We start from the raw sequence: 72,089 nt of genomic DNA on the forward strand, positions 1-72,089 counted from the left end.
CTAGCTACAACAGAGGCGTAGACATTTGGATTTGTCCAACCTGACCAGGGCAGATCGAATCAAATTGTGCAACTTTAAATGTGAATCTTTTAACATATCAGTTTTTGATTACACAAAAAAACTAGTACATATACATGAGAAATGTGGGCTACATTCTTAGATGGAGATTCTCTTTATTTATTACCAGTAGGCTCACATGATCCAAATGTCTTATCATCAACATTTCCTACTATCTAATCAACAAATCTTATTGACTGGATGATTTTTTACTATCTAAAGATCTTCACCAGTAGACACTGTATGGGAGAGTTGCTAATAGAAAGCTAAATATGATATCCTGAAAAATTTGCCTTCAAAAGGTTAAGTGTCTATAGAATGATGGAACCAAAAGCTAACACCTTTAGCTACTAAAAATTGACATGTTTGTTGTAAAACGTATGCAAAAGTTGTGGAGAAGATGGCTTACCAAACAGGTTAATCAAGTAATCCAAATACCATGGGTGGACTTATTCTTCTATTCTGTTTCCACAATGGAGCTTCCTTTCACATTCGCACATTGAGTGAAACCCTCAATATACAGCAAATCCTCCCCAAAAGACCACCTTTTTGAGCAGATTATCCCAGACTTTCATTTTAGTTTTTTCATATACCAAGAACCTTGGTTATTATTTTGGAGAAGATCAGCTCTTTAGAAGATGTGCTCTTTTGTAGAGTCATCTCAAATGCATCTGCTTCTCACTAAATTAGAATATCATCAAAAAGTTAATTTATTTCAGTTCTTCAATACAAAAAGTGAACCTCATATATTATATAAATTCATTACAAACAGTGATCTATTTCAAGCATTTATTTCTGTTAGTTGATGATTATGGCTTACATCCAGTGAAAACCTAAACGTCATTATCTCAGTAAATTAGAATAATTAACAAATAAAACCTGCAAAGGCTTCCGACGTGTTTAAAAAGGTCCCTTAGTCTGTTTCGGTAGGCTCCACAATCATGGGGAAGACTGCTGACCTGACAGATATCCAGAAGGCAGTCATTGACACACACCACAAGGAAGGTAAGCCAAAAAAGGTCATTGCTAAAGAATCTGGCTGTTCACAGAGGGCTGTATCCAAGCATATTAATGGAAAGTTGAGTGGAAGGGAAAAGTGTGGTATAAAATGGTGCACAAGCAACCTGGATAACTGTATCTTTGAAAGGATTGTTAAGAAAAGGCCATTCAAAAATTTGGGGGAGATTCACAAGGAGTGGATGGCTGCTGGAGCCACCACACACAGACATATCCAGGACACGGGCTACAAGTGTCGCTTTCCTTGTGTCAAGCCACTCATGACCAATAGACAATGCCAGAAGCATCTTACCTGGGCCAAGGAGAAAATTAACTGGACCGTTGCTCAGTGGTCTAAAGTGTTGTTTTCAGATGAAAGTAAATTTTGTCCCAGAGTCTGGAGGAAGAGTGGAGAGGCCACAATCCAAGCTGCTCGAGGTCTAGTGTGAAGTTTCCACAATCAGTGATGGTTTGGGGAGCCATGTCGTATGCTGGTGTAGGTCCACTGTGTTTTATCAAGACCAAAGTCAGCACAGCCGTCTACCAGGAAATTTTAGAGGACTTCATGCTTCCCTCTGCCGAGAAGCTTTTTGGAGATGGCAATTTCATTCTCCAGCAGGATTTGGCACTTGTCCACACTGCCAAAAGTACCAATACCTGGTTTAAAAACATTAGTATCACTGTGCTTGATTGGCCAGCAAACTCGCCTGACCTTAACCCCATAGAGAATCTATGGAGTATTGTCAAGAGGAAGATGAGAGACACCAGACCCAACAATGCAGACGAGCTGAAGGCTGCTATCAAACCAATCTGGGCTTCCATAACCCCTCAGCAGTGTCACAGGCTGATCGCCTCCATGCCACGCTGCACTCATGCAGTAATTGATGCAAAAGGAGCCCTGACCAAGTATTGAGTGCATTTACTGAACATACATTTCAGGAGGCCAACATTTCGGATTTTAAAATCATTTTTCAAGCTGGTGTTATAAAGTATTCTAATTTACTGAGATAATGACTTTTGGGTTTTCATTGGCTGTAAGCCATAATCATCAACATTAACAGAAATAAACTCTTGAAAGAGATCACTCTGTGTGTAATGACTCAATATAATATATGAGTTTCACTTTTTGCATTGAAGAACTGAAATGAATTAACTTTTAGATGATATTCTAATTTTGTGAGACGCAAATGTAGGTTTCATTGCATTTTTCAGGGGTGTCGCTAGGGTCTTAAAAGACCAGTGGCCCAAGCCCCAAAGAGCATGCCTCCCCATACGACTCCCCATCATTTTAAATAGGATCTATACATACCGTATATAATTACAGTTTACCACTGCTGTTAACCTAAAATACACCATACAAAGACCAATAATAGCAAAATTACTACTATAAAAGGCCAAAATAATGCCGCTACACAATATCCACTACCATTACCACTACACAAGTGAAACAAACCAGATAAAAGTTGTTCCCGCTGAGATAAAAAGACAAATTGATCTGATAGGTGCAGATAAAAAAAAAGTATTATGTGAAAATATACTTTTTATTAAAAAAAAAAACACTAGGCGTAATGGCTGCATCCAGCCATCCTCAGGTCTACCACAAACACAGTGACTACATATTATAATATGACCATTCTAAGCCAAGACAAATGATACCACCATACACCTTCTACTACAAAATGACTGAGTGAAATACAGTAAGTTGTTACTGAATAAAAAGAAAAAAATACTATTAAAATCACTGATATTACCACTACATGGTGATCATATATTGGTAGATATCAGTCCTGCAGAACATATAAGTGGTTACAGTACAGTTATAAATGCTGATTTACAGCTGATGTTCTTTCTGAAGTAGATGCACACTTTTCCTGTCTTTTCCATCTGGCCCAGACCAGCAGAACAACTCCTATAGCCAGGATTCGTCTGCAGAGATTACAACAAAGACACATTTGACTTCCCACATTTTTCATGCCATCCCCATTTAATCACAACCTACACTCCCCACTCTGTGTGCACCTTCTGAGTGGAATGGTGACGGCAATATTTAAAAAAATGGTGTCATTATTATAGTTACCCCCACTCCAAAAAAATTAAATAGTGTCCCAAATAAAGTATTAATGCTCCTACTATGCTAAGTAGAATGTTATAAGTAGAGTTGAGTGAATTTGTTTGGGTCCCTGCTTATTTGGTAAGCTATAGTTCTTACTGAATTAGCTACAGCTGAAAGCAGGATGCATGGAGTGTGCCAGTTGATCAGCCGATCGGCGCCACAGCTGCATGTGTCGCGGCTGTGTCACAGTCACAGTACATGCATGGAGAACCCAACACACAGGTTCTCCATGCATGTGTTGTGACTGTGACACAGCCGCGACACATGCAGCTGCGGTGTTTATCAGCTGATCAGCCAACGTGCTCCATGTATCTGGATTCCCGCTGTAGCTTATTCGGTAACCGCTATAGCTTACCAAATAAGCAGTGACCCAATCAAATTTGCTCAACTCTAGTTATAAGACCCCGTATGATCCTTTGAAGGTTATAATATCCCAAGTGTCCCCTTCAGTAGAGATGGGTGAACCTGAACAGTAAAGTTCGGTTTTCGTACCATGCACTTACTGTTTGGGCATGGTCACTGAACATGGACTTCACCGGGAAGTCCATGATAACGGTTTTGTTTAAGTGCCCTGAACACAAGGTGTTTGTGGCACTGTCATGTGCATGACAAGCACCGCTTCTTATCGGTGGTAAAATCATCACCGCCAGTCAGACATCCGCAGTTCCCAAGCTGTCAAATGACAGCGTGAGAGCTCAGCTGTGATCGGAGGTATAAAGTTTACCTCTGGTCATTGTTGTTGGCTGATGTTGGACTACTGCTCCCATCAGCTGACACCTGCTGCCGCTAATAACAGTGAGTGAAGAAGTGGCTGATAACAGTATTCATCAGCCGGCTCCTGCGCTGTAAATAAATAATAAAAAAAAAAACTGCATGGGTTCCCCTGTATTTTTGATGACCAGCCAAGCAAAACTCACAGCTTTGGCTGTAACCATCAGCTCTCAGCTTCAGCAAGGCTTGCTATCAAGAGTAGAGGGGTCCCCATGCTGTTTTTTTAATTATTGAAATAAATAATTTAAAAAAGCAGCATGGTGTCCCCCCATCTTTGACAGCCAGCCTTACTATAGCAGACAGCTGGGGGATGGTGTTCTCAGACTGGTAAGGGGACATGGATATTGGCCCCCCCAACATAAAAATAGCAGCCTGCAGCTGCCCTAGAAGAGGCACATCTATTAGATGCGCCAATTCTGGCACTTTGCCTGGCTCTTCCCAGTTGCACTGTAGAGGTGGCAAGTGGGGTTCATATTTGTGGGGTTGATGTCACCTTTGTATTGTCAGGAGACATAAAGTCCATGGCTTAGTAATGGAGAGGAGTCTATAAGACACCTATCCATTACTAGTTCTATAATTGTATGGTAAATAAACACAGCCAGAATTAAGTCTTTTATTTGAAATAAAACAAAACACATTTTTCCATTTTTATTTAAAAATACCAAACACAGTTATGCACACCTAACGCCTAATTCCACTAAATCCATCGTCTTCTGTAATAAAGCAAATATAAATACACAACAATATCATTCACCTGTCCAACGTTCTGTCCCATGCTGAAATCCATGTCTGGGGGATAAACAGTTTTCAACCTGGACGGTACCAAGATGCGACTGTCCAGGCTGAGAACCACTGAGAAATGAGCTGTTGCGAGATTGGCCTCAGTGACTAGCGGTGACGCCATCGAGGTTACTGCCCATCACTGAGGCTGCATTCCATGCCAGGCTGAACTGTGGTGACCTCAGTGAGATCCCCGCTAGCACAGTGAGAAAAATTCTCAAAGTGCAGAGGCGAGTTCACCGCAGTTTAGATTCACAGCAGTGAAATTCCTCCAATGAACTCGCCTCTGCACCGTGAGACTTTTTCTCACTGTGCTTGCAGGCATCTCTCCGAGGTCACCGCAGTTCAGCCTGGCTGGGACCACAGCTTCAATGACTGTCAGTAACCTCGATGATGTCACCACTAGTCACTGATACTGCGCTCACAGCAGCTCAATCCAAGTTGATTACGACGTGGGACAGAACGACGAACAGGTGAGGGATATTGTTTTTTTAAATTTTTTAAAACATTTTTATTACAGGGGATGAAGGATTAGTAATGGTTAGGTGTCTTATAGGCGCCTTCCTATTACTAAGCCATGGGCTTGATGTCACTGGACAATACAAAGGTGACATCAACCCACAAATATAAACCCCACTTACCACCACTACAAGGCAAGAGGGAAGAGCTGGGCAAAGCACCAGAATTCTTTTCTGGGTGCCTGTGGGCTGCTATTTTTAGGCTGGGGGGCAATATCCATAGCCTCTTACTAGCCTGAGAATACCAGCCCCCAGCTGTCTGCTTTAGCAAGGCTGGTTTTCAAAAATTTGGGGGACCTCATGCCAATTTTTATATTTATTTAAATAATTAAAAAATACAGCATGGTGACCCCTCTTGGTAACCAACAGCCTTGTTGAATCTGAGAGCTGAGGGTTGCAGCCCCAAGCTGTGAATTTTGTATAGCTGGTTATCAAAAAAACAGGGGAACTCACGCCATTTTTTCCTTAATTATTTATTTACAGCTTAGGCAACAGCTGATGAACACTCCCATGAGCTGCTCCTGCTCTAGCCTCTCACTGTTATTAGCAGCAGCAGGCGTCAGCTGACGGGAGCAGTAGTCCCATCAGCTGACACCAGTGACCGGATGCAAACTTTATTCCTCTGATGACAGCTGCGCACTTACGCTGTCTTTTGACAGCGTGGGAACCGCGGCTGTCTGACCGGCATTGATGATTTTACCGCCGATCAGAAGCAGTGTCTGCCATGCTGTCAGGCACATGACAGCGTGGTAAACACTGGATGTTCAGGCCCACTATTCAAGTGAAAGGGGTCCGGGTTCGGATCCGGGTACTGTTCTGATACGGAACCTGAACTTTTTATAACTGTTCTGCCGAACCCGCCAGACGTTTATATCCAGGTGTCCACCCATCTCTACCCTTCAGGCAACAAATACCCTTGAGTGTCCCCTTAAATTAACAATCCCACCCTAAAAAAATAATGCCACCTGAGTACCACAATGAAAACCAATAATGACTCCATTTACAACAAATAATGTCCTCTGAGTGCACACATAGCTCTGTATATACAGTATGACGGCCCTACAGCTCCCTATTCACAATATGATGGCCCTCATAGCCCTTTTTTATACATTGAAGACCATAAAGCTCCCTATATATAGTATAATATCCCCACAGCCCCTCTATATATAGTATGAGAGCCTAGAGTTTCCTATATAAAGTATGATGGTGCCCACATCTCTCTACATATAGTATGATGTTTACACAATCCGCTTTATAAAGTATGATGGCTACCACAGCTCACTATTTAAGGTATTATGTGTCCCACAGCAGCATACTGTATATGTAGTATAATGGCCCCACATATATGGTATGATGGACCTACTGCCCTATACATATAGTAGGATTTCCCCACCTCATATACTGTATATAGTATGATGACCCCACCCCCATATTTAGTATGATTCTCCCATCCCCATATATATATAGTATGATGGCCCCAGTGCCCCGCATATATAGTATGATTCCCCCACCTCCCATATACATAGTATGTTGGCCAAAATGCCCCATGCATCTCATTACCAGATAATATAAAAAATCAATAAAGAAGATGCTCACCTACTCTTGATACATCGTTTAGCAGCCTCCGTCTCCTCTTCTGATCTCTATGATGGGCCTGCAAAAGATACGCTGGCGTCTAATAAACCACAGGGCTATGGCAGTCTGTGGCTTATGAGAAGGATATGGATAGAGAAAGGAGCTTTGATTCGTGGCTCTATCATGTTATTGAACTGTAGCAGCATCATGCTGACACTGACCTCAAATCTTTGATGCCCCTAGTATTTATCATGACCCTGAACATACCTCCATGCTAATGCTGATTTCTGCCCAAAACACAGCTAGGGTTAATAATAATAATAATAATAATAATAGTAATAATTCTAATAATAATACTTTTATTTCTATAGTGCCAACATACTCAACAGCACTTTTTATTTTAGAGGGGACTTGTACAGACAATGAAAGACATTACAGAATTACAATAATCACATAAATCAACAGATACCAAGAGGACTGAGGATTCAACATATTTGTCTAAATAACATTTTGATTGACAGTCAATAATATAGCCCATCCGATTTATAGGTACAAGAGCTAACAAAAGCAGCCAAAACAAATGTTGTTGAGCGTTGCATCTGCGGTTAGTGCTCCAAGATATATGGAAAAATCTCTCAAATACTGTATGGTGAAAGTCACGAAAGACAGTTTATTTAATCAAAATTACTCCAGAATTCTGGAACATCTAGCTTGATAAATATGCCCTAATGTGTTTTTGGTAGAGATAATTTATGGAAACGATGAATTATGAGATTATCAGAGAAGAGAACAATTAATATTTCCATTTAATGACCAGAATATTCCTCTGAGTAATATAATGAGTAATAAAAACAATTCAAAATTGGATAAAGCCCTAGAGATATCAATATCCAATCATTCCATGAGGAGAAAATCTCTCTCTATATAATACCAGGTAAGCATGCTTGTGGGATGAAGAGTGACAGTCAACCAGCCACGTACTGTCACTCCAGCACCTTGAACTGAGCAATAAAAGGTAAGGAGGTCCTGTCTCAATATCTTGATGGAACGTTCTCAATGTCTTGATTTTCGTTTCTCTTCATCAGTGATTGTCTTACTCTTTCACACCCTGTTATTCTTCTCTGTGCTCTGTGTACTTCCATAATACTTACTGTACTTCTGTCTACTAATCTCATATTTTCATCTTTCTGTATATCTCCATGTCTTCCTCTTTGAACCCTGTTTATGGTGCCTTTTTGTCCCGACTATATTTCTCTTGTGTTTCTTTATCAACTTTCTCCTCTTTCCCAATTGACAAGGCGTGCCTTAAAAGTCTGTTAGATGTGGGTCTCACTAATTTCTTTTATGCTTTCTCAGCAATTTTTAGGACCCCCATAGAGTGAATAGAGAGAGCTGTCATACGTGACCACCTCTCCATTTCCGACAAGCTAGGCCACGAAACTCCAATATATACAACTTCCAATGAGTACCTGAGAGTTTGCCCTGTAATTTCCAGAGACCTATAACAATGAATGAAGAGAGACACCATACTTGGCCATGGCCACCTCTCTATTCCAGGCAGTGCATGTGAGAATTTCATTCTTCAAATTGATGTGGGGTCAGCACTAGAACCCACATCTATTTTGTGGGATGGATCAATCCCTTTTAGTGTTTTCAAGATTGTCTTTTCTTCATGAATCTCAGTCTTCCTGTTTCCCTCTCTATACATCCTGATCTTTCTTGTAGCTCCTCACCATGTTTATAATTCTCAATTTTTTTCCCTAATTTTTTCAAAGCATCTTTAAGATTGTCTCTTTTCGGTGTATCTTTATGTCATCTTCTTTTCCTGCTTGAATTACTCCATATCTTCTTGATCAAATTCTCCTTTTGTCCTTCAACACCTTCCATCGTATCATTTACCTCAACAATGTCTTAGGCCTGTTTCACACTTCAGTTGTTTGACATCAGTCAAAATCCGCCGTTTTTTGAAAAAAACGGATCCGCTATTTTTTTTGGTGGATCCGCCTTTTTTCCCATAGACTTGCATTAGCAGCGGATTTTGACGGATGGTCATCCATTGCATCAATTTTTTGACGGATCCGTCATAATTTTGGCGTCCGCTGTCTGGAGTGGACGGACAATGAAACGTTTTTTTTGTCTGCGTTAAAACAGTGGATAGCAACGGATCCATCACTGTCCGCCATGTGTTATAATGGACGCCTATGGGCGACGGATCTGTTGCTAACCGTTAATTGACGGAATCCGCCAACGGATCAGCCTTTTTATACTGAGCATGCTCGGAAGAATTTCCTTTCATGAAATTTAACCCCAAAACCCGTTCTGGCAGCAAAAAAAATCTCTCTCTCTCTCCTTTTCCAGAGTCCGACTGCTTTAAATTGCAGAAATTGGTGGCTGAAACGGATCCGTCAAAAAACGGATCCGGTGCATCCGTTTGTTGTCAAACAGAAACGGATCCCTGTTTTTACTCCTTGGCAGATTTCAACTGACATCAAACAACTGAAGTGTGAAACAGGCCTTAACTACCTCCCAAGCTTTTTCCAAAAGATTGTTTTCTCTTTATGTATCTCCATGTCTTTCTGTTTCTTCTCCGTCTTTTTCCATGTCTTCATGATCATCTTCTCTTCATTTACCTCAGCTTCTCATTACCTTCCAACATTATAATGATATGCATAAGTTATTAAGGTTTTTAGTCTGGCAAAAAAATAGTATAAATTACACACTTGAAGTTACGACATCTTCTAGAGTTAAGGAACTCTTAATTCATGAACATAAATTTAACATATTAAAGAATATTTTTCAGCAATTTTTACATTTGTGCTACGCATAAGAGAATGGGCCAAATGAATTCGGAAATTCAATCAACTCTGAATGCTGACTCTCATTAGAAACATGCCATAATATGAAGGTCACAAAAACCCTTAATTACAATTGACCTTAGAAACACACAGATAACCGCTCCGGAAGTTTTATTTTGGCGCTTTATTGAGTCTCCCTTGATAAGTGGCAAAAAAATGGGAACACACTAGAAATGTCATCCAGTCCCACCCATTGATAATTTCAATTTTGCATACTTAATATTTTTCCTTTTTTTTTACAATTGGTATCTATGGTTAAAGTCAATGTTTTTACTTCTTGAAAGATATAGTTTCAAAAGATTAGAAATGTTTTCTTTTTCCAGCTTAAAGAGGACCTATCGCTTGCTTAAAAGTTTTGAGGACCTTTCACCAATTTTTTTTCATGTTTGACTGGATGCATGATGGAACAGTGGAATAAAACTTTTTTTTATGATATTTTAAAAATGTTGCCGGTCTCTCGTGCAGATATTAGCAATCAAAGTATTTGGCACACAATGAGTTAACTTTTATTAAGTCTCTGTTTTCAGATAGCAACTCATACAGGGAGAAGAAGTACATGCCCCCAGTAAAAAGTATCTACAGTAGTAACACCTACTTAGATTTAACTAAATTAATTTGTTAGGTACCAAATACTTTGCTTATATCTCCTCAAAAAAAGTGGATAAATGAAAAAAAAAGTATAATTCTGATATACAGTCACTTTTACATCTTGTGTCCAGGTCAGCATGAAAAATTTGGTGAAAGGGCCTGTTTAGATAACTTATAAAAAAAAACCTGATTCTGCTGCTCTTTTCCATTTTGTTCTACGTCACTCAATTGCAGAGATATTCACATTTATCTCTTCTGGGGTGCTGTATGTGAAATCTCTTCTTTGTAGTCCAATTGGGCAGTTCTTCATAGACTTCTTTGGAGGTGTGCGCTTTTACCCCATGCCTTCCAGCCACTGTCAATTACAGTGCAGCATCTCGTCTGGCCTATTAGTCTATCAGTGTCAGATGCTGCTGAGCTGTGATTGGCAATATCTGTGAGAAATCTCTGAAAAAACAAGCCAGTTGGACTGCAACACAGAGATTTCACACAGTGCACTACATGAAAAACAAATGTGAATATCTCTGCAATGGAGTGGCGTAGTGCAAAAAGGAAAAGAGCTGCAGAATAAGGGGAGATCAGTAATTTTTACAAGGTATTCATCTTATTCAATTTTTTGAGCAAGTGACAAGTCTTCTTTAACCATTTCACGACTGGGCAATTTATCTACCTTTCCAGACAATGGAAATTTTCAGACTTTATCACATATACGCTTTTAATGCATTAATAATTTTTTCTCCTTCAGATATACAAATAATTTTTGCCTTCTTTCCAAAACACATGTTTTTTATTTTTATTGGCTGAATTTGGGGGAAAAATACAAATAAAAATAGAAGACTTGCCAATTTTTCTCTTTGCTTTAATTTTTTTTTATCAAACACCACTTAAAACATTTTAAGAGAATGTGCACACGCTGGGGATCCGCTGCGGATTTGGCCTCTGCGGATCCTCAGCAGATCTGCAGACAGTGTACAGTACCATGTAAGCCTATGAGATTTACAATCCGCTGTGCACATGCTGCGGTTTTTTCACTGCGGAAAAGCTGCGGTTTTGAATCTGCAGAAAGAATTGACATGTCAATTCTTTTTGCAGATTCCGCTGCGGTTTGCCACCTATTCCATTGTCCAGGTGTCAAACCGCAGGGGAAAACCGCTGGCCAATCCGCAGGAAAACAGCAGGTCACTTTACCGGCGGTTTTACCTGCGGATCCACACAGAAAAATCCGCTGGTGAATCTGCAGCGTGTGCACATAGCCTAAATTCGTTCCCCTTTCAGTAGAAGTTATTGTTATATATTGGACATATTTTTTCAATGCACACTGGTCTAGGAACAGAGATTTATGCTGACAACATAAATTTTTAATCCTAATCGCTTTTTTTTCTATTATTTTGCTTTATTTATGTCATTATTTTTTCATTTATTGCATACACTGGGTCCCCGATAAGGTCTAAAAGAATTGTATATATTAGCCACAGTTACAAGGGAACTTTAGCCTGAAGGCTGCATAACAAATCAGACCATGATTCCAAGTACCGACCAGCTCTAGTTCTCTCCCAATACCCATGTTATTACACTGGGTCTGGAGAAGGAAGCAGGGTAAGTGTTTCCTAAGTTATATATGCTGGTTCAGTACTATTTAAACAGAGTTAGAGAAGGTGAACATGGTAATATACATGCTTATCTTCTCTCTGGAAAGACTGGTTGTGTCTGACAGCCACCTCTCCCCCCCCTTACAGCTTCACTCTTCTGAATGCTGCTTAGACTGCGCATATTATAACATCAATGCTGAGATAAGAGTGGACTGCCTAGATATTTATGATCTATGTGAAGTACAGAAATCGCTAAAGAACTTAAGGAAAAAATATAATTTGTAATAAAAAATATATAAAATGTTAGCTATATCTTCTTCCTATTCATGTCTTGGTTATTTAATCTTCTGTATATTTTCTTCATGTTTTTATCATTACTTTTTATGCTTACCTAAATGTACTCAAGACTGTCATCCCTTGGGTGTACTTCTATGCCTTTCTCATATAGTTTTCTAATGAAATCCATGACCTCCTAATCATATAATTTCTTCTAATATCCATAACCTTGTGATGTATGAGTAACCCTTGCCTGCTCATTAATCCCTTTGCATATGGCTCCTTGTATATTTTTGGGGAATCAGATATTCTCAGAATTATATTTTTCCATTTCTTATCATGTCCATCTTCCCTTGTGGCTGGGAAAATTATAGTATCCCGCGTGTATTTTTCCTTCCTCCTGATACTTAACATTTCTTCATTCAAATCTAAACTGTTGCTTAAGATTTTTCTTATAATATTTCTAAGTTCTTTCAGTGACTTTCTCATCCATCGTTTGAAAGCCTTAAATTCCAAAATTTATTTTTCTGTTATGTGAGATAAATTCCATGTTGGGCAATACAAATACATAATAATATTTTAAACATTCGATGCTCAGAATTTTCAATTTTTTTAGAGTAATCTTCAAAAATAAACACTTTTGGGACAAAAGACTGAACCTTCGTCAGAAAATCGACTAGTTTTCCTCCAGTTGATAACTATAGTATGACACCATTTTATACTACACTTTCAGTGTCTCTTTTCCCTGCTATCCTGTTGTCTAAGGAAAGGTACAACTTGGGTCAAAACGTCAGTTTTTAGAATGTGGGGAAATTGGCAGTCAACCAATATTCAATGGAGAATGGCATTTTTCTTAATATTTGCAACACATGATGATATGGGGCACACATGTTACAGAAACCTTCATAGGCTATCATGGATGTATGTATGGAACTCACTATGCCTTGAACCTTAAGAACCTTCATGTGCATGAAGCATAACTCTCGGCTTTATTGATTTACATAGTATTTCTTACAAATATATATTTATTGACTAGCCTTTATCTCGTTCCATGTTTTCTTCCTCAGCATGGTCCTGGGCATCATCATCTACATTTCCATAACGCATTTCCATGTTTCCTTCAGTCTTTCTCCCGCTTGTAGTCTCTACAGCCATCCTTGGGAAGGGTATTTTCAGGATGGGGACATCATAATAGGGGGATTTTTCCCAATTCATACATCAAAGGAGGGACAAAATTATTTATTCACTGAAAGGATCCAATCTCTCTGCTGCAATTCGTAAGTGTCCAATCATATTACTATCATCTTCTATTCTTCTATTACATTTCATCATCATTTGTAAACCTACATGTTTTCCATTGGACGTTCAACCCTAAATTATGTTTTTTATTTAGAATGTCATACCTAGAGTTGAGCGAAACGGGTCGAAAAATTTCAAAAGTCACCGACTTTTGGCAAAGTCGGGTTTCATGAAACGAAACCCTAGGATGAGGTCGCCCACGAGGTCGGCGACTTAAGCGCCAAAGTCGCATTTCAAAAGTTTGTTTTGCGCTCTTTTTCAGCCAATCAGGATCCACGGACACTGTCGGCAACGTGATGACATAGGCAGGGGTCACCACCATCTTTCAGAAGGGCATGCAAGTGATTGGCTTGCTTTGGTGGGCATCACAGGGGGTATAAAAGGGCGTGCACGCCGACCGCCATGTTACTCATGCTGATCTCAGAATAGGGAGAGCTGCTGCTGCTTCTGATTTTGTAGGGAGAGCGTTAGGCAGGGAAGAAGACACCAAAAACTGCTTCTGCTGCTAGCGATTTTGCCTGTACAACACACCAGTTACTGTGTGTGCAGTGCAAGTGGAGGCTATATTTTGCTGGATCAGCGGTGTTGGTTGTTAGGCTGCCTTCTAAGGCTTCCTGACGGCTGCATTGCTGTTTACCCACTGCTCTGCAAACTGCTTTTTTAAAAGCAATCCCAATTTTTTTTATGTCCTGGTGAGGTACTGAGCGTGCATTTTTTCACACCATACAGCGGTGCACACTCCTCACACAGTACCGTGTAACGGCTGTTATCACAGCCACAGTGAAGCTATCTGTGTGTCACTCTGTAAGGATAAGTTGAGGACATGTTCCGTTCTTACAGACCTGCACCTTCTAGTTTTGTCTAGCTTTCAAACAGTTAAATATATTTGCTGTTTGATCACATTCAAAACTATAGAGAGACAGCGTGTGTCAGTCCGTATACTTAAAAAACACGGAGCTTGACAATTTTACGTACACCGGACAGCCGTGTACGTGCACGCTCCTCTCTCAGTACCGTGTAACGGCTGTTATCACGGCCACAGTTAAGCTATCTGTGTGTGGCTCTGTAAGAATAAGTCGAGGACATGTTCCGTTCTTACAGACCTACACTCTAGGGAGATTCCTATTCTGCCCAATTCTATATACACCTTGTAGTTTGTCATACACTAGCCAATTTCTGCCTGTGACATAGCGCTGTGATATTCAGTGGGCCTCACACAATCCAAAAGTGTCCAGTGTCCACAAGTGTGTGCAGAAATTCAAAATCTCCTTTATCCTCTAGTGACATTTTTCACACCTGCGACATCGAGCCTGTGACATAGCGCTGTGATATTCAGTGGGCCTCACACAATCCAAAAGTGTCCAGTGTCCACAAGTGTGTGCAGAAATTCAAAATCTCCTTTATCCTCTAGTGACATTTTTCACACCTGCGACATCGAGCCTGTGACATAGCGCTGTGATATTCAGTGGGCCTCACACAATCCAAAAGTGTCCAGTGTCCACAAGTGTGTGCAGAAATTCAAAATCTCTGTTATCCTCTAGTGACATTTTTCACACCTGCAACATCGAGCCTGTGACATAGCGCTGTGATATTCAGTGGGAATCGCACAATCCAAAAGTGTCCAGTGTCCACAAGTGTGTGCAGAAATTCAAAATCTCCATTATCCTCTAGTGACATTTTTCACACCTGCGACATCAGGCCTGTGACATAGCGCTGTGATATTCAGTGGGCCTCACACAATCCAAAAGTGTCCAGTGTCCACAAGTGCGTGCAGAAATTCAAAATCTCTGTTATCCTCTAGTGACATTTTTCACACCTGCGACATTGAGCCTGTGACATAGCGCTGTGATATTCAGTGGGAATCGCACAATCCAAAAGTGTCCAGTGTCCACAAGTGTGTGCAGAAATTCAAAACCTCCCCTGTCCTATAGACACCTTGTACCTTGTTTTACATTACTATATAGTTTGTTGGATTTTGTCTACATTTCTACCAAAAATGAGGAAGGCTGGTGGAAGAGGCCGTGGAATTGGGCCGGGGTTGGCAGCTGGTAATGATGGTGTTGGTGGTGGATCTGATGGTAGTGCCAAAAGCAAAATAGGACTGAATGCAGGAGGTGTTGAGCCTGCGTCATCGTCTGGCTCCACAATGCCTCGAAGGCTTAGTTTTCTAGGAGTTGGCAAACCGCTTTTAAAGCCAGAGCTTCAGGAAAAAGTTTTGTCTTACATTGCTGACTCAGCCTCCAGCTCTATCGCCTCCTCTTCTGAAGTTGTAAAAAATAAAAGCACTGAGTCGTCATTGGAGGCTCATGTTCATGAACCACACCTTTCCTTGTGTCCTTCACCCCAACCAAGATTGAAGGATGACGCAGGCCATACTACTGCTTACTCCATGGAGCTGGTTTCACATACCATGCCTGGATTATCAAGTGAAATGGTGAATTACCCAGGCCAAGATGAATCTGACATGGAGTGCACTGATGCACAGCCACTGATAGATGATTCTGCTGGTACATTCACTCAGAGCACTACATTGTCCTCGCAGTGTACAGAGCCAGATTGTAACCCTGATGAGACTCAGGTGCCCCTTCCCGCACACTATACCACCATACACGGTGACACAGAGGAAGTTGCACATGACATTGAAGAGGAGGTGATGGATGATCCAGTTGTTGACCCAGATTGGCATCCATTGGGGGAAGAGGGTGCTGCTTCCAAAAGCTCAGATGAGGAGGAGGAGCATCCACAGCAGACATCGACATTGCAACAGCTGTTATCTGGCAGGCCCGGAGCACTCCAAAGACAGGTTCCAAACATCAAAAGAGTTGCTGGACAGCTTGTCCAAAGGTCAAAATATCACAGCGTGCTAGGCCGCAAAATGTCTGCCAAAGTAGGAAGAGTGCAGTGCGGCACTTTTTTGAACAAAATCCTCATGATCAGGCCAAGGTTATCTGTAAGAAGTGCGTAAAGACCTTTAGCCGAGGGAAAAATCTGAAAAATTTGAATACCAGTTGCATGCTTAGACATTTAACCAGCATGCACTTGCACCAAACCTCAAGTACCACATGTGGAACTGATCACAAAGAAGGTAGTCAGCAACGCTACATTGTTTCCCCCACTGTAAGCCCACCGGTTAGCACAGCAACAAATGTTGAGGTGTCGTTGCAAGGCCACAACAGTCAGGGAATCCCACTGTATATCAATGAAAGACTGAATCTAGGCCATCAGAAAGAACACCAACTCCATCACCATCATCAACCCTCTCTCAGTCCGCCCTGTCCACCGCTACTTCCACCATATGCAGCTCTCAAGTCCAGCTCACCCTCCCAGACACTATGAGTAGGTCAAGAAAGTACTCAGTCTCTCATCCGCGTACACTGGGTTTGAACGCCCACATTGCCGAACTAATCTTGTTAGAGATGATGCCCTATCGGTTGGTGGAAAGCGCAGCTTTCCGCGAACTCATGACCTATGCAGTACCACGCTATGACCTACCCAGTCGCCACTTCTTCTCTCGCAAAGCCATCCCAGCCCTCCACCATCATATGAAAGACCGCATTGTCCATGCACTCAAGCAGTCAGTGAGTGGAAAGGTGCACCTCACAACTGATGCATGGTCCAGTCGGCATGGCCAGGGCCGTTACGTGTCCATAACTGCGCACTGGGTTAATGTGGTGGATGCAGGGTCCACAGGGGACAGCGGTGGTGGGACAGTGCTGCCTAGCCCACGGTATAGGAAACAGTTGGCTGTAGGCGTTCGACCCTCCTCCTCCTCCAGAAGCGAAAGCTCGTCCACAGAGCGCAGTCGTATGAGCACTCCATCTGCAGCTGCCACTGTTGCACACGAGGTGTCCCCCTATCGAGCAGCTAGTGGAAAGCATCAGCAGGCTGTGTTGCAGATGATGTGTTTGGGCGACAGACACACCACCGAGGTGCTGGCCGAGTACTTGAAGCGACAAACTGAGTCATGGCTGGGCAGTGTACATCTTGAGGCAGGCAAGGTAGTTAGTGATAACGGCCGTAATTTTGTGGCAGCCATAGCCCTTTCAAAACTCAGCCACAAACCTTGCTTGGCTCACACCTTGAACCTGGTGGTGCAGTGCTTCCTCAATAATTATCCGGAGTTAACAGCCCTGCTCCAGAAGGTGCGAAGACTGTGCGCGCGCATCCGCCGGTCGCCTGTACTCTCCATTCGTATGCAGAAGCTGCAGCGATTGCTCCACCTTCCCAACCACCGCCTCATTATCGACATTGCAACAAGGTGGAACTCCACCCTGCACATGGTTGAGCGGCTGTGCGAGCAGAGGCAGGCCATAATGCATTTGTGGGAGGATACACGGCCAGGCACTTTGAGAGCAGACATGGAGTTGACAGGTGTGCAGTGGTCGAAGCTGAAAGACCTCTGTAAAGTCCTTCAGTGTTTTGAGGAATTCACACGGCTGGTAAGCGCAGACGACGCCATCCTAAGCATGAGCATCCCACTTATGCGTCTGCTTATGCAAACTTTGACGCACCTTAAGGAGCAGGCGTCTGCAGCCAATGTTGACAAGGAGGAAGAGGTGGAGGGAATCCTTGATGACATTCAGCCATTGTCTGCTCAGGGACCTCTCCTGGACGAGGTGGAGGAAGAAGAGGAGGACGAGGATGATGATGGGGATGATTACTTAGGGGAGGAGGATGCATCTTGTGGGGCAAGTGAAAATGTTGGTGTGGCAAGGTCTGGTACAGGGTTTGTGCGTGACTGGAAGGATGTGGATTTGCCAGAAAGTGCTCCTCCACCCAGCACTCGCAGTGCATCATTGACACCGGGAACATTGGCCCACAGGTCAGATTATGCCTTGCAGATCCTAAAAAGGGACCCCCGCATTGCCAAAATGATGAACGATGACGACTACTGGTTGGCCAGCATCTTGGATCCACGCTATAAAGGCAAATTACAAAACATCATGCCACAGGAGAACCTTGACCTAATATTAGCTACTAAACAAGCAACTCTGGTTAACCGGTTGGTTGAGGCATTCCCAGCACACAGCAGGGGTGATGGTTCTCACACGAGCCGTACGGGCCGGGGGCAGCTTGGCAGAGGTGTTCGTGGTGCACACAGCAGAAGTGGCATTGGAGACAGTGGTTTCATGACAATGTTGTGGACTGATTTTTCACGGACCGTTCACACTACTGTTAATACTGCATCGATGGAAAGTGACAGGAGACAGCAGTTGTCAACTATGGTTAACAACTACTTTTCCTCCCATATCGATGTTCTCCCGCACAGGTCATTCCCCTTTGACTATTGGGCCGCTAAACTGGACACCTGGTCTGAATTGGCACAATATGCCTTACAGGAGCTCGCTTGCCCAGCTGCAAGTGTGCTATCGGAAAGAGTCTTCAGTGCAGCTGGATCAATCCTGACAGAAAAAAGGACCCGTCTGTCAACCCAAAACGTGGATGATCTAACCTTCATTAAAATGAACCATGCATGGGTTTCCAAGGATTTTGTCCCACCTTCCCTTGATGACACATAGGTTGCCAGAAAAATGGCTTGCTTTGGTCCTCCTCCTATTCCGCGAACTTGACCTATTTCACCTTTTGCAGCAGCTGAATGACCCACATCTACATATGCCACTTTGTAAACCTCCCTAAGTGGGCGGCCCCCCCATGGCCGTGGTCACCACCTAGCGCACAAAAGCATGTGAGTGCCGTTGCCCTGGACAGGTGGGTAGGCTGACTCTTGGGCGCGGGCACTGGCATAGGGTCCCTCATAGTGCAATCAAGTGTCTCTGACAGTGGTGGTGCACACCCGCCATCAGACACACCGCCGTACTATGAGGGCCCCAGTGCCAGTAACGACGCCCACGAGTGTGCCCCCCTTGCTTGGGCAGGGCCCCAGCATTTGCAATGTTTACCTCTCCCTGCTCCTCCGCTGTGTAGTCTGTGCTGTCAAATCCTTCACTGGGACTGCCACTACAAATTGATTGAACTGAAAGATGATGGTTAAGATGTAGCTATGCCCTGTCCTGCTGGCCGGGCTCTAGCTCCAGATGATCAGTGGCTTTCCTTTCTTAAGGACGTCGACTCACAATTACATGCAGTGGTGGTTTATCATCAGCTTTCAGTTTTCCTACTCACAAACGTGTGACATTCCGGCGCACATTTCAAAATGTGCCCTCTCATGCCAATCAGATAGAATCGCCCACGGCCTGTGGCTTCTGTCTTTTGCACTCCAAAGTTACGTGACAGATCATGATAGCCAGTGAGCACCATGTTTACATCGCTCCCTGTGATAAAAATTGGATTGAGACGAGTAACAGTGATGGAATCAACGGAAGTGCGATACAGCAAGACTTTTTTCACAAAAAAATGTTTTCACTGTCTCAACACACAAATTAATTGAGGGTCAGCATCGCCTATGAGAATTGTGACGGAAGTTTTTCCCGTGAATAATAATTCCTAGATTTCTGCAATCAATAGCCTTTATGTCACTAATTGTATGCATCTCATTTCCTATTGCAGAGAGGCTGCACTGTATTACTGAGACAGAAATATATATGAAGATTTAAAAATAACACCAAAAGTATATAGTTGTGTACGTCTCAAATGCATTTCCTTTTTTCCACTTTTTAGATTGCTGTGTAATCCATACTGAGAACACGGAGATTTTACATGTTTAAACTATGCTATATATACCTGCTATCCAGTGATAAAGTACCCTTTCTCGACTTTGCACAATCTGGTCAAATCCATACTGGGCCTGAGAACATCTGAGTCTGCCTCCAGATCTATAGACATATATTTTTAATGTGTAAACTAGGCTACATATATACGTGTTATCCGGTGAAACTGTACCCTTTATCAACTTTCTACAATGTTGTTGAATCCATACTGGGCCTGAGAACGGCTGCCGAGCTGTTAAGCAAGCTACAGCACCTGTGGTTTGGACACGTAATTTTTTCAGGAATGACGGTTAGGCCTAACTCCGGAATTGCGGTTGACCTGAACTTACTGGGAAATCATCGTTCGCGGGGAATAATCTGAATCCCAGTTCAGCAGGTTATCTGCACCTGTAAGCGACAAAAGCTGGTCCTTTCAGTGTAGCGTGCATGCAGCCCCGGACATGTACTGGAATGCTAGACCTGTTATTGCTCGATCTCACGTGCCACAGCCTCGCGTATCCCTCTAGTAAGCTTGACGCGTACCGCGGGGCCATGCCGGAGTCTCGGTCGTTAACGGAATAAAGCTGAGAAATCGCTAGCACAACTACAAACGGACATACCACACCACACACAAAATCGACAAAGCTTGCAATCTGTCCATCTTTTCTGTAGCTTGTATGGTAGTGGTTTCCCAGGTGCAGTCCAATTAAGCCACAGGCTCCACTCCTGGTGGTGCCCTTTTGGACATTCCTTTAAGGTTCAGCTTTGCAATCATACTGCCCCCGGAAACCAAAAACTTTGCCTTCAGGGACGCTGTTTGGAGGTTCGTGGGAATAACTCCGCCCGATCATCAGTCGGCATATGGGTCACCCTCCCAGGGCTGTGGGGTACTCGGTACCGGGCCGGTGTCAGTGGGATGTGTCACAGCAGCGGTGACCCGGACGGTGGCCCTGGGCGCCCATGTAAATGGTGTGGTATAATGGTAAAGAGTTTATATAGATAGTTTGACGCCACCTGTGGTGTTCAGCAACATAGATGTTAGGCCGACGCTGCATGCAGATCCTCTGGGACTGATGGTGTTGTGCAGCAAAGATGGTGAAGCTCCCCACAGGTGGAGCTGGAGTCCCAGGGAAGTGTAGATGTAGTGATGGGGGAAAGGCACAGGCAGTGTAGGTGCTGGTACCCAGATGTAGCGGTGCTGGAATAACTGTAGGACACCAGAGCGTGCAGTTCCAAAGCTTTACTCACAGTCTGCAGGTTACACAGATGCCTGCCTCCGTGCTGTGTCCTCCGGGTCAGGACCTCTGCCAACCTCTGGGACCAGAATGGAAAGCTCCCTTCCAACACTCCGCCAACATGTACCTTCCTGAATGTCTCCTTTCTAGCGCTTGTGGGGGAAGCACTCACAGGACCGTGGTTCACTGAAACGCCTCCTGTCTAACAGATGTTCCTCAGACTTTACTTGTATGGCAGACAGCTGTAGCCTTTTCCTTCTGCCTCGCACACGTCGATGCTGGGGCCTCCGAGCCTTAGTTGGGTACAGAGCATTTATAGCTGCTACTTCCCCCGGTTTCTGCTGCAGGAACGTCAGTGTCCCTACAAACTCGGAGACCGGAATCCGGACCATGCGCTCCAGCTAGGAGTGAGCCTTAACTCTGCTCATCCTCCAGCTCCCCTTCTCACGTCCACACACTTCCCCTTCCCTGCACAGAGTGCCCTAACTTACCTCCTCCCGACCACAGAGAGCAGCTCCTCAGCAGTCAGGTTCAGAGGTCTCCCTGCTGGCCTGGAGTGGGAAATGTGTTGTGTGTTGGTTTCACTGCTAGAGAGATCCTTCGTTGCTCCCAAGCTTGACAACACACTCCCTAGGAGGAAGGCAATGCCACAGTGGCGACCGTACTCTTGGGGACGCCACAAGTGCACTGAGGCCCAGCCACTGCTGGATGATGCTGCTGGTACATTGACCCAGACCACTACATTCCCCTCGCACTCTACACAGCCAGAATCTGACCCAGAGGAAACTCAGGTTCCCCTTCCCGCATACTATACCACCTTAAACGGTGACAAAGAGGAAGGTGCAGATGAAAGTGCAGGTTTCTTGAGCAGGTGGGGGGGCATACTCATGGGCGATGGCACTGGCACAGTGCACCGCATAGTACGAAAAAATGTCTCTGCCGGTGGGAGGGCCTAAACAGCCAAGTGCAGTGAGATGGAAGATGGGGACGACAAGGAGTTCAGAGTAGTGCAAGGATTCCCTAGCAAGGAGACTTATGTAATTGTTTTCAATGTTGGGACAGCAATTTGTGGGGAGCACTATACTCTGGTGAATGATATATGGGGCCCACCATACACTGGAGCATTCCAAAGGTGGACATCAGACACTGGAGCAGCATTTACAGGGCCCATTATACACTAGAGCAGTAGAAATGGGGTCCATTATATATGGAGCATTATTTGGGCCCATAAGACAGTGGAGCTTCATCCATTGGGACCAAGATATACTGTAGCATTATGTGGAGCTCATCATATATGGTTTGAAACATTATATGGGAATAATGATTCCGTATAGAGAAATATATGGGCCTCATTACTCTGTATAGTGCACTAAGCGCTAGCCATAATACTGTATGGAGTTATATACTGTCCGTTTTTGGAGGTATTGGAGAATTTAAAATGGATATCAGTCATGAGATGTAAGAAGTCAAGTATTTTTCATTGTACTATACTGCTATTTCTCTGCCGTATCGGAGCATCATGAGTTGTGGTATGTGTTAAAGGGGCTCTCTTTGGCCCTGGGCCCACGAAAACCTGGAGCCAGCCCTCCCCCCCACAACTGTAGCCAAATAACCCCCATTTTTCAGTGCGTAACTAGTATTATGAAGTTAATTAAGGTTGACAAGCTTCAGTAACAAGAATTTATGCTTTTGGCATTCAAATGGGCACTGTTGGTGTGTTTCCTGTCCCCCTCTCACTGCCGACTTTAATTCTCCATTGACTTACATTGGGTTTCGTGTTTCGGGACGACCCCGACTTTTCCCTATAGTCGGCCGATTTTGCTCGACCCGACTTTTGGAAAAGTCGGGTTTCATGAAACGAAACTCGACCCTAAAAAAAACAAAAGTCGCTCAACACTAGTCATACCTGAACAAAAATATAAATGCAACACTTTTGGTTTTGCTCCCATTTTTCATAAGCTGAACTCAAAGATCTAAGATTTTTTTCTATGTACACAAAAAGCGTTTTTCTGTCAAATATTGTTCACAAATTTGTTTACATCTGTGTTAGTGAGTAGTGTTGAGCGATACCTTCCGATATCGGGAAATATCGGATCGGATTGGATCGGACCGATACCCAAAAAGTATCGGATATCGCCGATTCCGATACCGAAAACCAATGCAAGTCAATGGGACAGAAATATCGGAATTAAAATAAACCCTTTCTTTCCTTGGAGGTTAATTCTACATGAAGAAAAACAACTAAGAATAATGTAAAATGTATTGGGGGAGGTGGAAGAGACATTAAAGGCATAGAGGTTTAGCCCAATCAAATTGTATAGCAGGAATTAATTTTTTTTTTTAAGACGTTCGGAGTTACAAAGATATTTACTATGTTAACCTTTTTTATATTTTGTCAGATATGTATGTTTCACTACTTCCATGTTCTTCACCTTTTTTTTTTACTTCTCCCACACTTTCTCCTTCATGATCCTCAGCAGCAGCATCTTTTTCATCAACTTCTTCTTCACCTTATTCATCTTCTTCTTCACCTTCTTACTATTATTCTTTTTTTTTACATTCTTCATATTCTTCTTATTCAACTATTCTTCTTCTTCATATTCTACTTCTTCAGCTTCTTCCTATTTCCTATTCTTCTTCATCATATTCTTATTTGTGACAGGCATTCCTATAGTTGTTATCTATAAAAGTTTGAAGATTACACCTTTTGTTCTACCTGCCACAAAAGATTTACAACAGGATTTGTCCACGTTCAGTTTGGCCTGCAGCAGCAGGCATTTTCCAGGGGCACCACGAGGAGGAACAGACTCACCCCCATACACTGCTTAGTCTTCTTCTGCTTATAATTTAGATAATATCTTTTGCTCTGATTTTTAGTCTTATGCTTAATGTTCTTCTGCTTTTTGTTCTTCTGCTTCTTGGTCTTCTGTCTCTTGTTGTTCTGTATCTTGGTGGTTGTCTTCATGTTCTTTGTCCTCTTGGTCATCTTCTTCAGAGTCATCTTTTTGGTCTTCTTTGGGGTAGTCTTCAGGGTCGTCATCTTCAGGGTCGTCGTCTTTGGGGTCGTCGTCTTCTTCGGGGTGGTCTTCAGGGTCATCGTCTTCGGGGTCGTCTTCTTCGGGGTGGTCTTCAGGGTCGTTATCTTCAGGGTCGTCGTCAGGGAGATCCAGAGTGATTACCAAAAAACATTTCAAAAAGCTTGAACTTGAAAATGTAGCAGAAGGTACAAGAAGGCTGAGGAACTGCCGAGAACCAGCTGACGGTACTGGAACCCGGATGGGTAGCAGAAGGAACAAGAGCCAATGGAACTACTGAGGATCAGCTGATGGTACTGGAACCCGGTTACTAAGCAGGAGGTACCTGTGCCAGAAAGCACTACGAAGGACCAGCAGACGTTGCTGGAACTCGGATACCGAGAAGGAGGCACCTAAGCTAAAGACACTGCCGAGAACCAGCTGATGGTACTGGAACCCAGATGGGTAGCAGAAGGTACCCATGAAAAACAAAGTTGCAAGGCCATGAGCCGGCCGCAGTTACCGAAACCCACAGTCCTACAGGGGGTGCTTGTCCTATTGGCACTATGGAACCAGCCTTTATTGACAGATCCCACAACCCACATAGGAAGCACCTAAACTGCAGGGACCATAGAGTCGGCTAACCCGACCGCATCACGACAGGACAAAGTTTTGGAGGCAAAGTGACATTGACACTACCCGGAAACAGCTGGCGTGCTGGAACCAGGCTGGGCAGGAGGGAGTACCCGTGCCAAAGACACGGCCGGTAACCAGCTGGCAGTGTTGGAGCCCAGGGTCAATAGTACAAACAGAGTGGAGGAAGAGGCCTAATTGGAGCAATTTTAAAATCTGTGGTTGTGTGAGTGTGGACAGAGCAGGAGAAATAGCCGGATACACAGCTGGGGATCAGCTGACATTACTGAACCCCAATAACACTGGAGCATATGTTGACTGTGCAGACGGCACTTCTGAGCAGCAACTTGCGGTGTTGGAGCCCAGGGTCAATAGTACAAACAGAGTGGAGGCAGAGGCCTAATTGGAGCAAGTTTAAAATCAGTAGTAGTGTGAATGTGGACAGAGCAGGAGACATTGCCGGACACACAGCAGGGGAGCAGCTGACGTTACTGAACCCCACTAACACAGGAGCTAGTGTTTTTCTCTGTGCAGATGGCACTTCTGAGCAGCAACTGGCGGTGTTGGAACCCAGGGTCAATCAGGGTGTAGGCTGAGGCCTAATTGGAGCAAGTTTAATATCTGATGTAATGTGAATGTGGAGGGAGCAGGAGACATTTCCGGACACACAGCAGGGGAGCAGCTGGCGTTACTAAACCCCACTAACACAGGAGCTAGTGTTTTTCTCTGTGCAGACGGCACTTCTGAGCAGCAACTGGCAGTGTTGGAGCCCAGGGTCAATCAGGGTGTAGGCTGAGGCCTAATTGGAGCAAGTTTAATATCTGATGTAGTGTGAATGTGGACGGAACAGGAGATATTGCCGAACACACAGCAGGGGAGCAGCTGACATTATTGAACCCCACTAACACAGGAGCTAGTGTTTTTCTCTGTGCAGACGGCACTTCTGAGCAGCAACTGGCAGTGTTGGAGCCCAGGGTCAATCAGGGTGTTGGCTGAAGCCTAATTGGAGCAAGTTTAATATCTGATGTAGTGTGAATTTAGAGGGAGCAGAAGACATTGCCGGACACACAGCAGGGGAGCAGCTGACGTTACTGAACCCCAATAACACAGGAGCTAGTGTTTTTCTGTGCAGACGGCACTTCTGAGCAGCAACTGGCGGTGTTGGAGCCCAGGGATTACAGTTCAGGTGGTAGAAACATGAACACAACAGGAGACCTGGATACTGTTGCCAACCAATTATTTAATCTGGAAGAGGAATGGCAAATTCCGGCGAGATCCAGGCCTTGTTCATTTTCAGAAAAGTAAGCCGGTCAACGTTATCGGTGGATAGTCGCATGCGACGGTCTGTTAGTACACCACCTGCGGCACTAAAGATGCGTTCCGATAATACACTAGCAGCAGGGCAAGCCAGCCCCTCCAATGCATACTGGCTAAGCTCTGGCCATATATCCAGCTTAGAGACCCAAAACTTGAAGGGGGAAGAGCCGTCTGGGAGTACACTGAGAGGGCAAGACATGTAGTCTGTCACCATCTGACGGAAACGTTGCCTCCTGCTGACTGGAGCCATCTGTGATGGTTTAGACATTTGTGGCAGAGACACAAAACTTTGCCACATTTGGGCCATACTGGTCTTGCCTTGTGCTGAGGCGCTGCTTCTGCTCCCTCTTTGTGCAGAGCTTCCTCCACTGCCTCGACGCAAAGAGCTGCTTTGTAAAGCACTAGCAGCACTGCTCTCGGGTGGAATGGAGAACATAATGGAATTCACCAGTGTGTCTTGGTACTCCCGCATTTTACGCTCCCGGTTCAACGGTGTTATGAGGCTTTGTAAGTTGTCCCGGTAGCGAGGATCTAGGAGGGTGTACACCCAATAATTAGCCGTGTTGAGAATGTGTGCCATGCGACGGTCATTTCTCAGGCACCCCAGCATGAAATCAGCCATGTGCTGCAGACTCCCAACTGGCCAAGAAACGCTATCCCCTGCTTGAGGCGTCATCTCTGCCTGCTCTGCATCACCTCACCCTCGCTGTACATACTGACTACTAGAGCATTGTGTACCTCCCTCCTCTGGAGAGATGTCTTCCTCCTCCATTGACTCCTCCTCATCCTCCTCACAAAGTGTCCCCTGCCTAGGCCTTTGTGAGGAACCACGTTGTGCAGACTGTCCAGAAGCAGATGGCATTTGTGACTCCTAAATTCGCCAACTGTTCCAAAACCTCCTCCATTAGTGCTTGCAGTGTTTTTTGAAGCAAGCAGATAAGGGGGACAGTCATGCTGACTAGTGCATCATCTGCACTCGCCATCCGCTTGGAATCATCGAAGGCACGCAAAACGTGGCAGATGTCCGACTTGTTTGCGCCTGATGCAGGTGGTACTCCATGACTGCTGCCTGCTGCTCACACAACCGCTCCAACACATGTAACGTTGAATTCCACCTGGTGGGTAGGTCACATATGATGCGATGTTCCGGAAGGCGGAATCGGCGCTGAAGAGCTGCAATGCGCGATCTTGCCGTGCTGGAACGCCGCAAGTGAGCGCCCTCTATGCGGACCTGGTGCAGCAGTGCATCAAGATCCGGATAGTCCCTCAAAAAACTCTGCACAACCAAGTTGAGCACATGTGCCAGACATGGGATGTGAGTGAGGTTGCCTAGGCCCAGAGCTGCCACCAGATTTCGGCCATTGTCACACACTACCAAGCCTGGCTGGAGATTCGCTGGCAGAAACCACATGTCACTCTCCTGCTTGATGGCATTCCAGAGCTCCTGCGCTGTGTGGCTTCGATTCCCCAAAGAAATTAATTTCAGTACGGCCTGTTGACGTTTGGCCACGGCTGTGCTCATATCGGTCGTAACAGGTAAGCGTTCACGGGTCCATGTGGAGGTAGACCGTGACGGCTCCTGCAGCGCTGATTCAGAGGAACTGGAGTATGAGGAGGAGTCAATGTGTACAGACTGGATTCCTGCAATCCTTGGAGTTGGCAGAACATGTACAGCGCCACTCTCAATATCTGTACCCGGCTCCACAACATTTACCCAATGGGCAGTGAGGGAAAGATATCGTCCCTGTCCATGGTTACTGGTCCACGCATCGGTGGTCAGGTGGACCTTGCTACTGATGGCGTTTAGTAGTGCATGTTTAATTTTTCCCTCCACATGCTTTTGCAGGGCAGGGACGGCTTGCCTGCTGAAATAAAAGCAGCTGGGCTCGTTGTATTGTGGGACTGCCAATGTCATGAAGTTACGGAAGGTGTCAGTCTCCACCAGCCTGAATGAGAGCATTTCAAGGGACAGTAGTTTTGCAATGCCAGCATTCAGAGCCTGTGCTCGGGGATGGTTTACCAAGTATGGCCGCCTTTTCTCCCATGCCTGTGCTACCGATGGCTGTAGAGTGGCCTGGGAGTGTGAGGATGACAGGGAACGTGGTGCTGTGGGTGGAATTACACTGGGTCTCTGTACAACAGTGCCAGAGGTTCTTCCATGGCGATCCTGTGAGGAAGCCGAACCAGCTGTGTGTGAGCTGGAGGAAGAGGCTACAACACAAGCTGAAGAGGTGGTAGGTGGTGCTGTAGGTTGGCCTACGTCTTCAGTGTGTCTTTGTAACTCCACCACGTGCTTGGTCAGCACATGTTTCCACATATTTGTGGTATTGACGTTGCTGACAATTTTCCCTCTTTTGACTTTCTGATTACACAGCTTGCATTTGACAAAGCAAATGTCATCTTCAACTGTGTCAAAAAAGGACCACGCACTGCAAGTCCTGGGAGCGCCCGTTTTGGGTTTTGGAAGAGGAATGCTCCTAATGGGTGCCGAAGTGGAGGCTACAGACAACCAAGTCTGCCCCCTCCCTCTCCCTCCTGTTTTGGCTGTTCAGGGAATCTCTTCCTCAGAGCTGCTCCCACCACCTTCCTGTTCCTCACGCCATGATGGGTCAAGGACCTCATCATCTACACTACCCTCTTCAAACACCTGCTTCTCCTGGGTAGTCTCGCCAGCACAGTACGCACCAGAAAGTGGCACCTGAGTCTCATCATCAGATGCGTACTGTGGTGTGCTGACCATAGGGACTGGTCCACCCGCCTCTTCAGATTCAGAGAGACAAAGCAGTTGCACATCACTACATACTCCCTCTTCTTCACATTCTTGAATGCTGCTTGGCTGGCCCCTTCTTTCCAAGCCAACAGATTCAGAGAACAGAAGTAGAGACTGTGATGGCTCCTGTCGAGGGCTCTCTCCTTGGCAATTTGGCAGGTGGTGAAGACACAGATGGTTGCTCTTCAGTGCTCTGGACCTGAGAGGATGTGGAAGTAATTGAAGTCGATGCGTTAGCTGCCATCTATCCGACAATGGCTTCAATTTGTTCCTCCCGCAGCAGTGGGGTACGGCGAGCTCCTACAAAGCTGTGCATAAAGGACTGTTGCCTGGTAAAACTGGGGGATGCTGAGTCACTGGTGTCTGCAGCAGGCACAGAATCCCCACGTCCTCTCCCTGCTGAAACTCCACGCCCACGACCACGTGCCTTACTCCCTGCCTTCTTCATCTTGGTAGACTGCTAAAGATAGGCAGAAAAGTACTAAGGGCTTAGTGTGCTTATTCCTGAACAGCTGCTAACAGGTATAAGAAACACTAATTTTATAAAGTGTGGACTACACTTTAATATGAGCTAGTGTGGCCCACACAACTGTAAAGTGGAGTGTTTGGTGAACTTTATTTACGTGTTTTTTATTCACAAAAAAAAAGGATGTGAACAAAGATGTAAAAGCGATGGTATCACAAAACTTTTTGTAGCTATTACAATGCAGGAAGGTAACCTACAATGCAATAGATGAGGCTCCAAGAAATAGGCTAATACTAATCTGGCTGGGGCTGCAGGGCACAGGCCAGCAGAAAGGCTCCTCTATCTACTCCTATATAGTGTTTGCAACCAATCTAGCTGGATACAGATGGAAGCACACTAATAGGAGAAATTTAGGAAAAATAAGCAGCACTACAGCAAAAAAGGACAATGTATGAGGCAGTGACGCATGCTGAGCGGACTACAACCAGAGGTGGCTGCAGAACACACTACAGCGTGAGCTGCACTCACACACAGAGACCTCACAGACAGCCGTGAACAGTGCACAGAGAACTGTGCACTAGCACTGAAAAGCTGCAGAAAGGCTCCGCTATCTACTCCTATATAGTGTTTGCAACCAATGTAGATGGATACGGATGGAAGCACACTAATAGGAGAAATCAGGAAAAATGAGCAGCAATAAAACAAAAAAAGGACTATGTATGAGGCAGTGACGCACGCTGAGCGTACTACAACCAGAGGTGGCTGCAGAACACACTACAGCGTGAGCTGCAGTCACACACACAGACCTTGCAGACAGCTGTGAACAGCGCTGCAAGGCAAAAGAAAGCTTCACACAGCGGTTGCTAAAGTAGCCTGGGTAAAGCACAATATAGCAAATCGCTATCTCTAACTGTCCCTCAGAGTCAGAACAGCAGCGTCCTGTCCCTAACTGAATTCACAGCAGAGTGAACCCAAAATGGCGGCGGCGGCTTTTATAGTGCATCATGACATCATTTCAGCAGCCAATCACAGCCATGCCATTAGTTAACATGACTACATGCCTAACAGGATGTGCCCACACTTTTTAGGATTCCTCATTGGCTGAATCAAATCAAACTGGCTCATAGCATTATGGGAACTTCCGATTCCGGTATTCGATATGCAAAAAGTATCGGAACTCAGTATCGGAATTCCAATACCGAGAATATCGCCCGATACCCGATATTTGCAGTATCGGAATGCTCAACTCTATTAGTGAGTAGGGTTGAGCGAATTTGTTTGGATTCGGTTCTGAATACGCTCGTCAGCAAATGGGAGTATAAATTACCGAATATGTTAGGAACCGATCCTCAACCATACATTCAACATGGATAGGGTACAAATATGGCATGAAAATGGAAAAATCAGATTCGGCGACCGAATCCGAACAAGCTCGCTCAACTCTGCTAGTGAGGTCTTCTCCTTTGCTGAGATAATACATCCACCTCACAGGTTTGGCATATCCAGATGCTAATTAGACAGTATGATTATTGCACAGGTTGGCCTTATGCCGGTCACAATAAAAGGCCACTCTCATATGTGCAGTTTTACAGTATTTGGGTGTCAGGGGGGCAGAAAGCCAGCCAGTATCTGGAGTGACCAGCATTTGCCTCAAGCAAAACATCTTCTTAGAATAGAGTTGATCAGGTTGCTGATTGTGGCCTGTGGAATGTTGCCCCACTCCTCTTCAGTGGCTGTGTGAATTCTTGTATGGCTAGCATGCTCACCAATATGTCACCTATTGAGCATGTTTGTGTGACGTCCGTCTGGTGCGAGTCTGAGCTGCAAGTAAGACAGCACCCCGAGAAACCCCGAGACCCTTTACCCCTATACAGGGATCTGGAATTACAGTGGAGCCCAATGGGTAGCTGCCTAAGAGAGCAGCGGACCGGAGCAGGATGGTCGCCAGGAAGTGATTAATAAACGGGACCGAAAGTGAAGTCAGGAGTCCAAATCTAAACCGGCGGGCAGCAGAGGTACAAAATCGGCAGACTGAAGAATGGTCAAAAAGCCAGGCCAAGGTCAGAGTCAAAAACTGGGAGAGCAGCAGAGGTACAAAATCGGCATGCTGTAGAAGGGTCAGAAATCCAGGCTAAGACCAGAGTCACAATAGCAATATAAACACATATAGCACACTGGGGAAACCAAGACTATATCTGGTGGCCTGCAGGACAGGCTCCAAAGTATTTGAAGGATATGACTATCCCTCACAGGCTCACAGCCTGATGATCTAATCTGGACCGCCCCCAGAACCAGGCCAAATGGCGATGCACCAACCCCTTCACCTCTGACTGAAGAGTGAAGCCTGCGCCCACCAGACGCCTGTGTAGGGGCCCCTTCTCTGTCACCACCATCACCCACATGAGAGATACTAAAATGCCCAATGACAGAGGCATGCGTCAAAGGAGCGGGACCACATGAGGACATAGCCCTCCTATCGCCGGCACCACCAGTCGAAGGAGTCCAGCACCTCCCAGCAGCCGAGGCAGGAACACCAGCCCCCAATTCCGATGGCGATGTGACTCTCCGGCGCCTCCCAGTGGCCGAGGCAGGAACACCAGCCCCCGAGTGCGACGGTGACGTGACAGTTTGATATGCTCTAGATCAGCGTGTATGACAGCGTGTTCCAGTTCCTGCCAATATCATGAAACTTTGCACAGTGCCTAAGAGGAGTGGACCAGCATTCCATAATCAACAACCTGAACAACTCTTTGTGAAGGAGATGTGCTGCACTGCGTGAGGCAAATGGTGGTCACAGCAGATACTGAATGGTTTGCTGACCCCCCTGGAACCTACCAATACTGTAAAATTGCACTTTGTAGAGTGACCTTTTATTGTTTCCATCCTAAGACCCACCTGTGCAATAATCTTGCTGTCTACTCAGCATCTGGATATGCCACACCTGTGAGGTGAACGGACTATCTTGGCAATGGAGAAGAGCTCACTAACACAGATTGGCAGAAGAGCTCACCAACACAGATTTAGAAAAATGTAATGTAAGGTAGCACTGTCATTCAAGTAGGGGATACTCAGCAGCCATAAAACCAGATCTGGGATGGGTTTTCCATAAAACAATCTTAGTCCATGCGGTTTATTAGGCATCATAAACCCATAGCAGTAACATAAACTTCATAGATTCAGCATAGCGTCCAGTTCAGCTCTGTAATCCCTGTGGTCACACAGGTTATGCATACACAGGCTCTTCAGCCTCAGTTATCTCACCCGTCAGGGTTCACTCATGGTTGCTTCACCACGCTGCAGACGTCCATTCCCTCCAGGGAATTACCAGGCACGTGCAGCCATTCAACACAGCGTTCACTTGCTGTCAGAAGGCAGCCCCATCTCTCTCAGATGGGACTTTCCAAAACGGACCAACCAGGTCCCTGCATTCACACCTTGTGACCTACCCTGTCCACCTAATATGGTCCATAGCCACGCCCACCGGGTCACATGGCTATGACCTCATCGCAGGTCCTTTAACCACTCATACACACTTTACAATAGCATTCTTAAACACACCCCCTGGGTGGGTTTGTAGGTAACTGGTCCTGCCCAGCTACCTGGAGACTTCTGACACATTGCACCAGCACCTCAGCAGTATCACAGCTGATCAACACACACATAAGTCTCCATCTCAAGGCCACCCACCTTGAGATACATAACGGTCATTCAGGATTCTGCCATTCATCCTCTCTCCTAGGACATCCACACAGCGCCCCATAGCGGACATAGTGGTCACTACACCACATAGTGAACAATATTTGACAGGAAAAGGCCATTTGTTCACATAGAAAAAGTCTTAGATCTTTGAGTTCTGCTCAAGAAAAATGGAAGCAAACACAAAAGTGTTGCGGATATCTTTTTGTTTTTTTGTTCTGTATATTTTGGAGGTTTATTTTCACTCCTGCGTTTGGCCTTTGTTTGGGTCAGTCTTTAGTACTTTACATGAGTACAGAAATGAGGAATTATACTCAGATTTTATATGACAGGTTATATTTTTGGTGATTTGATCATTTAACCCTTTCATGACCAGGTAATTTTCATTTTTTTTTTTTAAATAAAATTGTTTTCTCCCCTTTTTCATACTTCATATAGTTTTCCATTAACATCAAGGGATTGATTTTTTTAGATGATTTACTGTTTTATATAACTCAGTTAATTTTACGAGAATTGTACTTGAAAATGGAAAAAAAATTAAATGTGGTGTGATGGAAATACAATTCTGCCATTTTTTTTGGGTGGGGGTGGGGGGTTTGTATGTTATTTTTATTATTATTTAAATGGTGACATTTTTTTAGAAGTTAGAAAAGCACCCAGTGGGTTTGTGTCTCCGTTTTCAGAGATTCATAAAGTTTCAATTCTTTGTCTATTGAACTTTTTGAGGGGTGAGATGTTTTAGTTGGTAGCATTTTGAGGTACATCAATAATTACAACAATTTGATCATTTATTGTCACAATTTTTGGAGAGTTGCAAAAGGCCAAAAAATGGTGATTTTGATGTTTAATTTTTTCCTATTTTCTATGGGTTACCTCATTTGATCACTTTATTTTTCTACTTTCACAGACATGGTAATACCAAATTTATATTTTTTCTTTAATTGTGAAGTGAAAAAATGGGTGATTCAAATTTTTATATATTTATTTTTTTAATTTCCACTTTATTTTTTGTATCCTTTAGAGATTTGAACCTGAGATTGATCATTTGTATTATGTGCTGCAATATTAATGTTAAAATCACAATCTCAGATGAAATGGCTAGGCTTCACAGGAGTACTGACAATGGCAGCAGGGGTTAGCAGTGATCAGAGCCTAACTGCGATTGCTGCTGATACAGGCAAATGTTGTCTGTGTAACAGAGTAGACACCTACCAGTTAAAGTGATTTAGACCACCAATGATTTCCACAGTGAAAGAGGTTTATAAAAAATTTTTTTGAGACTGCACATCATATTTGCTACTCTCTAAACAAAAAACACTTTAAGGGTGTGCTTAGAATATTGAGTCACACTTCCAGTGGTTTGATCACGCTTTACTTTACCAGAAATCAATGGTGGTCCCAGATCACAGACTCCCAGACTCCACCAATGGTATTCCTCCATATGCATCTATGACCTATGTGAAGACCATTGTGAGTAGAAGTACTATTGACATCTATATTTGATTTATCTGTACTATCACCTATTTTTGACAATCTGATTTTCTCCATTTCTACTTTCTTGACTTAGGTACAGCACTATTTCTTACAGCTGGATGCACACCATGATTTATGCCATCAAAGAGATAAATGCCATGGGGTTTTTACTCCCTAATATTTCTCTAGGCTACCAAATGTTTGACACATGCTCACAGACTTCAGAAGCTCTCTGGGGAACTTTTTCGACTCTGTCTGGAGAGGAGAATCCAGTTTTGAACTACCAGTGCAACCAGAAGGTTCCTCTTTCTATCATTGGAGATGCTATCTCAAAATCCTCTATAGCAATGGCTACTGTGTTAGGAACATACATGTACCCTCAGGTAAGCAAAGTCATAGTGACACACCCACCAGGGCCGTGGGGTACTCAGAACCGAGTCAGACAGTTCTTTTGGGGAAGTCATGGGGCTGTGACCCGACTCCGTGGCCCTGGCTGTGCCGTAAAATGGGGAATATGTGTATGGGATTTTACGTGACTAGTGATGGGCGAGTAGCATCGTTGCTCGGGTCTCCCCGAGCATGCTTGGGTGATTTGGGTGAGTATTTTGGCTTGCTTGGAGATTTAGTTTTCGTCGTCTCAGCTGCATGATTTGCAACTTGTCGACAGGCTGAATACATGTGGGAATTCTCTAACAAACAGGCATTCCTCACATGTATTCAAGCTGTCGAGCAGTCACAAATCATGCAGCTGAGGTGATGAAAACTAAATCTCCGAGCACGCCATAATACTCGGAGACCAGCCGAGCATGCTTGGGGAGATCCGAGCAACGAGTATACTCGCTCATCACTAAACGTGATGCCACTTGTGGTGTTTGGCAACAGATGGCCGACGCTGCTAAAGGAGACTGCTGGGGCTGATGGTGACGCAGCTGGGATGGTTCTGCTCTCCACAGGTGGAGCGGGGCCCCAGGGTTAAAGGTTCTGTGTATGTCAGGCTTCATGTACCTTGTGGTGCAGGACTCAGGGCACAAGAGATCACTGAAGGACACAAGGACTGTAGTTTTCTTTTCCGTTACTTGATGGTTGATAGTACAGACCGGGGCACTGGTAACAGATCATGATGGAGAGCCGAGCAGCCTGGAAGCAATTTTGGATACACCTGACCAGGTTGGTACGGAGCCCTTCCTTCTGCACTGTCCTCCCTTTCTCCTCCCTTGCTGCCTAACAGCTCACCCTCCTGCTGCTAACTGTCTCTCTCTGATTTTAAAAACAAACCGTTGCCCGCATGGCAGGCAACTTGAGCCTATCACAGGTGTCGCTACTTTGTGTCATCTCCAGGCTCTGGTATGCTGCTGTGTCACTGGGTATTAGATTGGGCCAGGAGACCTGCAGTCCCCTACCCTCTGGACTTAGCTGCCGGGAGTTCAGTACCCGTGCAACAACAGACTACGGTATCTGATTCCTAGAGCTCAGCTCAGGGGCGAGTTTAATCACAGCTCAACTCCCCAGGTTCTGCTCGACTTCTCTCCTACTGACACCTGGTAAGGTGACCCCTTCTTGCTTCCAGGCATGACATTACTCCCTGTGAGGGAGGCAATGCCACTGTGGCAACCGGTCTCCTGGGGTGCCACAATAGAACTTAGTCCTACATAGTGTTTGGCCTGTACTAGAAATTGAACATTAATTTTACCAACTTTCTTTTTCTGGAGTAGAACATCTTTACCAAAACTTTACTTGAAAAAATAAATCCATGAATATTTAATTTCACTACATAAAGCATAGCTATAGTTTATTGATTGTTTTATGACAGCATATTCTTCTTTCTTCAGATGCTCCCCATTTTTTCATTTTCTTTTTTTCTCTAAAGATCAGCTATACAGCAACTGTCGCTTCTCTGAGTAACCGTCTACTGTATCCATCATTTTTCCGAACCAGTGCTAGTGACAACAAACAAGCCAGGGCCTTGGCTACACTTGTTGCCTATATGGGATGGAATTGGGTTGGCTTATTGTCCCTGAATGAAGACTATGGAATTGTAGGTTCCCAAGTTCTCAAAGAGGAACTCCAAAAACTGGGAGTGTGCCTTGCATATCATGAATCATTCGGTTTTACAACATCCCTTAAGAAATTGAACAACATAGCAGATTTGGTTGTTCAGTCATCAGCTAAGGTTGTTATAATATTTTCCAGAGATCCTTTCATCCATCCTTTGATGACTCTTCTTTTAGAGAAAGAAAACATTGAGCGCATTTGGCTTGGCACTGAAGGTTGGTCAACTTCACCCTACCTTGCTTCCAAAAAGTTTAGTAAAATGCTGATGGGGACTGTTGCACTGTGTTTGCATGACATGGGGATTCCTGGGTTGAAAGAATATCTACTTGCTCTTCGGCCTTCTACTTCACTTCCTCAGGATATCTTCATTGAAATTTTCTGGGAGATAGCCCACGGTTGTCGATGGCCAAATAAGATCAGTGATACAGATAATGGAACTGTGTTGTGCACAGGAGAAGAGAAATTGACCAGATTTACGGGCATGGAATATGAGTTTAATGAATTTGACTTTAGGACACATTATTTGGTGTATAATGCTGTCTATGCTGTGGCATATGCCCTACATGAACTAATATTTTGCTCATCTAGTCATGATCAAAATGGCAAATGCGGAATTAAAAAAACAGTACTGCCTTGGCAGGTACAAAGTACATTTTTTCTCTACTAAATGCTTTAAGACACATTCAGAAACATTTAGTTTGAGCTCATAAAAGGAGATGATTCTTGTAATGTGGCAAGGCTAGTCAAAGGGTCAATATTGTCTTTTAGGATTCTTACTCCCAATAGGTGGCACTAGAGTTTTAGTCCTCTTTCTCTTTGAAGAGACAATTTGTACATTCTCTCTGTGGTCACATGGCAGCTCAAAAATGGGTGCCATGGACAGACTTAATGCAAGCCACTATGTTTACCAGATTCCAGGGGGTGTCCTGGCCTTCACTCTTTAACCGCATTACAGGGATCTGGACTTAAGCCCCCGTTACACATAGCGATATCACTAGCAATATCGCTGTAACGTCACCAATTTTGTGACGTAGCAGCGATATTGCTAGCGATATCGCTATGTCTGATACTTACCTCCGACCGGCTCCCCCGCTGCTCATCGCTGGTCACACGGGAACGTCCTGGTTCATTTCTCGTCGGGCGCTTCCTGCTGGGCTTCCTGTGGCGCCGACGAGCAACGCGAGGACGCTGGCGGGAGGATGTCAGGATCGCCGCGTCAGACAGGTAAGTAGCGACCCCCGACCCCTGCTATGTTGCTGGTGAGATCTACCTGTGTGGCAGCTCACTAGCGACCACTTAGCGATGCACCAGCGATCCATATCGTTGTCGGGATCGCTGGTGCATCGCTAAGTGTAACGGTACCCTTACACAGGGTCTCCTGGACTGGTGCCTTTGAGTCAGCTGCTGGATGGTGAGGAAGTCTGGTAGGAGTTGTTGGACCAAAACAGGAAACAAATATACAAGAGCACACAGGACTGAACCATTAGAGAACAAGGCTATATTTGGCAGCCTCCAGTAATATGCTGTGAGCTTTAGCATGATGTAGGACCTTCCAATTTGGAGAAGCAGGGAGCTGATTACTTCAGCTGGACTGCACATAGACCCATACTGCCAGACTGGACAGTATTACGGATCCCAGGTCCCAGCTATCTTAATATTAGTGGCTGGATAGAGCCTGTGCCGCCCCTAGCTTCTGGTTCTGATGTCTTCTTCATCACTGACTCCGCCCGCAGAATGAATACAGTGGCGCTTCCTGACAGAAGCAGGCATCACAGTAGCAGGTTCTGGAGAATATTTAACAATTCTGAGGCCTTTTCTCCATATCTCAGCACTTGTACCTGTCCATTTTTAATTACACTATAATTTTTGTTATTTCTTACTACACATAGGACACAGCATCTGTAAACCACCTCATAAGGAATAGATCCTAGTGGCAAGTAAAAAATGATCAAATCTGCCAAAATTCAAATGAATGGATTTGCCTCAAAATTGTTTGATGCAAATAAAGTGCACAATATTATGCTTTTGGTGTTTCTACAGATTACAGAGCATAGTAAACATAGTTTGCGGAAAAACCTTAATATTCACCTCACCACTCACCTGTCTCACCCCATAGTCAAATACTCCACTACTCTATTTTCACTTTCTCCAATCATTCACGTACTCATTGACCTAGTTCATTCTATGCCAAGTAGGCCTCTGACGTCACTGCACTACGCACCATCGTGACATGCACTGTGGAGCAGCAGGACAGGTGAGAGGTGAGGTCAGATGGCCGCAAGTTTACTAAAATCATGCAGAACGAATGCCAAAAAATAATTCATATTTTGTAGCATCTCAATTTTTGGAAAATACGAGGAAAATTCAATTCCATTTGAATACATGCATTTATCTCTCGTGGTAAACCATTTGCTCTTCTGGAGTACCCCTTGCTTATCTGGTGAGGCACTCTGATCTAGATTAGGAGTTTTGACAAGCTTAATGCATATTTTAGCCAGGCATAGCCATATAGGACCAGCGAAACTATAATATTAATAACTATTCTAATAAAGAGTGCCTAGGGAAGACTGCTTCCAAAAACATCAAAATCATCAAAAAATGTCTAACAAATTTTATTGAATTCATTTTTTTAAAAAAGATATACGATAGGTGAAATATAAAGATCATGAAGATAGAAAGTACAGACACTATGGCAATACAAGCTTGACCCTATTGGTAAGGTGCAAAAATAGATAATAAAAAATGCCTATAAAGCGGACATCTGCTAAAGTGCATGAAGCGCATATAGGGGTGGACATACAAGGGGTTGAGCCTCCTATTAGGTGTCCAAACTTATAGTGAACCATACATCATGATAAGTCAGCATCATAAAAGTGAATAGCATTTATGTCAGAAAGAACAACATCATAAAAAGGTGATATAACACGTAGATCAATTAGTGCAAAATATATGCAAAGAGTGCAAATGGTTAATGGTAATGTCATGATCTGACAGTTTTAAATTTGACAAAGTGAATTTTTTTTACTTTGTCAAGTGCAAAGTGTGACGTGATTGCCCCCGGTGGCCATTGGAATTATCACACGTGGTGTCTTTCATTCTAAGTTGCCCGGTGGTGGGGAGGGGTATCGCACTTTAGTGGTAGGTTTAATTTGTAATTATAAATCAGGTGTGAGGCTCTATAAATGAGTCTCAGGGTATTCAATCATTGTTGGTGATAGTTGTTCATTTGCAACCAACCTTGGTGGTGGAAGGAGCTGGAGAGATTGCTCAGTTCAATCTGAGTCCTGGTGTGGAAGGAGTCACTGAAGGGAGTTCTTTGCAGCGCTTACTGAACTTGGTGGTAGCTATTCAGGAGGAAGGCTGCAGTCGGTTGCTGGACTCTGTGCTGGAGCATTTGCACAGAGAGAGCTAAGTTTTCTATTTCCCCTGTTTGTGACTTTCCTTATGTGTGATCTAGTGCAGTGGTGGGATTAGTTTCCGCACCGGCCAATGCCCTAGCGAGGGACTAGGTTCAGGGCGAGTCAGGGCCTAAGGTTCGCGTGCGGCGACAGGTGCGGAGCCTGTATAGGGAACGTAAGGAGTGCAGGGACGCTTCCTCAGGGGAGCTCAGGAGGTCTCCACATCCCTATTTCCTATTACAGGGCCCACCACTGTAATTGTTCCTGTGTTTCTCCTTATTATTTAATTTCGCCAGCTGGAGGCGGGGTATCCAGTTTTACGTGTACTTCTTAAATTCGCCAGCTGGAGGCGGTGTATCCGGCTGCACGTTCCGGTATTATTTAAATTCGCCCCGCTGGAGGCGCTGTATCCAGGGTCACGTGTGTCATAAATTCGCCCTGCTGGAGGCGCTGTGTCCAGTCACACGTTGACCGTTACAGGTAATGAAAGCTGTCTGTACAGGCTGGGAATCCCGATGCGCGTTTCATGTTGGCTTTCTCGAGGGGTGCGCCTCGAGAAAGCCAACGCAAAACACGCATCGGGGTTCCTAGCCTGTACCCTAAGGTAATGTGCTTCCATCTATTAACCTGCCTTCTTATGGAATGAGCGGCATAATTTCTATATGAGACACCATCATTCCCTGCCTTCACTTTGGGCTCATTTGTTACCCTGCACTTGCAGATAGCTTTCATTACGATTAACCATTTGCACTCTTTATATATATTTTGCACTAATTGATCTACGTGTTATATCACCTTTTTATGATGTTGTTTTTTCTGACATAAATGCTATTCACTTTTATGATGCTGACTTATCATGATGTATGGTTGTCTATAAGTTTGGACACCTAATAGGAGGCTTCCTCAACCCCTTGTATGTCCACCCCTATATGCGCTTCATGTACTTTAGCAGATGTCCGCTTTATAGGCTTTTTTATTATCTATTTTTGCACCTTACCAATAGGGTCAAGCTTCTATTGCCATAGTGTCTGCACTTTCTATCTTCATGATCTTTATATTTCACCTATTGTATATCTTTTTTTTTTTAAAAATTAATTCAATAAAATTTGTTATATATTTTAGACAATGCTTCTTTTTCTTTTTTTGATGAAAACTATAATATTGCCTATTTTAATTTAATCCTATATGTAAAGTTTCAAACTCACATTATATTTTTCATTGCAATTTCTTTTGTTCGAATAAAATTAAAAACTAAAAATGATGCTTGAAAAAGTGTTCTATGCCAACATCTCAAAATATTTATAAAGCTATAATCTTGTCAGTGAAGGGTTGAAGATTTTTGTAAGACATGGTTTTTCGAGAACCTGTAATATTTTTGGCATAAAATATAAAATATTATTAGACTACTATAGTATTGACAATTTAACATAGTCCAACATAGCAATGAACATAGTACTTTTTCCTATCTAGAAAAAAGGACGTTCATAATGGAATGAACAAAAAAGCAACTCCCTTGGAAATATATAGACCTACATAGAAGACGGAGTATGACGCCATGGAGTCAATAAAAATAATTGGTTATAATGTCAAAAATTATTCGCTCTTTATTAATACAGGTGCATAAAAAGTGTACATTACAAAATACAATCATATGATCAGATGTCGGATATGACACTACAAAAAAGAGGGGATGGATACACCACACATGTATGGTAAATGCAATAGTACAAAAAATGAGTTTTCAAAGCCCCAAGAGAATGCATGAAAACTAGTGCCCACGCAGAAAAGTCTCACACTTAAACGTCTAGTGTTGCTATCAGAATAAAGTACATAGCACAAAGCATGGGGAATTCATACAAATACTTTGCAATAAAGTGCTATGTGCAAAAAAAGCATGGGGGATTTTGTAGAAAAGTGATCATGCTTACCCATAAAAGAAGTGCATGTGCGTAGCGTCCAGCCCCAAAGCCCCTACGCACGTTTCGCGCTAGGCTTCATCGGGGGGCATGTGTGGTACTGCTAGAGGTGCGGGGTATAAATGACTAAAGACCAGGTGTCCAAAATTAGCATCACTGCGGGAGGAAGTGAGCGCATGAGAGGCGGGCCCCGATCGCGGCGCGTCACATCCGGCCGTCATTGCCTGTGGGAGGGACAAGGAGAGATACAACTCTCCTGACGTCATTGTCCCGCCCCAGGCAGAGCTGGCGCCTTCAGAGACGCCCACTGACCACGGGACCAGCCGCGCATGCGCAACCACGCAGCGGCCATTTTAAGTACTGGCCAGAAGAAGGGGCAAGTGGAAATACAAGCGCGGAACAAGCGCAATATAGAAGAATGAAATCACAAAAGTATCTAAGCAAATCTTTTGTATAGATAATGTCTGGTAATGATTATAGCACCCTTTTATTCTTTCAATATAATATCATCATTAAATTGGGACACAGCCCACTTAAGATTAAACATAATAGTCAATCTATCGTAGATCATAGTATCTAAAGAGTGCAATATATCATGCTATCAAAAATCTCGTTTAGTGTATTATAAAACTAAACAGAAGATTACAACACTGAGATACTTTGTAGAATCAAAAAAATATACAATGTTGAAATATAATTCCAAAATCTATATAGAGAGCAAAGAAAATGACAATAACATATCCTATGCGCAAGAAAGTAAGGTTCCACGCAATTGAATATCCACCATTTCCTCCAAAATTCCAGATGAGCTTGATGAGGACATACGGTCAAAAGTAACCCCGCATAAAGCATCCAATAGCTCATACTGACTGTACACTGAGGAAGGATGAATAAAAACAACAATTAAAAACAAGAACAAAAGCAATTTATACACAAAAGTGTATAGAACAGCCAGAAGGACATATTGATACTAAAGAAAGGGGGCAAAAGATAGCTTTTCATTGAGTCCATGAGGTGTCATAGAACCCAAAGTGACTATCCATCGGCACTCAAGCTGGGCTAAGATCTTCTTGTAATCTCCACCCCTAGTCCCCAAGTGTACTCGATCGATCCCCTTGACTTTAAATGACCGTGGATCACAATTATGGACTTGCTTGAAGTGCCGAGGGATAGTCTTCAATGTTGTAATATCCAAAGTCTCCTTAGCCACCCTTATATCCCTAACATGTTCCCTAACTCTAGTACAAAGCTCCCTAGAGGTGAGGCCCACGTAGATCAGGTTACATCCACATACAGCATAATACACCACATATGTGGTGCTGCAGGAGATATAATTTGTAATGTGGTATTCCATACTACCATCAGCCGCCTTAAAGGTGGTTGCCCTAACGATATTTTGGCAGGCCACACATGAGCCACATGGGTAACACCCCCACCTCTGGGGCCTAGCACCGAAAGGGTTAGTAGGTTTAGCCACATAATGACTTCTCACAAGAAAGTCTTTCAAATTCCTTCCCCTTCTAGCAGTCAAAAGGGGTCTATCAGGTAGAATTCCCTTTAATGTCATGTCTGTTTGTAAGACAGACCAGTGTTTTCCCATGATCTCTCTAATCCTGTGCCACTGATTATTGTAAGTCATGATGCACCTCAGTGGTTTTTCTCTAGATGTATTGGCACGCTGTTTAGAGTCAAGGAGTTGTTGGCGGGGGGTCCTCCTGGCACGAGAATAGCCCGACTTAATGTTTCTCATACTATATCCACGATCTCTGAACCGCTGGGCAAGGTCCCGAGCCTGATCCTCAAAGATCCCATCAGTGGAGCATATTCGCTTCATTCTCAAAAACTGACCCACAGGAATGGCTCGAATGGTTGAAATATCATGGGCAGATGATGCATGTAGTAAGGAGTTGACAGACGTGTCCTTCCGAAATACATCAGTTTGAATTGCACCATCCCCACATAATTTGATCTTAATATCCAAAAAATCAATCTCACCCGCCGCCACCCTGTGGGTCAGTTTAATATTACGACAATTTTGGTTTAAACCACAGATGAAATCGAGGAGGCCAGACTCGGTCCCCTGCCAAATTATAAAGACATCGTCGATATAGCGATACCAGCACTGCACATGGGACGCGGCACATGCACCATCTCCGAAAACCTCCCGCTCCCAGTGTCCCAGGAAGAGGTTAGCGTAAGATGGCGCACAGGCCGCGCCCATCGCAGTGCCGCGTCGCTGCAGATAGAATTTGTCTTTAAAGGTGAAATAGTTGTGAGTTAAAATAAACTCGAGCAGTTCTAGGATCAATGATCGTAGGGCCAGGTCTAAATTACTCATGTCAAGGAAGAACCCCACAGCTTCCAATCCATCTTTATGTCCAATACATGTATACAGAGATTCTACATCAATCGTAGCAAACAGCATATCTGATTCAAGATGGAGACCATCTAATTTCTTCAGGACGTCCGTAGTGTCCCTGACATAGGAGGGCAGCATCTCCACTAAAGGGTGAAGGTAATATTCAATGAACTTACAAATGGGATCGCAAAGCCCTCCCATGCCAGAGACAATCGGACGTCCAGGGGGATCCACTGGATCCTTATGTATCTTCGGCAGAAGATAGAAGGTGGGAACGACCGGATTCTTGACTAACAATCCGTCAAAAATCTTTTTAGGAATAATACCCTGGTAAAGGGCAAGGTCCAAAATATCATAAATGGCTGCACTGAAGGAACTAGTGGGATTATGTGGGAGGATGGCATACGATTCACGATCTCTCAGCTGCCGAAAGGCTTCTTTTTCGTACTTTGATGTTGGCCAAATGACCACATTCCCCCCTTTATCTGCTGATTTTATAACAATATCCTTTAAGGATTTAAGCTCTTTTAGGGCAACTCTGTGGGCCCTTGTCAAATTATCCCCCTTATGTGTCCTTGTCAAAGCTTTTATATCCTCAACTACCAATTTATTGAAGATCTCGATCGATGGACAGAGGGAAAAAGGGGGGAATGTGGTGGACTTCGGCACAACAGAAGTAGGAAAAATACCTGAGGGGTTGAGTGATCCCTCCTGTTCTAATTCCTCCAATATGCCCAAAGCTTCCTGTTCCGCCGACGAACATAAGGTGGTACTATCAACCGATTTCGTGTGAAGTTTGCGTAGTAAGACTTTTCTTAGGAATAATTGTATGTCCTTCATGGCTGAAAAAAAGTTAAAATCATTAGTAGGAACAAAATTCAGACCCAGACTCAAAACCTCAAGTTGATTTTTAGTCAAAGAATGGGTGGAAAGGCATTCCCAGATTTAGTTTTTTTCTCCAGTGATTGAGGTGGGGTCATTTTACGTTTATTAGAGGATTTACCCCTAAAATGCCCTTGTCTTCCCATAGCAAATCTTTCTTGATGAATATTAACACGATGGCCACTACTTTGTGGCTCCTCGTCCATAGACGAGGCTGACGAGAATGAATTGTGATGAGTTCTGGGCATGGATTGAACTGGCATTTGTTTCTTTCTCCATCGATATACCTGATTGTTCTTATAATCTAACTGATCCCGCTGATACTTTTTAGTTTTTGAAGCCACAATCTCCTTCTCCCACTTTGAAAAATCATTTTCGAGCTGTTTTAATAATTGTGAAGATTCTTCTGTGGAAAGTGTGCTATTAAGGGATTCCTGCAGATTATTGATCTCCAATTCAATTTCTTGAAGGGAGGTTGTGTTGGATTTTATGAGTAACCCCATATATCCCTGTGAACAGCCCGAGGACAATTCCTCCCACTGTTTTTTCAATGCTTCATCTTCAATAGAAAAAGAAGGAAAGACTTGTACACGGAGGCCTCTTGGAATCAGGCCCTTATCCAGGTATCTTTCTAGGAATGCCTTATTCCACCACAAACGTATTTTCTTATTACATAGGTATTTGAGTCTAGATACTGATTCATCCGTTACTCTTGTATTTAAAACCACACTAGTGTCATCACCAAAAACCTGATCAAGTTTAGAAAGCCACATCTTTTCACGTGCCTTGTAATCCATGCTGCTGGATGAAGCTGTGAATACACACAGAAAAATAGACAATTTAACATAGTCCAACATAGCAATGAACATAGTACTTTTTCCTATCTAGAAAAAAGGACGTTCATAATGGAATGAACAAAAAAGCAACTCCCTTGGAAATATATAGACCTACATAGAAGACGGAGTATGACGCCATGGAGTCAATAACAATAATTGGTTATAATGTCAAAAATTATTCGCTCTTTATTAATACAGGTGCATAAAAAGTGTACATTACAAAATACAATCATATGATCAGATGTCGGATATGACACTACAAAAAAGAGGGGATGGATACACCACACATGTATGGTAAATGCAATAGTACAAAAAAATGAGTTTTCAAAGCCCCAAGAGAATGCATGAAAACTAGTGCCCACGCAGAAAAGTCTCACACTTAAACGTCTAGTGTTGCTATCAGAATAAAGTACATAGCACAAAGCATGGGGAATTCATACAAATACTTTGCAATAAAGTGCTATGTGCAAAAAAAGCATGGGGGATTTTGTAGAAAAGTGATCATGCTTACCCATAAAAGAAGTGCATGTGCGTAGCGTCCAGCCCCAAAGCCCCTACGCACGTTTCGCGCTAGGCTTCATCGGGGGGCATGTGTGGTACTGCTAGAGGTGCGGGGTATAAATGACTAAAGACCAGGTGTCCAAAATTAGCATCACTGCGGGAGGAAGTGAGCGCATGAGAGGCGGGCCCCGATCGCGGCGCGTCACATCCGGCCGTCATTGCCTGTGGGAGGGACAAGGAGAGATACAACTCTCCTGACGTCATTGTCCCGCCCCAGGCAGAGCTGACGCCTTCAGAGACGCCCACTGACCACGGGACCAGCCGCGCATGCGCAACCACGCAGCGGCCATTTTAAGTACTGGCCAGAAGAAGGGGCAAGTGGAAATACAAGCGCGGAACAAGCGCAATATAGAAGAATGAAATCACAAAAGTATCTAAGCAAATCTTTTGTATAGATAATGTCTGGTAATGATTATAGCACCCTTTTATTCTTTCAATATAATATCATCATTAAATTGGGACACAGCCCACTTTTTTTTTTTTTGTAGTGTCATATCCGACATCTGATCATATGATTGTATTTTGTAATGTACACTTTTTATGCACCTGTATTAATAAAGAGCGAATAATTTTTGACATTATAACCAATTATTTTTATTGACTCCATGGCGTCATACTCCGTCTTCTATGTAGGTCTATACTATAGTATTGAGTACTGTGAGCTTTGGAGCAATGTTATGTCACTCATGGGGGATGATTTTGACCTTTATCACGTAACACATTTGTAGAGCCCAATTTAGGGGAGATTTTGCAAGGAAAATTAAGTTCTGATGTGAAGTAAAGTGTCCAGAAACTATTAACTACATGGTTTATTTTTTTTTTTAATCCATATACAATGTAGATTGTCCGTTCCTTAAAAAATGTCCATTTTAGAAATCCGATGGGAGAAGAAATGTATTTTGATTCTAGCGGAAACCCACCAACAGACTATGATGTGGTCAATTGGCACAGGAACCCTGATGGATCAGTTAACTTTGTGACAGTTGGGCGTTACAATTTACGTAACTCTCAAGAGAAGTCGCTCATCATCAATATCACTGCCATTAGGTGGATCTCTGGAGAACAAGAGGTACAATATCTACTACACATAGACCTGAAACATGGGATGTGATTCAAGTACTGGTCTGTTAAAAGAATAATAATTTCTATCTATAGATTCCCCGCTCTGTTTGCTCTGAAAGCTGCTCTCCTGGATTTCGGAAGGCCGCTCATATTGGACAACCGATGTGCTGCTTTGACTGTGTTCCATGTTCAGAAGGAGAATTTTCTGACCAGATAGGTAAGTGTCATACGTCATGTCAGGCTGAGGTTCCGTTTGTCACAAACTACTGTAAATAACATCATCTGTTTTAGAGCTGCTGGATAGCTGAGGAGAATTATGCAATATGCCATGTGCCCACAGGACCCCACCATGTTGAATGTGTATGCCAAATGTTCAACTTCCAGAAATATTTATATAAGGCTTAGATTTGGTTTCCATTGGTCCCATATATTATTTTTCAGAGCTGAAACCGAACAGAACCTCTAAGCTTCTGAGGACTTTTGAGTTTTTGAGGAGGACTTCGGGTAAGTGCGCACAGTTTTTCTATGAGTTTTTTAAACAGAAACTGAGCAGAAACTCTTCAAATATTCCTCAAAATCTCATAAATCCTCAAAAATGTGGAGTTTTTGCCCCAAAAACTTTGCAAAAAGACTCACATAACCTTAAGTGATCACCCTGTTATCATCTAAATGTTGGTCTGGAGAACTACATACTATAGTTTTGAGAACTCATCTGTGAAAAATCTAATAGGAAATTCTGATGTATTTGAGTGGACAACTATTTTTTAGGCCTCCTTCCTATGTCCTGGTGATTTTGGTAATGGAACAGCCAGTGCTGCTGAGATTCGTGGTCCATGTCTGTGGGACATCCATGTGTACCTTTGTGACATCTGTGTGATATCCGTGTGCTCGTGTGCTTTCAGTGTGACACATATGTTCAATCAGGTCCATTTTATTGGGTGTCTTCTTGGACATCCACAGCAATATGACAGCTTCTGCACCTTGGCCCAGATGCCTATCACCTCCTCCTACTCCTGTTGGCGATGACCCTCTGGGTTCTTTCACCATGGCTGCCATTAGGCCCACGGCCACAGTGCTTCCTCGGTCGAGTCTGCCCGCTCCGACACTTACAGCCCCTTCAGTGTCCAGCCGTCCGGTACCCCAGGCATCCTTTAGTCAGCGTTCTTTGGTCTGCAGCTGTCCTGTCAGGGCCACCCCCCGACTATCCGTCTCTCTCTCCTCTGTCTCTTCCTGAGCTCTTCCTTCCTCCATCTTCTCCTGAGCTCTTCTCTCCTCTGTCTCTTCCTGGGTTCTCTCTGACCCTGGGACTCTCTTTCCTTTTATCCTCTTTTATGGGAATTTCCCTCCTCAGTCCCGTAACTCCGCCCACCATGACTCTGCGATTACCAGCTTCAGCTGCTGTTAAGTCCTTTACTCACTATCCTATGTCTCCATCTAGTGGCCAAAACCCGGCACTACACCGTCTCTCACTAATTCTAGCTGTTTCCTTACACATATATACACATTCCCGTCAAAAATTGTACACAGCATATTTTACATTTTCCTTCTTCATCAGACAGGTCCACATGTCAGTCCACCCTCCTACAATGACACAGATGTCATCTATATGTCACCAGTGTGCTCATGTGCGGGACATTTTGCGGTTCGTGCTGCTGATAAAAAATGGACATATCTGTGGGTTATTCCACATGGTCACATGGTCCGTGTAAAAAACTTGACATGTGCTCACCACCATTGAATACAATGGGTGTGTATCTGTATTTGTGGTCCTTAAAAAACGGACCACATACGGAAATGAAAAACGGGTGTGTTAAGGGGGCCTTAGCCAGAGCAGTAATTGGCTACAAAAGATATTGCTAACTATGATGGACTCAAAATGAACAGTTAATTGACTGAAAGAGAGTTTAATTTCTTCTGTGGTGGATCTGCAGGGAAATTGATACTTCATGTTAGGTTCTCTCACAGATTACTATATAAGTTTTTATTTTTTTTAATTTACCTGATATCATTTGTTTTCCAGATTCTAGAAACTGTTTTTCTTGTCAAGAGGAAATGTGGCCAAATGCAAATAAAACCAAATGCATACCAAAAGTTATTGAGTTTTTATCCTACTTGGAACCACTTGGAGTTACTCTGACTGCAACCGCCATCATTTGCTCACTTATCACTGTCAGCATATTATGCGTGTTCATCAAATACAAAGAAACGGCCATAGTCAAAGCCAACAATCGAGACCTCACCTACCTTCTACTCAGTAGTCTATCTTTGAGTTTCTTGTGCTCTCTACTTTTTATTGGGGAGCCTCAAATACTCACTTGCCGCTTTCGTCAAGGAGCCTTTGGTGTCATCTTTGTTCTCAGTGTTTCATGTCTCTTGGCCAAGACCAGCATGGTGGTCATCGCATTTAGAGCTACCAAACCAGGAAGCAACATGAGGACATGGATGGGACCTAAAGTTCCAGTCTCAGCCATTTCTCTATGCACCTCCATCCAGATTTTTATCTGCATTTACTGGATTCTTCAGTGTCCCCCATTCCCAGAAATAAATATGAAGATCAAAACCGGAGTCATCATCTTCCAATGCAATGAATGTTTGGATACCCTTTTATGGTGCATGCTGGGATATATGGCATTTTTGGCTTGTGTCAGCTTTCTTATTGCATTCCTGGCTAGAAAGTTGCCAGACAGCTTTAATGAGGCCAAGTGGATCACGTTTTCCATGTTGATCTTCTTGAGTGTCTGGATCTCCTTTGTTCCAGCCTATCTCAGCACTCAAGGCAAGTTCATGGTGGCTGTTGAAGTTTTTGGAATTTTATCCTCCAGTGCAGGGATTGTAGCTTGTATATTTATCCCCAAATGTTATATTATATTATTTAGACCGGAGCTGAACACTCGACAGAATCTAATGGGTAAAGGCACAACCAAGAAGACATAGAGCGGATTTTCCCATTATATAGTGGGTCATGGTACTTTTTCTAAGTCATTTTAAGACATCAGAAGGAGATTATTAGGTTCTTGACATGAGTGGAATATGTTTCTGGATGGACACCATTAATTGAGGGCTACATGATCAATGGTTTATATGATGCAATGTTTACAATACAAAGTCCAATTAGCCCCATAATGATGAATGATGGACAAAGCAGGTCATGAGCGGGTGTCAGTTCCCGCAGCTTGACGTGCTATGTTGGTCATGGCTTAAAACTGTCACTGAGTGTAAACATGCAGTGACAGTTCTGTGCCTACAGCTGTCACTGACAACTGAGCAGCACAGAAAGAGGTGCGGGGACCCATGCCAGCAGTCCCCGTACTCAGAGCTCTGGGATCGGTTAGTCGATCTGACTGACTGATCACAACATGATCGAGCAGGAGGTGCTGATATTGCAGCTAAGGCTGGGGTCACACTTGTGAAAAACTCGCATGAGTCTCGCGTCTCAATACCCAGCACTGCCGCTGGCACTTGGACCGTAGCACTCAGCTGCATAGAAATACATGCAGCTGCACACTCCGGTCCCGATTGCTGGCGGCAGTGCCGGGTATTGAGACGCAAGACTCGAGCAAGTTTCTCGCAAGTGTGACCCCGACCTAACAGTCAAGCTCCTGAAGCTGGAGCCAAGAATGGTGCCAGCACTGCCCATGACTCATTACCCTCCAGATATTGCAATTGAGAGAGATTGTGACATTTGGAAGGTTGTGAGAGAGAGGGGGTTTCCTCTCTCACCCCCGTTGGCACCCCGTGCAAAAATCACAGCGAGACGATAGTTGTCATGGCACTGGGAGGTCAAACAATGACCTCCTGGTGAGCCAGATATGTGGTCTAGAAGACACAAAATGGAAGTCAGCTCCCCTGGACTGGTTAGTAGTACCTAGATAGGATTTCAGCCTTGCAAGGATCCATGCAGAGCAGCCACAAAAGTAGCACAGGAAAAAGGAAGGTATTGACCAGGCAATATAGGCTATGCACCTCTTTGGAATAAAATATAGCTTTTATTGAGCCATTTAAATTAGGTACTGGTATTTGTTGCACTAAATATGCTGTTAGCACATTGGCAGCAAAAGTGCAAAGGTGCAGAATTAAAAGCAACGCGTTTCGACTTGCCTCTTAGGCCCCTTTTACACATCAATTTTTTGGCGTCAGTTACAATCCGTCGGCTCAACGGATCGATGGATCTGAAGCAAATTGTGAAAAACTGATGCGACGGATCCGTTTTTTTCATACGTTTTGTCCGTTTTTTGACGGATCCGTTTTTTAAAATAGAGATAGAAAGAATAGATAGATAGAAAGGATAGACAGAAAGGATAGATAGATAGATAGAAAGAATAGACAGAAAGGATAGATAGAAAGAAAGAAAAAATAGACAGATAGATAGACAGATAGAAAGAACAGATAGATAGATGAATTGGTAGAATGAATAGAAAGAATGAAAGACTAGATAGATAGAATGAATAGACAGATAGATAGAAAGAATGAATAGATAGATAGATCAAGAAAAAAGGGCAGCACTACCAAAATAATACAGCAGGTGCAAAACCTATTCAGCAGTGTCCAAACAGCCAAAATGACAAAAGGAAAAAAAATAGGCAGCACTCAAATTAAATGTGAAAAGAGTGGATACTTTACTGATCCTCAGATGGCTAGATAGATAGAAAAAATAGATAGACAGATAGAAAGAATAGATAGATAGATGAATTGGTAGAAAGAATAGATAGAAAGAAAGACTAGATAGATAGAAAGAATAGATAGATAGAATACATAGAATAGATATATAGAAAAAATAGACAGATAGGTAGAAAGAATAGACAGATAGGTAGAAAGAATAGATAGAAAGAAAGAAAGAAAAAAAGAGAGGATAGATAGAAAGAATAGACAGATAGGTAGAAAGAATAGATAGAAAGAAAGAAAGAAAGAAAGAAAAAAAGAGAGGATAGATAGAAAGAATAGACAGATAGATAGAAAGAATAGATAGATACATTACCTGCGGTAACCTCTTCCCTTGGATTTTCCCACGCTTCAGAGTTCACTCCAGGTCAGGTTGTGAGGGGGCGGAGCTTCAGTGACGTCAGCGCTAGTCACTGAACCTCTGCTCCCAGCAGCTCATTCCTCAGTGCTTTACAGCTGGGGTGGTCGCATTGGCACCGCTCCCGATTGTAAAGTATTTACCCCTCAGATATGGATTAAGCTGTGGGACTTGACTGTTTGCCGGACAGGTATGGATATTGATGGTTTTTTATTTTTTATTTCTTTCAGGAGATCGAGGGCTTCGATTGGATTAGGAGAACAATAAAGATGGAAAACCTGTGTGTTTATTTCATTAAAAGACTTTATTCTTACTGTGTGTGTGTTTATTTAACCCTTGAATAACGCTAGGATTAGTAATGGATAGTAGAGATGAGCGACTTTGCCTTTTTTCGGGTCGAGTTGGGTTTCATGAAACCCGACTTTCTCAAAAGTCGGGTTGAACAAAATCGGCCGATTATCGTGAAAAGTCGAAGGCGACTGAAACATGAAACCCAATGCAAGTCAATGGGGAAGAAAAGTTGCCAGTGAGTGGAGGACAGGAAACACACCTACAGTGCCCATTTTAATGCCAAAAACATCAATTCTTATAACTGAAGCTTGTCAACCTTAATTCACTTCATAATAATAGTTAGGCATTGAAAACTGAGAGTTATTTGGCTAAAGTTGTGGGGGGGTAGGGCTGGCTCTAGATTTTCGTGGGCCCAGGGCCAAAGAGTGTCAATGGGCTCCTTTAACACATGCCACAATTCATGAACCTCTCATACGGAAGAGAAATAGCGGTATAGTACAATGAAAAATACTTCACTTCTTACATCTCATGACTGATATCCATTTTAAATTCTCGAATAGCTCCAAAAACAGACAGTATATTCCTCCATACAGTATTATGGCCACCGCATAGTGCGCCATACAGAGTAATGAGGCCCATATATTTCTCCATACAGAATCATTGGTCCCATATAATGTTCCATACAGTATATGATGAGCTCCACATAATGCTACAGTAAATGTTGGTCCCCATGGATGAAGGTCCACTATGTTATGGGCCCAAATAATGCTCCATATATAATGGGCCCCATTTCTAATGCTCCAGTGTATAATGTGCCCTCTAAATGCTGCTCCAGTGTCTGATGTCCACCTTTGGAATGCTCCAGTGTATGGTGGGCCTCATATATCATTCTCCAGAGTATAGTGCTCCCCAAAAATAGCTGTCCCAACATTGAAAACAATTAAATAAGTCTCCTCGCTAGGGAATCCCTGTACTAGTCTGGACGCCTCGTTGTCCCCATCTTCCATCTCACTGCACTTGGACTGTTTAGGCAGAGGGCGTACAGACGTGATGTCATTGCGCTCTCTGATCAGACTATCACTGTCAGGAAACGCAGAAGACGTCACGGCGGAGGAGCAGCGAGAGGTAAGTATTTCAACTTTGCAAGTGCTGTGATCCTGAGCAAGCAGGGGGGGCACACTCGTTGGAGATGGCACTGGCACAGGGCCCCTCATAGTACGCCGGTGTGTCTGACGGCGGGTGTGCACCCCCACCGACAGAGACACTTGATTGTACTATGAGGGACCTTGTGCCAGTGCCGTTGCCAAACAGTGTGCCCACCCACCTGTCCAGGGCAACGGCACTCGCAAGGGTGCGTGCGCCAGGTGGTGACCCCGGCCCTGTGGGGGGAGGCAGCCCAATTAGGGAGGTGGAAAAATTGGCATACGTTGATGTTGGACATTCAGCAGCTGCAAATGGAGTAATTGGAGAAGTCCAAGGAAGAGGAGGACAAAGCAAGCCATTTTTCTGGCAACCTACGTGTCAGCAGGTGAGGGTGGGACAAAATCCTTTGAAACCCATGCATGGTTCATTTTAATGAAGGTTAGATCATCAACATTTTGGGTCGACAGACGGATCCTTTTTTTCTGTCAGGATTGATCCAGCAGCACTGAAGACTCGTTCAGATAACAGCTAGCAGCAGGGCAAGCGAGCTCCTGTAAGGCATATTCTGCCAATTCAGGCCAGTTGTCAAGCTTACTGGCGCAATAGTCAAAGGGGAATGACCGGTGAGGGAGAACATCGATATGGGAGGAGAAGTAGTTTGTTACCATAGTTGACAACTGCTGTCTCCTGTCACTTTCGATCGATGCAGTATTACCAGTCATGTGAGCAGTACTTGAAAAATCAGTCCACAACATGGTCATGAAACCCCTGTGTCCAACGCCACTTCGGCTGTGTGCACCATGAACACCTCTTTCATGTTGCCCCCTACGGCTTGTTGGAAAAACATCACCGCCGCTGTGTGCTGGGAATGCCTCAAACAAACGGTTTACCAGAGTTGCTTGTTTGTTAGCCAATATTAGCTCTAGGTTCTCCTGTGGCATGATGTTTTGGAATTTGCCTTTATAGCATGGATCCAGGATGCTGGCCAACCAGTAGTCATCATCGTTCATCATTTTGGCAATGCGGGGGTCCCTTTTAGGATCTGCAAGGCATAATCAGACATGTGGGCCAATGTTCCTGGTGTCAATGATGCAATGCGAGTGCTGGGTGGAGGAGCACTTTCTGGCAAATCCACATCCCTCCAGTCACGCACAAACCCTTTACCTGACCTTGCCACACCAACATTTTTTCTTGCCCCCTGAGAAGCATCCTCCTCCCCAAAATAATCATCCCATCATCCTCCTCTTCCTCTTCTTACTCCACCTCGTCCACGAGACTTACCTGAGCAGACAATGGCTGACTGTCATCAAGGCTTCCCTCCTCCTCTTCCACCTCGGCTGCAGACGAGTGCTGCTTAATGTGCGTCAAAGTTTGCATGAGCAGACGCATAAGTGGGATGCTCATGCTTATGATGGCGTCGTCTGCGCTTACCAGCCGTGTGCATTCCTCAAAACACTGAAGGACTTTACAGAGGACTTTCAGCTTCGACCACTGCACACCAGACAACTCCATGTTTGCCTGCAAACTGCCTGCCCGTGTATCCTCCCACAAATGAATTACAGCCTGCCTCTGTTCACACAGCCTCTGAACCATGTGCAGGGTGGAATTTCACCTTGTTGCAACGTCGATAATTAGGCGGTGCTTGGGAAGGTGGAGCAATTGCTGCAGCTTCTGCATACGACTAGAGTGTACGGGCGACCAGCGGATGTGCGAGCACAGTCTTTGCACCTTATGGAGCAGGGGTGTTAACTCCGGATAATTATTGAGGAAGCACTGCACCACCAGTTTCAAGGTGTGAGCGAGGCAAGGTATGTGTCGGAGTTTTGAAAGGGCTATGGCTGCCACAAAATTCTGGCCATTATCACTAACTACCTTGCCTGCCTCGAGATGTAGACTGCCCAGCCATGACTCAGTTTGTTGCTGCAAGTAGTCGGCCAGTACCTCCGCGGTGTGTCTGTTGTCTCCCAAACACATCATCTTCAACACAGCCTGCTGGCGCTTACCACTAGCTGTTCGATAGTGGGACACCTCATGTGCAACACTGGCAGCTGCGGATGGAGTGCTCGTGCGACTGCGCTCTGTGGACGAGCTTTCGCTTCTGGAGGAGGAGGGTCGAACGCCTACAGCCAACTGTTTCCTATACCATGGGATAGACAGTACTGTCCCACCGCCACTGTCCCCTGTGGACCCTGCATCCACCACATTAACCCAGTGCGCAGTGATGGACACGTAACGGCCCTGGTCATGCCTACTGGACCATGCATCTGTTGTGAGGTGCACCTTTCCACTCACTGATTGCTTGAGTGCATGGACAATGCGGTCTTTCACATGCACGTGGAGGGCTGAGATGGCTTTTCGCGAAAAGAAGTGCCGACTGGGTAGGTCATAGCGTGGTACTGCGTATGCCATGAGCTCGTGGAAAGCTTTACTTTCAACCAACCGGTAGGGCATCATCTCTAACGAGATTAGTTTGGTAATGTGGGCATTCAAAGCCAGTGTACGCGGATGAGAGGATGAGTACTTTCTTGTCCTACTCAGAGTCTCTGGTAGGGTGAGCTGGACTTGAGAGCTGCATATGGTGGAACTAGCGGTGGACATGGCGGACTGAGAGAGGGTTGGTGATGGTGATGGTGTTGGTGGTGTTGCTGATGACCTAAATTCAGTCTTTCGTAGCAATAACATTGTGATTCCATGACTGCTTTGCCCTTGCGACGACACCTTAACATTTGCTGCTGGTGGTGTGCTAACCGGTGGGCTTACAGTGGGGGAAGCGATGTAGCGTTGCTGACTACCTTCATTTGGAGCAGGTGCACATATGGTACTTGAGGTTTGGTAGTCCGTCCACGCTTGCAAGTGCATGGTGGTTAAATGTCTAACCATGCAACTGGTATTCAAATTTCTCAGATTTTTCCCTTGGCTAAAGGTCTTTGTGCACTTCTTACAGATAACTTTTGCCTGATCATTAGGATTTTGATCAAAAAAGTGCCACACTGCACTTTTCCTACTATGGAAGACATTTTGAGACCTAATTTGACCGTCTGGCTAAGCTGTCCTGCAACTCTTTTGGTTTTTGTAACACGTTTTTGGACTGCTTCGGTCTTGCCAGATAACAGCTGTTGCGATGTCGTTGCCTGCTGCGGATCCTCCTCTTCTGAACTATTGGCAGCAGCACCCTCTTCCCCCAATGGATGCCAATCTTGGTCAATAACTGGGTCATCCATCACCTCCTCTTCAATTTCATGTGCACCTTCCTCTTTGTCACCGTGTAAGGTGGTATAGAATGCGGGAAGGGGCACCTGAGTTTAATCAGGGTGTGATTCTGCCTCAGTACACTGCGAGGACAATGTAGTGCTCTGAGTGAATGTACCAGCAGAAAAATCTAGCAGTGGCTGTGCATCAGTGCACTCCATGTCAGATTCATCTTGGACTGGGGAATTCATGATTTGACTTGTTAACCCAGGCATGGTATGTGAAAAGAGCTCCATGGAGTAATCGGTAGTGTGGCCTGCTACATCCTTCACTTTTGGTAGGGGTGAAGGACACAAGGAGAGGTGTTGTTCCTGACCAGGAGCTTCCAATGATGACTCAGTGCTTTTATTTTTTGAAACTTCAAAAGAGCAGGCGAGAGAGCTGGAGGCTGTGTCAGCAATGTAAGCCAAAACTTGTTCCTGAAGCTCCGGCTTTAAAAGTGGTTTACATACTCCCAGAAAAGAGAGCCTTCGAGGCCTTGTGGAGCCAGATGATGACGCAGGCTCAACACCTCCTGCCTTAGGTGCTATTGTGCTTTTGCCACTACCAACAGATGCAACACCACCACCATCGGGACCAGCTGGCAACCCCCGCCCACTTCCATGGCGTCTTCCACCATACTTGCTGATTTTTGTGAAAATGTACCCAAAATACCACCAGCTATATGGTACTTTAAAACAAGGTGGAAGGTGTATCTACTATTGGTGAGAATTTGAATCTCACTAGATATTTGAGGACGCAGAGCTATTGTCTCTGGCCCAGCAGAGATTACACCTCAATGTAAGACTGAAATTGGATGGTGTATGACAAGGTGTAGGGTGTCTATAGGATTGGTGAGAATTTGGATCTCACTATAGATTTGAGGACGCAGAACTATTGTCTCTGGCCCAGTAGAGATTACACCTCAATGTAACAGGCTGAAATTGGATGGTGAATGACAAGGTGGAGGGTGTCTATAGGATTGGCTAGAATTTGAATCTCACTGTAGATTTGAGGACGCAGAACTATTGTCTCTGGCCCAGTAGAGATTGCACCACAATGTAACAGGCTGAAATTGGATGGTGTATGACAAGGTGGAGGGTGTCTGTAGGATTGGTGAGATTTTGGATCTCACTAGAGATTTGAGGACGCTGACAATGATGCTCTCAGTCCAAGTATGGACGCAGGCAGCCTAATAAGTAGGACTGCTGCACAGTGCACACACAAAAGGGTAGAAAAATGAACCCTTGGTAACTGTGCAGAAAAGAGGATGAAAGTATTTTTGCTTCTAAAAAAGCAGTTTGCACAGCAGTGTGCAAATAGCAATGCAGCTATCAGGGAGCCTTATAAGGCAGCCTAATAACCAACATAGCTGATGCACAAAAATAGAGCCTCCCCTGTCACTGCACACAAAGTGTTGTGTTGTAAGTGGAAATCGCTAACAGCAGAAGCAGTTTTTTGGTTCTTCTTCCCTGCCTAACGCTCTCCCTACAGAATCAGAAGCAGCAGCAGCTCTCCCTATGCTAAGATCGGCATAAGTAAGATGGCGGTCAGCGTGCACGCCCTTTTATAGCCCCTGTGACGCCACACAAAGCAAGCCAATCACTTGCATGCCCTTCTCAAAGATGGTGGTGACCGCTGCCTATGTCATCGCGTTGCCCACAGTGTGTGTCCTCCATCATTGGCTGAAAAAGGGCGCTGGAAGCATCTTTTGAAACGCGACTTTGGGCTCTGTTTGCCGACCTCGTGGCCGACCTCACACTATGGTCGGGTTTCGTTTCATGAAACCCAACTTCAGCGAAAGTCGGCAACTTTTGAATATGACCGACCCGTTTCGCTCAACTCTAATGGATAGGTTTCTTATTGACACCTCTCCATTACTAACCCGGGCTTAATGTCACCTTACAGTAGCAAGGTGACATTAACCCCTTATTACCCCACTTGCCATCACTACACAGCAAGTGGGAAGAGAAGGGCAAAGTGCCAGAATTGGCGCATCTAATAGATGTGCCTTTTCTGGGCAGCTGCGGGCTGCTATTTTTAGGCTGGGGGGGCCAAGATCAATGGCCCCTTACCAGCCTGAGAATATCAGCCCCCAGCTGTCTGCTTTAGCAAGGCTGATTGTCAAAAATGGGGAGGATCCCACGCCATTTTTTAAAATTATTTATTTAAATAATTTAAAAAAAAAAAGCGTGGGACCCCTCTATTCTTGATAACTAGCCTTGCTAACGCTGACAGCTGAGGGTTGCAGCCCCCAGCTGTGAGTTTTGTCTGGCTGGTTATCAAAAATAGAGGGTGACCCACGCCGTTTTATTTTTAATTTGTATTCAGCGCAGGAGCGCAGATGAATACTCCCATCCGCCGCTCCTGCTCTCACTGCAGTTTGTGGTAGTAGGTGTCGGATGATGGGATCAGTTGTCCCATCAGCTAACACCAGTGACCGGAGGTAAACTGAGCATGCTCAGTTAAAAAAACGGAATCCGTCGCCGGATTCCGTCATGTGACGGACTACGATGGATCTATCGCCCATAGTAGTCCATTCTAGCAGGCGACGAATCCGTTGCTCTCCGACTTTTCGACGGAGACAAAAAACGTTCCTTTGTGCGTCTTCTCTGTCAGACGGAAAAAGAATTTCCGACGTATCCGTCGAACAATGGATGAAACGTGTGGCCATCCGTCGCTAATACAAGTCAATGAGAAAAAAGTCGCTGGCATCAGTCGCTGGATCTGTTTTTTTCAAAATTCGATGTATTGTGACTGATGGCAAAAAACTGATGTGTGAAAGGGGCCTTAATCATGGCCTGAGCTAGGAATGACTGAGAAGGTTTATATAGCCACCCAAGCATGTTTTACCTGGTAATTCAATTAAGGGAGGCGTTTTAGGCTCATTAAAACAACAGCTTCACTAAAAAAAGAAGAAAAGAAAGTATACATATATGCAAATTTTAACATAAAATGAAAATGTTACATAAAACTTTAAAGGGAACCTGTCACCAGGTTTGGCCGATATGAGTTACGGCCATCGCCTTTCAGGGCTTATATACAGCATTTTAAAATGCTGTAGATAAGCCCCGATCCGACCTGCAAGAGAAGAAAAATAACTATTATCATACTCACCTGTGGGGCGGTCTGGTCCGATGGGTGTCGGAGGTCCTGGTCCGGCTCCTCCCATCTTCTTGCGATGTCGCCCTCCTGTTGCTTCATTGATCCCCGGCATTGCGCTCCTGCACTGCCGTACTTATCTGCCCTGTTGAGGGCAGAGCAGATTCCTTTGTCTTTATACAGGAGAGTTTCTCGATTGATGTTAGAAACTCTCGCATTGGCTTTTGTGAGGGTCCGTTGTGAATAGCCCCTTCTGGATAATCTGTCGCAAGTGTTTCTCGACTCTTGTTGGAAAATAGTATTATCTGAGCAATTTCATTTAATTCTAACCAATTCTTCATAGGGGATGTTTTGTTTTATATGTGGCGGATGGCATGATTGTACTGCCAATAAAGAATTGCTTGCTGTAGGTTTCCTAAACGTGGCTGTAATCACACTGTTATTTATGCTGTCTGCCATAAGTCCAAAAAATGTATACTGTTTGTATAAAAAAAATTAGTCAGTTTTAAATTAAAATTACTGTGGTTAATGTATTGTATACATTTTTTCTGCCTCTCCCTGTGTGCCCCACCATACCAGGAGGAGGTCGTCAATAAATCTACCTTACCAAATTATGTTTTGATTATATATATTATTGTCATGAAATAAATATAGTTCTTCCCACCACAACATTACTATATTGGTCAGGGTTGGGGGAAATGTAACTCCCATGCTAATGTAAGGGGGTCCATAAACTGTTCCACGCCCCTTCCCCCTTAAAGTAGATATAGAGGGGGAAGGAAAGGATTCCAACAAAAGACAATTGACATATATACTAGAAAAATGCAAAGCTTTATTTGAACATGGAAAAACAGATAAAAGATGGCAGTAAAAGACATGGGTATAAATAAACCCTCACAGGCAAGGGCAGGCTAAGTCCACATGGGAATAGATCATAGGCATGTAGTAGCAAGTATATATAGTGAAAAAATAGACTATAAATTAATAGTACAGCGCTATAAGTAATTGCCTATGTAAATAGAAATAGTGCTAAAATCATGCTAGTAGTAATGGTAGTTAAAGCATGACACGCCCCCTGATGAAGGAGTTTTCATCCGAAACGTACGTAGGGGTGGCAGGCAGGCCCCCTGGGAGTAGCTTCCGATTCATCCTTATCAAAGGTAATTTACATCTTTATGTATTGTCATACTTTAATTACCATTGCTACTAGCATAATTTTAGCACTATTTGTTTTGTTGGAATCCTTTCCTTCCCCCTCTATATCAAATTTTGTGACAATTGGTTGTGACTACATATCCGTCTTTGTACATCTGATCAATTTTCTGATCAATTTTGAATTCTAATTCTAATTCATTATATTCATATTTTTCTATTTTCATCTATGATCAATGTATTGGTATCTAGATGTCTGCATATACTGTTACCCCTTAAAGTAGAGTATAATGTGTTGCTGCTATACATATGTTATTATGCTATGTGTAATGTATGTAAGCAGAGATAGGGTGAGTGTAGTACCCTGAATCAGACACTAGATGGGGCACATTAGTGTAAATAGTTCTTTTAGGAGGAGATAGCAGTAGATAAGAGGGAAATGTCTTCCTGTCAATAGTTAGTAGGGCCCAGGTGCCCATGTGGGGCAAATAGCTCCGCAACATTAATGCAAAGTACCCAGCCATCTAGAGTCCGGATGGACAGAAGATCGGCTGAAGCAGCAGTGTAACAGCAGTGTGGATTAAGATCAAGAGAAAAGGTCCTAAGCAGTACAGAGATGCAGGTCACTTATCATGTGGCAGATCATCTCATGGGCTGATGCCTTCAGATCTGGAGTGAAACGGAGGAGAGAACCCCCAAGTGAAGTGAGCCTGAACAGGGAGGACGCTGCATTACCGCAAGCGGTGGTACAACCCGGGAATGTACTAAGGGACATAGAAGGAAGTGCAGAGAAAGTGGAGAAAGTGGACTGTATCAAACTCTATGCTGATGCTGTATCTGAAAAGGATGTGCTGCGAAAACAAGAAAGTAAAGTTTTACGTTTTAAGTTAGAATTGGATTCTGTCTCTTTATGTGCAACAATGGCAGCAATGGAATATCAGGCAGCCCCATGGGACCCTGATGGTGCAGATGGTGAAGCAAAAGGTATGGTGCAGAGGGGACACTTTATTCATGCTATGGGAGACCAAGGCGTGCTAAAGTACATACTCTCAGCCATGACTACGGCCCTGGCCCTCACTCACACTAACTCCAGTCTTTTGTAAAAAAAATAACATCTGTCAAATCTAAAATAATTGTGCTTCAAAAGGAAATTGGTGGTGGACAGTAAAAAATCTGTAATTTCAGTTTTGCAAGTGCTGCATGTGTCTGGATGGTAAGATAAGCATGAAATGGCTACATTGTGTGGGATTGAGAGGTTTAGCCTTACAACATCACACAATAGCCATTTGTACTCTTTTTTTTTCCAAATAAAATTATTAAAATATTCAATCAAAAAATGTTGTGTCTCTGATGTAGCTAGGTGTGTCTATTACTAGGGGTTGTAGATACTAGTCTAGCCATGCTCCTATTCTTTCTCCTAGTGATCCTATGCCAGCCATTATTAGTCTTAATGGAGGAAGAAACAGGTTTTTATGGATCTTGGGCAGTGCATGGTACATAGGGGTTATGGGATGTTCTACATAAAGGTACTCCACCATTTTTTTTATTGATGGTTCCTGTGAATAAGCCTTCCAGAATTAGGTCAAATAAAGCATGATTACAGACTTTAGATGGGTCCTTTGGCAGTTCCTTATATGTGTCCTTATTTTCCAACTACTCCAAATTAGTTTTTTTGCAGAGTTCAGCATTTAGTAGAACAATTGTCCCTCCTTTTTCTGCCGGTTGTACAAGAAGATCCTTGTTGCTTTTGATTTCAGACAATGCTTTTTTTTGTCTTGGGTCAGGTTTGAACATGTTGCGTTACCCAATGAAATGTCTCTTTTTAATTTGACTAGTTCTTTTTCCACCAAATCCTGGAATTGGTCTAAAGGTGCAGGGCTTGACTGCTGAGGGTAAAAGAATGAATTACCCATCTTAAATTCACTAATTAAATTTACTGTCATATCCAAGGATTCCAATTCCATAAGCTTAAGATGGCTCATTAACCCTACAGATATTGCAATTGAGAGAGATCGTGACATTTGGAAGATTGTGAGAGAGAGGGGGCTTCCTCTTTCACCCCCATCGACACCACATGCAAAAATCATGGAGAGCCGATGGTTGTCAAGGCATCCAGAGGTCAAACAATGACCTCCTGGTGAGCAAGGTATGGCAGGGTGCAGTAGGAGAACTGCCTGTGTGATCACACAGGTCTCGTGTGTGGCAATTGAGGTACTTGGAAGAAATTACACAACAGGTTTTGCTTTCAATTTCTCCTGTTACCCTTACAAATACAAAAAAATTGGGGCTGAAAACATTTTTGTGGGAAAAATGTAATTTTTTTATTTTCACAGCTCTCCGTTATAAACTTCTGTGGAGCACATGAGGGTTCAAGCTGCTCACCACAAATCTAGATAAATTCCTTTAGGAGTCTAGTTTCCAAAATGGGGTCACTTGTGTGGAGTTTCCACTGCTTAAGCACATCAGGGGTTCTCCAAAAGTATGTATTCCAGACAATTTTGCGTTCAAAAAGTCAAAAGGTGCTCTTTCTCTTCCAAGCCATGCTGTGGGCCAAACAGTAGTTTTCCCTCAGATATGGGGTGTGTGAAAGGTTGTGAGGGGTCTATTTCCAAAATGGGGTCACTTGTGTGGGGTTTTCACTGTTTAGGCACATCAGGGGCTCTCTAAACGAGACATGGGTCCGCTCTTGATTCCAGCCATTTTAACGTTTTAAAAGTCAAGCGGTGCTCCTTCCCTTCCAAGCTCCTTCGCTTCCTGCACTCAAACAGTAGTTTTCCCCCATATTTGGGGTATCGGCATACTCAGGAGAAATTACATAACAAATTTTGAGGTCCAATTTCTCCTGTTAACCTTGTGAAAATAAAATAATGGGGCTAAAGTAACATTTTTGCTAAAAAAAAAAAAGAAAAATGTTCATTTTTTTCCTTCCAGATTGTTTTAATTCCTGTGAAGAAACAGAAGGCTTAGTAAACTTTTTTACAACTTTGAAGACTTTGAGGGGTGCAGTTTTTACAATGGTGTCACTTTTGGTAATTTTTGTCATATTAGCCCCCCAAAATTTGATGTGGTCTCTACAAAAAAATGTTTTTGCACACTTTTTTGGAAAAATGACAAATTGCTGATAAACTTTTAACCCTTCTAACTTCCTAATAAAAAGAAAGTTATGTTGGAAAAAATGATGTAAAGTAGGCATATGGGAAATGTCATTTATTAACTATTTTGTGTGGTATAACTATCTTATTTAAGGGCATAATTATTTAAAGATTGAACATTGCAACATTTTCTATTTTCTTGTCAAATTATCAATATTTTCATAAACACAAATCATATCGACCAAAAATGACCACTAACACGAAGCACAACATGACATGAAAAGTAATTTCAAAATCACTGCAATATGCCTTCCAGAGTTATTATCACATAAAGTGACACGGGTGAGATTTGGAAAATGAGGCTCGGTCGTTAACGTAGAAAGTGGCTCAGTCCTTAAGGGGTTATACCGGAATGAAAAGTTCTCTTCAGACACAGAAGGGGCCATGATTCAAATTCCTACATTTCAGCTTAAAAATAAAGTTGATAATGGAATTCTATCCAACAGAAGGATTCAGAGCAATTCTCTGGCACTCCTGTTCAGACACATACCTAGTCCTCACTGGACGCTACTTCTTGGTCTGGCTTTAACACTCCAAAAATGGCTGGAATTGCTCACTGAGGCAATCACTGGTTGAGACGGATCATTGAGGGTCACTGGGATATACATGCTAAACTAATATACCTGATCAACAGGCGTAATCACTTACGAAAGGCTAAGATACAACACCTTCTCAGGTATGCCTTGTAGGATAGGTTTAGAAACATAAGGAAAATGATCATACACATGAGGTTTGGGGCTCATTCACATATCAGTTTTTCTCGAATGACTGTTATCTGATTTTTTTGTCAATGATAGTCTTAGGGTTCATTCACAAGTTTGATTTTTTAAATGGACCAAGCAATCCATGGAATATATTGGAGTCATGTTAGATTTTGATTCGATTGTTGGATCAAAATTGGCAATGCATGAAAAAAATCGGAGCGCACTCGAATGACACCCGAATGTGGTTAGGTTTTCACATTCTATCAGAATGGAAAAGGTGGAGAAACCTTTTTTTTTTCTTTCCACATATGAGAAAAATTGATGACAATAGGATCACACTCTGATCAAACTATGATTAAACTTTGATGACATTTTGATTAGAATAATGGGTCCATTTCTTCATACATGGAAAATACCAACGTCTGAATGAGCCATTAGACTGACCATACACATTAGATAGCTGTCGGATGAACATTCATACCACAAGACAGTTGTCTTTTCATGGGCGTGGCTTGTGGTACGACAGTGCCACAGCCCGCAGAGAGCCTGGAGAGGCGTGATTAAGTGAGCACCGGACTTTTCACTAGAGCCTCTGATGGTGAGGTTAGGCTTGGCTCCCAATGCACGCCAGGTGCCATTCCAGGACAGACCAACGGACACGCAGCAGTTTGTCCCAGTAGGACAGACTGGATGGTACAGCAGGCAGAGTTTGTATCAGAGTGGATCAGAGAGAGTTCTTAGCAAAGTGCAGCAGACAGGATGTGCAGTAGAGTGCAGCAGGCAGCATCTGCACCAGCATGCAGGAGGCAGGATCTGCACCAAAGTGCAGCAGGTAGGATCTGCAGTAGAGTGTAGCAGGCAGCATCTGCACCAGAGTACAGCAGGCAGGATCTGCACCAGAGTTCAGCAGTGACTGGTATGCAACCGTTCGCAACTTAGATTGCAGAACAGGAAGGTTTCTCAGGCACCTCCCCAGTGGGGAGGAAGCAATATATACATAATGCCTCTCAACCATTGGCTGGGGAGGAAATAGCAAGTGCACGTGCTGGCCTTTAAGAGGATGGGAGTGCGTGTGTGACCTAAGGACATGGCTGGAAGCCCAGCTGGAAGCTCTGCTGGGAGCATGCAGAGCATGGGGAAGGGGAGAACCAACCTCAGCGTAGGTGAGTGAAGTGACATGCGGAGACCTTGCCTGTCAGAGCAGCAGAGATCCGGCGTGGTGCTAACCGTCTCTCCTGACTCCTCCATACATATGAGGCTCAACTCGGCCTATCATTCATACATTTTCAATGAGGAGAGAGGAGGAAGCCTCTGCCAGACTATTCTAGCAGTGGCTAAATGTTTGGTTTTGCCTCCCACTGAATATAACCCTGCTGTTCTGTTCATTTCCACTATACACTTGTACTGCTCCGGTCATTTTTGACTGGACCTATTAAAATGCTGTTTTAGGCTGGTTTCACACTTGCGTTTTTTTTCGCGGTATTTTAGCGCTAAATAGCGCATGCGTTTTTTTTCCTATACTTTGCATGGGATGCGCTTATGTGCGCATACACATGCGTTTGTACGCGTTTTTCCGCGCATGCGTTTTTTTGCGGTATGCGCTCGGGCGCACAAAATGCATCCTGTTGCATTTTTTGGGCGTCCGACTTGCCTGAAAAAAACGCATGCGCGTGCAATGCGTTTTTTTTACAGCAAGACACCCATTATAAGTCTATGGGTCCGCATATGTGCGCATTGGCATGCTTATGTATGCGTTTTTTTGCACATGCGTTTTTTTTTGTTAGGGTTAGGGTTAGGGTCAGGGTTAGGGTTAGTAAAGTCATGGTTTGGGTTAGTGTGAGGGGCCACCTAATGTTTGGAAAAAACGCAAACGCGGTAAAAACGCATACAAACTCATAAAAACGCTGCGTTTTTTTCATGCATGCTCATAAAATGCTTGAAAAAAACACAGCAGTTGTATGCTTTTGTATGCGTTTTTTCAATGCGTTTTTTTGCGGGAAAAACGCGCTGCAAAAAAAAGCAAGTGTGAAATTAGCCTTAGCTACTTAGAAAATTTTTTTTGAATACCTGTTGCATTATTATATTGTATGTGAACATGGTTGGTCATTATAAAAAAAAATACGTTAAAAACTCAATTTTTTTTATTTATTTTGTGTTTATAAAGGTTACAAGGGCTTACAAATTTGAGCTTAACTAACTAACTAAAACAACTACTACTACAATAGCAACTATAACTTACTATAACTATGACTAAAATTAACTATAGTATAAAATGCATGCAAACATTTTGAAAAAAATAGTAAAAATAAAAAAAAAAATCATTTTTTTTCAGAAAATCTTCACATAATTCTATTGTTTACATTCAGGACAACAATAATACACAAGTTTATAAGCCTCATACCTGTACAGATTTGCATTCAAGGCTCAGATGTCTCCAGATCTTCTCTCCAACAAAACTGAGACTGAAATGGCTGGCTGAACTGCTTACTTACTGATAAGATAAGAAAAGAGACACCAGACACCACCCCCTGGAATGCTCAGATAGCAGTGAAGAAAACAAACATTTGGCAGACATGACTCACTAGCTTTTCAGGTCTGCTTTGCACAGAGAACCAACACAAGGAAAATAAATAAAAATACTCTTTTCTTTTACAATATGCAATGGTGACAACTGAATTTATTTATTTTTAGAGGAAAAGCAGGGTAAATAACATACAGAGAAAAAAAATGCACAGAACTGTACTGAAAGCCAATACGTATGATTTGTACTGAAAGCATGTGTAAATCTGCACCTAAAGCAACTGTTTACTTCATAAACAATAGTAGATGCAATAAGTAGTCTCAAAAGAAATTATAACTAATTTGTTTTTTTTTCTCAAAAAATGGCTGAAATTAGCATAAAATGCTATTCGGTTATTTTTGACCGGAACAGTGCAAGTGTAAAAAATGTGGCGCAAAAACTAAACCAAAAAAAAAAAAAAGTACCCTTAGAAAGAACCCCTCAAATTAGGAAAATAGAAGTAACCACAAGTTTCAGAACCGCATAATGAATTTTTTTAAAAATATCAAAGTTCAAAAACGGTCATTTTTGACCGAACATAGCAGCAGATGGGGTTCGGCTATGTTCGTTGAACCATTCGGTGAACATGTTTGGCAAACTTGCAAACGTTCGGTGAATCAAACTTAACCGAACTTTGAAGGGTTCGCTCATCTCTGTTAATTACCAGTATCCACTCTTTTAATTGTGCTCTAAAAACAAATTTTTTAAAACTCTGGCCTATCTTCTCACCTCATTAATGTAACAGTTCCCTGTTCTCCGTTCCTAAATTTTCCTCAGAATCTGGTTCCTCTTATTCCTCACACAGTGCATCACCCAGCTTTGCACATAGACTTGCCTCTGCACCTAGCATTCACATGGTATGTCCATCCACCCAGCTCTCCTGCTCTCCTGCTGTCTGTCTATGAAGGACACACAGTGCATCACCCAGCTTTGCACATAGACTTGCCTCTGCACCTAGCATTCACATGGTATGCCTTTCAGCTAACCCCAGCTTACCCCAGTGTTATTTATGACCTTGTTTACTCTGGCTTGATCATATACATATGGTCCACTCTTAATTGTCTGGCCAAGAAGAGTAGAGACCACTCCTCTCTGCTTCACACCTGACTGCACTTAGTTGTGCATATATTGCAGAGCACAAGTCTGCATAAAGACTTCAGTCTGCAGTGTGATTGCTATAAGTGTGTGCTAGAAGTGTGAAGATTAATTTAAGAATTAAAACCAGAAGGATGTATACAGACTGTGCCCTGCTACCTGCCACCATCGCACTCTAACAAGCATCTCTATTCTTCCGACAGGTATGTCCATCCACCCAGCTCTCCTGCTCTCCTGCTTCTGTCTATGAAGGACACACAGTGCATCACCCAGCTTTGCACATAGACTTGCCTCTGCACCTAGCATTCACATGGTATGCCTTTCAGCTAACCCCAGCTTACCCCAGTGTTATTTATGACCTTGTTTACTCTGGCTTGATCATATACATATGGTCCACTCTTAATTGTCTGGCCAAGAAGAGTAGAGACCACTCCTCTCTGCTTCACACCTGACTGCACTTAGTTGTACATATATTGCAGAGCACAAGTCTGCATAAAGACTTCAGTCTGCAGTGTGATTGCTATAAGTGTGTGCTAGAAGTGTGAAGATTAATTTAAGAATTAAAACCAGAATTGAACCAGAAGGGAACTGAAGGTAACTGGACAGTCACTGTAAACAATGTTTCTGTTTGTTATCACTTTCACCCCAATAATCCTTCACTTTCTGCTAATTCCCCTAATCCCTACTCCTAGTAAGGAACTGTTCATCTCTTCTTCAATCCTCCCCATCCACCTCACCTCCGCCTCAAAACTGTTCCTTAACATACAATCCTCTGTCTCCAAACACAGACAGCCCCCTCATGCCCTCTCCTGCTCCCACCTGCTAACACTTTCTCTGCTCCTTCTCACTGCTGGTGATATCTCTCCAAATCCTGGTCCTCCTCACCACATTCCCACAGTCATTTCTACCTCCCATCCACGCTCTATCACAACCTTCCGTAACCTCTCCAACCTTATACCGATTCACCCAGCCCCCGCTTCCCCAGTCCCACTAACAGGAGCTCTGTGGAACGCTCGCTCTGTCTGCAACAAGCTTTCCTACATCCATGATCTTTTTGTTACTACCAAACTCTCCTTCCTCGCCATCACCGAAACCTGGCTCACCCCTTCTGACACAGCCTCTCCTGCTGCACTTTCGTATGGTGGCTTCCACCTTTCTCACACCCCCCGCCCCAGCAGCAAACATGGTGGAGGAGTTGGTTTTCTCCTGTCAGATACCTGCTCCTTCACCCCAATCCCACTGCCACCCTCTGTTACCCTCCCTTCCTTTGAGGTGCACTCTGTGCGCATCTACTCCCCCTCCAACCTCCAACTGGCTGTCATCTACCGCCCCCCAGGGCCAGCCACCACCTTCTTTGACCACTTCACCACCTGGTTACTTCATTTCCTTTCCGCTGACATCCCTACCATCATCATGGGCGACTTCAACATCCCCATTGACACTTCCCTCTCAGCTGCCACTAAACTTCTATCTCTCACTTCCTCCTTCGGCCTCACTCAATGGTCTTCTACAGCCACCCACAAAGATGGCCACACACTGGACCTCATCTTCACCCGCCTCTGCTCCCTATCTAACCTCTCTAACTCACCTCTTCCTCTCTCTGACCACAACCTGCTCACATTCTCTTCCCTCTTCACTCCATGTCTACAATCCTCACCCCACAAACTTTCACACCCTCGCAGGAATCTTAAACACCTTGACCTACACTCATTCTCTGAATCCCTCCTCCCTCTTACAGATATAAGTTCCTTACACAATGCGGATGATGCTGCCGCTCTATATAACACCACAATAGCTGTAGCTTTGGAATCCGCTGCCCCACTTACACATACCAAAACTCGCAAAATCAACAGACAGCCCTGGCACACCAGCCTGACCAAAGAGCTGAGGCGAGCTTCCAGGGCTGCTGAGCGCAGATGGAAAAGATCCCACTCCAACGAGCACTTCATCGCATTCAAACAGTCCCTCACTACTTTCAAGACCACACTCGCCACAGCTAAACAAACCTACTTCTCATCTCTCATATCCTCCCTGTCTCGCAACCCTAAACAGTTATTCAACACCTTCAATTCTCTCCTCCGCCCCCCAGCACCTCCTCCCTCCCCACTCATCTCAGCTGAAGACTTTGCCTCATTTTTCAAGCAGAAAATTGATAACATCAGGGACAGTTTTGGTCAACAACCCCCAGAGCCCTTCCTCCCGACTTCCCAGCCCTCCACCTTCAAAACCAACTTCTCCACCATTACAGAAGATCGACTCTCCACTCTACTCTCAAGATCACATCTCACCACCTGTGCACTCGACCCGATCCCATCCCACTTCATCCCAAACCTCACCACAGTCTTCATCCCAACCCTAACCCATCTCTTCAACCTATCACTAACAACTGGTGTTTTCCCCTCAAGCTTTAAACATGCCTCCATCACACCTATCCTCAAAAAGCCCTCTCTTGACCCATCCTCTGTATCTAGCTATCGCCCTATATCACTTCTCCCATACGCCTCCAAGCTACTGGAACAACACGTCTACCTTGAACTGTCCTCCCATCTCTCTTCTTGCTCCCTCTTCGACCGCTTACAATCTGGCTTCCGGTCACACCACTCCACTGAAACAGCCCTTACTAAGGTCACCAATGACCTCTTAACTGCCAAGAGCAAGCGACACTACTCTGTCCTCCTCCTCCTGGACCTGTCGGCTGCCTTTGACACAGTGGACCATTCCCTATTATTACAGACCCTCTCATCCCTCGGCATCACAGACTTGGCCCTCTCCTGGATCTCATCATACCTAACAGACCGGACATTCAGCGTCTCCCACTCACACACCACCTCCTCACCTCGCCCCCTATCTGTCGGAGTCCCACAAGGTTCAGTCCTTGGGCCCCTGCTGTTCTCTATTTACACCTTTGGCC

General features: G+C 43.9%; 1 protein-coding gene across 1 annotated transcript; it reads left to right on the forward strand.

Moving 5' to 3' along the window:
* Positions 1-34,796: 34,796 nt before the first annotated feature.
* Positions 34,797-50,668, forward strand: LOC141049876 (extracellular calcium-sensing receptor-like). The gene is made up of 5 exons (XM_073546716.1): positions 34,797-35,051; positions 36,536-37,360; positions 47,514-47,741; positions 47,828-47,951; positions 49,755-50,668. The coding sequence occupies exons 1-5, from the start codon at positions 34,797-34,799 to the stop codon at positions 50,666-50,668; spliced, it is 2,346 nt and encodes a 781-aa protein (XP_073402817.1).
* The last annotated feature ends 21,421 nt before the right edge of the window (positions 50,669-72,089 follow it).

Source organism: Dendrobates tinctorius, unplaced genomic scaffold (assembly GCF_039654945.1).
Source record: "Dendrobates tinctorius isolate UK_male_01 unplaced genomic scaffold, ASM3965494v1 ptg000151l, whole genome shotgun sequence".
Classification (NCBI taxonomy): Eukaryota; Metazoa; Chordata; class Amphibia; order Anura; family Dendrobatidae; genus Dendrobates; species Dendrobates tinctorius.

Excerpts from the sequence above, each read along its gene's own strand:
- LOC141049876 (XM_073546716.1), top strand. The coding sequence starts at position 34,797 with ATGATTTATGCCATCAAAGAGATAAATGCCATGGGGTTTTTACTCCCT. Across the intron at positions 37,361-47,513 it reads AAACAGTACTGCCTTGGCAG|ATTGTCCGTTCCTTAAAAAA; the intron begins GTACAAAGTACA and ends TATACAATGTAG. Across the intron at positions 47,952-49,754 it reads AGAATTTTCTGACCAGATAG|ATTCTAGAAACTGTTTTTCT; the intron begins GTAAGTGTCATA and ends TTTGTTTTCCAG.